Here is a 55,279-nt window from a genome sequence, read left to right on the forward strand (position 1 = left end):
GTCCAATTTTTGTCCAAGGTCCCATCTGTTGTTTTTTATTGTTTTAATCTTAATACCTTATTTCAATCTGCTTGCCTCCTCAAATCCCCCCAGATATTCTGGAATATTAAATAGGATCTTACAGGTTTTGTGTGAAGCAAATTCTATTATATTTGTCCTATTTTTTTAATGTCTTTTTCTCCTGTTGATGTTGAACACCCACATAAACAAGCAAAACAAACTCACTCTGCAGGGGAGAGATGAGAAATGCCACAAAATATCCTGGGGCATAATCTAATGTTTAGATTAGACTCTCAGAATCTTTAATCTTTCAACCTTCAATATTACTTGCAACAACTGTAGGTAAAACAATTCCAGGCAGTTTATTGCTCTTTTGCATGTGCTCTTGCCATTCATTTAATTTTCACTTGGAGCACAATCATTTTCAATAAGGTTTGCTACTATTACTATTATTTTCAACAGTACATTTTTCGTACGTATGTGAACCTCCCACTATGAGCAGTGGGAGGTTCTACTCAGAAGCTTTCAATTCTTAGTACAACAAAACTCCCTAAGTATTAGTTGTTTGGATAGCCCAACAGTGGGATTTGGCCCTATGAACTTAGTTAAACCTCTTTGACCCTTGTTTCTCTGCTTTTCATTCAGGATTACTATTTTGACCACTTCCCTGACTTACTTACATCCCTGTTTTCAGCAGGTTGCGAATTTGTTCATGCAGCTTGTGTGTTATATCAGTCTGCCTTTGAGGGTACTCTCGATATACTCCCAACCTTGCATGTAAAGGGATGTCTGCAATAACTAGATTTACTCTCCCAACAATGACTAAAGCAGTACATTTTGGAAGGCTTCCGGTTAGGTGCTGAGTGCCCCCAAGTTGGTGGGAGGTGGGAGTGCTCATCAACTCCCGGGGGTGGCACTTCAGTGTCGTTTGTGAGCAAGGCAGTACCTGCTCAGCTCGTGCAGGCCAATGATTTGATTAAAATACGAGGTAAAGAGGAGCTGAAGGTGCAGAGATGGATCCTGCATTTGTGGAATCACGCGTGACTTCAATGAGTTTGGAGTCACTAACGTGACTAAAGTCACTAAAAGGCTGGTTCGAGTGATACTGGTAGAGGGCTCACAGCCTCTGTGCTGACAGCGAATTTCATTCTTGGTTTTGGATCACTGCATTAGGTGTTATGGCCAGAGCAAGGGCGTCATGGATGTGAAGAAACCCCGGTGTTGTTCATAGTTGGCCTGAAAAATGTTTGGCAAAGTCCGAAGGTGGTAAGAAGTGTGACAGCTGAAACAAAACCCAGATCTTGGGGGGGTATGAATTACAAGGAGAGTCTGGGGAGATCTGGATCCAAGTTATTGAAGGCTGGGGTTTTGTTTTGTTTTGGTTTGTTTTTTTTGTATAATTAAAAAAAAGCATCAAACTATTTTCAGGTAATTCATAATCCTGCTTTAGTTGTTTCCATTATTTCCATAATGTGTAGGAGTAAGATCCTGTTGTAACACATCCATTACAGTTAAACAAATTAATGCATGAAGTACATGGCATTTGATTAGATCTGTGTACATGACTTTACATGTTCAACTTTCATGTATAATGCATGTACAGCAATACAATTGCTGATGAGCAGTATACATAAATGCTTTGGTGTGGAGCAGTGCCGTTTTTGCAGTGTGACGATAATGTGGGAAGTACTATAATTGTCACAGATATCTTCTGCATTCAGAGTCGTGACTTGGCTCCATACCATGCATCATGCAAATACATATGAACCAATACCTTTCATTTTTGGCTTCTTCAAAACAGTAACAGGAATCAGAATGCGTTCAAAGTATTTTATGCCTTAAAATTATCTTTATGGCACACTGCTTCCAAATAACCCCAGTATTTCTGGGGAGGATAAACTGTCCAAGGGCTGAAAGTCCTGCTGAGCAACTGTACTGGCACTGGCAGTGGGTGGTGTCACAGCAGGAAGAACTGCAAAGAGGATTGCATCTTCAGTTCTTGACTGAAAATTGCAGCAAAGCAGCAAAATAAATGCTGCACAGATGAACGTTCTTTAAGATAACAGTGCGCCATACTGGGCTGCCAACAAAGCAGCAGACAGGTTCTGTTTATTTCTCCAGACCTGCTGGGGTGCTGGTTTACTAACTCCCCGAGCATTCACCAGTGGAGCACTATGAAGCTCAGGTTCTCTTTCTCAATCTATAATGGGAATTATAAGATCTCTTCACCTCCAGTGCTGACGGTATGCCAGCCCATACTATTCTTTGCCTCTCAGCCATTTCTGGTGATGAGAGCACTGTCTCCTGGATGTTTCACTAATTAAGTGGGTTATCTGGGATAAGCATGGCTTGTAATGGCTACAAGAAAAGAACTGGGAAGTGGCCCTATGTGTATGATTTACAAGGTGAGCTAAGTAAATTGCACAATTTAAGAAAGGGATACAACAGTATTGATAGTGATCTGCCAGGCTTCCAGTGACTTCCCTTGACATAGGCACTTTCAAGGGTAGTCCAGGATAATTCTCAAGACTGGGCACAGCCTCTTGGAGCCAATTTTGGTTGACCCATCCTGCTGTCCTGCAGGCCATATCATGAGTCTTTACCGTACCTGTGAGCAAGCATAATATCCTTCAAAAGAAATTTAATTAATCCAGAATACAAGAGCTAACTTGGTAACAACCTCATCACCAGAAACGCATCTGTCCTGTTCTCTTTCGCCAGTCTGATTTCTCATAAAAAAACTCTTGACTCTGACAAGAGCTTTAATTTTCAAGGCTTTAGGTAGACCAGTGTCCAGGCATCCTTAAGTAGGGCCTGTGCACATAGTCTTGCTTTTCAGGTTTATTAAAATTGTCAGCCATAAGGGTGGAGCTCTTCAAAGAGGAAGTTGGGGCTTTTTAAGTAAAGGAGGCTTCAATCAGAAACAGCAAAGGAGAAAGGAGGAGAAAGAAAACAAACCCAAGCACAACAAAGCTGAGAAGAGAAGAGCGTGCAATTTGTTGTCACACTATTTATATCATAGCAATGGTATTCAGTTCCAACATGCAACTTGCAGAGTGATATTGGTAAGAATTTGGGTATTTTCCGGTAGTCTAGAAACGGCCCTTGCTATAAAGACAGAGAGGATTTGCTGAATCCTTCATGTCTTGACGGCACTGAAGTGTGTTTACCTTGCATCTAAATAATCCAAACACATGAACTAAGGCCTATTTCATGCAGGTACTCACTTCTCTAATGTATAAATCAGGTTAAGAGGATGCCAGCAGTTAACGAGTATTTTTAAAAGACTGCAGTGAAGATGCAACTAATCTAATGGAGAAGAGTAAGCGCAGCAATTAAAGGGAAACGGGGTCAAGTCTGCCTGGATATTACCCAGGTCTCTGGTGCCATCACCGGCAATGCTAAGCTGGTGGCAAAGCGATTGGATAAACCGCTGCTGAGCCCTCGTCCCCTCGCACGGCGCGCTCGGAGCTAACAATAACGGAGCAGCCGTACTTCTAACGCACCACCGTTTCCTTGGAGCAGGCTCCGAGACAGGAGCACGCTGCAGCCGCCATCCCTGCCGGGTTACGGGCTTCCCACGTGACCGCGGACACCTCGCCCGGGCCCGGCGCTGCAGCGGGGCGCGGCGAGGCGAGGCGAGGAGCCGTCCCGCGGGCACCCGCGCACCGACTAGGGGCAGGGCGGGCGGCGGCCCTGCCTGGCCCCGGGGAAGGCTGAGCTTCGTCCTCGGCCAGCGGTTCCCGGGGCCGGGGCTGCATCCCGGGGCGCGCTCGCCCGCCGCCCGGCCGGTGCCGCCGCCCGCGCCCCAGCCAGCACGTGCCGAGGGCCGCGCGGTGCCCCGCAGGCGGCCGCGTGTCGCTTTAAGCGCTGCCCCCTCCCGCTCCCCGCGCAGGCTCGGCCACTCAGGAGCGCGCTCCGCAGCCAATGGGCGCGCCGTAGCTGCGCTAGCCGAGCGGCGGCGCGCCCAATGGGAGGGCGCGGGAGGCGGGGCTGGGCGGCCGGGGCACTATTGTTGATGAGGCGCAGGGAGGTTGCGGAGGCAGCGCGGGTCGCCGCGGGCTGGCGGCGGCGACGACGGCGAGGAGCGGACGGGGCTGCGGCCGCCTGAGGCGTCAGACCCCCGCGAGGACCTGCCCGCGCGTCGCGCGTTGCCTTTCCTTTCTCGCCACCGACGGTCTTCCGCGAGCCCCGGCTCCCACCGGACAATGTCTCACCAGCGCGTGAGGCGCAACGGCTCCCCGACCCCGGCCACCTCCCTGGGGGGAGGAGGCGCGGCGGGCGGCGGAGCGGGAGCGAGCAGCCGCCTCCAGCCCATGCGGGCCACGGTGCCCTTCCAGCTCAAGCAGCAGCAACATGGCAGCCCCACGAGGAGCGGCGGCGGCGCCAGCGCCGCGGGCGGGGGTCTCCCACGCGCGGCGCCGGCCTCGCGCAGCATCAGCCCCACGCGCGCGGCGCCCACCGGCAGCGGCAGCGGCGGGCGCGGCGGCCCCGCCATGGCCACGCAGACGCCGGGGGGAGGGGGAAGCGGCGCCGCCGCCTCAGCGGCCGCCGCCTCCACGCGGGGCAGCCCCACGCGTGCCGGCGGGGCGCGGGGGAGCCCCCTCGGCCCCACCACCTGCCGCCGCCTCCGCCGCCGCCGGGCTGCGGGCCCTCACCGTGCTCTTCTCCGGTGCCTCCGCTGTCGGAGGGCAGCGCTACAGCGGCAGGCAGGGTCCGGCACCGGCGGCACTCTCCGGAGCAAGGCAGGAGCTCCCCGGAGAGGAAGAGCCCCAGCTCCCCCGTCTGCAAAGGTGAGCGCTCCCGTCAGCTTTCCCCCGCCGCGCACCTGCCGCCCGCCCGGCCGTGACTGACCGGGGCGGAGGCGGGGGGCGGTGCGCGCGCGCGGCCGGTACCCGAGGGGAGCGGGGAGGTGCGAGGCCCGACCGTGCCCGGGTGGCGGGGCGAGGCGGCGCGGCGCGGCCCGGTTTCAGCCAGTGCCCCGCAGGACGGGAGGGCTGGGAGCGGCGGTGCCTTCCGCCCGGCGGTGTGGCTCCGAGCGTGCCGTGCTCCTGCGGGGAGAGGTGGGGACAGGGGCTGTGCCCGGGCTTGTGCCCGTCCCGACCCGGCTCTGGCTGGCGGCAGCACTCGTGGAGCCCGTGCGTGTGTTGAAGGGCTCGTTGCTCTTGTTGCTGCTCCGTCGCTTCCTGGCGTTTAGAAGAGGGACAGAGAAAGCCAGGCGTGCCATGCGGGCAACTGCAGCGCTTCCGCGAGTACTGCCAGAGGTTGCCAGATGAGAGAGAGTCAGGGGTGTAGAAGATGTACTTCGGTGCAAACTTAGGGTGAATTTGGTGTTTGGGTGCTGTTGCGAAGCCTTCCCGTCTCCCCTTTCTGTGCGCCTCATGCCAGATGGTGTGTGGTTTTGATCCGGTGTCCGCAAGCTTGTGATCAGACAACTAACTAGCACTGTAGGCATTGCACATAGGCGTAGGAATAAAGTATTCCGTATCTCGCTTAGTATTTACTTGCAACATGAACCCTGCAGAAGGGTATGTGAACTTGAGAGTGATGACAAGCCTGCACTACAGCGAAGATAGAAAACAGTATGGGAATGGCATACATTTTGTAGCAAACTGCTTTTCAGTGTTTCTGAATAATTAAAACATACTTACTGGGAAGGCTGAAATTTAAGCAATATGTGACATCTGGTTGAGGATAATAGAGGCATAGGTATGTAAGTCCTTTTTCTTCTTGGGATGAAAGTTTACTCAAAAATGCAAGAGTGAGGCTTTGTGTTAATGTCTTCAAATCTGGAAAAGCCTATGCCTTTTGAGATACCAAAGGCTATAGATGACATTACATGTGATAATCTGCACAATAAACTTGATTAATATGCAGAAGTTTGTATGTAGAAATCTAGGACCAACACAATTCCCTTTAACACTTTTACATCTCCTAATGTTACTCCCGCTTTCTAAAATAATGATTATAACCAGACTACCCCTTTAGTTTGTTGGTGGGTTGTTTCTTTTTCCTATCCTGGCTCTTAAGGAAAGGTGCTGCCAAATAGACATGCCTGCTTGTCTGCAGTGGGAGAGCAGTGCCACGAAGGTGTTTAGGTCCTGAATTAGATTTTTCTCTTTCCAGATAAGAATAACGTGGGGTTTTTTTAAGGTTATATTCTGAGGCTTTGGATTGAGGAATGTGTATATTCTTCATTGGAAATTCTTGTTAATCAGTAATCTGAAAGACTTTATACACATCACAAAATACTATCTTCTTCCTGTTAACTTTATAGAAACTCTTGCCCAAGACACAGTCTCCTGGCCTGGAGAATGAGGAACCAGGATGGCTAGCCTTGAGATCCAGGTTCAAAAGCTGTTTGTAAAGGCCACTTAGGGTGGAAAAATTGCACCGTCTTTGGATCATTGCATAGAAGCCTGTTGAAACCATGCTAACTTCTTTGCTGGATCTAAGAATTAGCATGTAGAAAGAAACAAGTCCTTTGATCGCTCTGCTGTGTTAAGGTAACTCCACTAGCTTTTTATAAGATGTGTGAAAATAAAGGAGTAGTGTCCATCGATTTAATTGCTTCCATGTGTTTTAAGTTTCTGAACAGTACTTGTGTTGGCCCAAAATCCAAATTAAACCTGTTTAACTTGACGTTTGTATTGTGTAGTCCAGTGCTTCAGAGAGTCTGAGTTAGCTTCAATTTTTTCTTCATCTAGATGAGAAAAATTAGTGGTAGCTGGGAACAGGGAAGTGGAACTCTGTTTTTGCTAATGAGGCTACGGTTGTGAAGCCATGCAGGCCACTTCAGGATATCAGCCAGAACCTACTGCAGCATAACTTGGGTTTTCCTGTTTCTTGTTTTCAGTTGATGATGGCTTTCGTTCATTCCTACAGCTGCAGCCATGGGTTTGGGTTTTTTTAGATTAAAATGAACCTTGAGGTTAGACAAGTGGTAGCTTCTTCTGAACTTCAGTACTGGTTCTCTAAGTTGTATACTTCAGTCTCAACTTAATGTTTTTCAGTTTTTATTTTCTGGGAAACAGTTGAATATTTTTAAACATAGTTTTCATCAATCTGCTTCGCACTTGGGAACCCCAACTTGTGAATTTACAAATGTGACTTAATAGCTTCTTTTGGGTTTTTTTGGTGGTGGGTTTTTTTAGGTGTGTTGCTTTTTTGTTGTTGGATTTTGTTGTTTTCTGTATGGAATTGCAAATAAACATTGGAAATACTTACCTGAATTTTCTGTTGAGGATGGGATAATTACAAACAGAAGATTCCATGGCACAATTTCTAAGTTTCTGTGCTTTTCTTGTCACTTCCCTCCTAAATATGACCAAGAGCTTAAACCTTCCGACTACCCAGTTTTCATCTTTTACTTTTCCTCCTTGTAGACTCTAGCACTTACAGCACTTACTTCACAGACTTCAGCTTCTGCTTGTGTGTTAATGTGCTCTGTGCTTCCCATCACTGGTGTGGCCGCGTTTCTACACTGCAAGGTCTGTCCTGCAATCTCCAGTTTTGGTTCAGTTTTCATATATGTCTCTTTACCTGTCTGCAAACCACCCGTGTTAGAGGAAATCGGTTTGGCCTACAAGTAGACTGTTGCAAAGTGAGATCAAGAAATGTGTATGCTCTACCTTTGTACTTATTTTTATCTTGGTTTTTCTACTGAGTAAGGATCAAATGCAATTTTGTTATTTTCGTTCTTATATAAAACACATCTTCTCAGAGGAGTTTAACTGTTCAGCTCCAAAAATGTTATAATGCACCAGGCTGTGTAAACAATGAGGTCAAGACCAGAGCCATAGCACTTGTTTCCTGACCTTTTCAGGGGCCTCGAGGTTGTGAGAGATTTCTCTACTGGATGCTGAACTTGCTGGTGTGTTCCAGTTGACTGTATTGGACATTTAAACATACTCCGGAAATTAAGGAGAAAAATTGGTTATTTTTATCCTGAACTACATTATCCTTTAGTTGTTTAGAATACATAGAAGAGTAATGTTAAAGCCTACTGGTGTGAAAGGAAACAATGAAAATTGTTATAATAGTGTATTGGAAAGTCTTAAAGAGTTCAGATGTAAACCCCTCCTTGGGGTATGGAGAAGGAATGGAACTCTGTTACACTCTTAAATTTCACTGTAGAATTTAATTATTTTAAGAATTTTGTGAGTGACACAATAATAGCTACAGACCTGTCAACATTAATTACCAAGGTTTTGCAGAGGTGGTAAAAGATGTTACTGCAGGATAAGAGAGTACGGAAGGCTTTGTGTGCCACTACATGCCTGCTTTGCTTACCGAAGCTGTTGAACAAATGGTAGGTGTAAAGAAAGTGAATTCATTTTTGCAGCATCATACTTCACGTTTCTTGTGGCCATCACTTTAGGGGAGTTTATTTGGATTCAAAATGTTCTTAGGCTTTCTCAGGTTGGGGTTTGTAAAACAACATTAATTCAATCATTCTCCTGCCCAGGGATCACTCTGAATTGCTAGAAGCAAACATGTGAGTAGTTCTTGTATGTCTAAGTGACGATAATAGCCAAGATTGTCTTCCAAGGGGAATATACAGAGTTGTGCTGTGCATTTGTTCTTAATACTGTTTGAGCCTGTTGAATACTTTCAACAAAACCTAAAAAGTAGATGAAGACCCTGGGATCAGTTGTGTCTGTACAAGTTTTTTGGAAAAGACAGAAATCCCATCACTTTCCGTCCTGAGGGAAAGGCTGACCAAAACAGAAGGAAAAGGGCAACTGTATGCCTAGATGTCGGAGAAGCTAGTTGGGTCTCACTTTTTCTTACTTTTTGAATATCCTACCTATATAAAGAGCTTCAATTAGAAATCTGTCAAAGATTTTAGTCTGGTTTATGGTGTTCCGTGCTCTTCCAGTGGCTCTTTCTGCTGCTTACTAGTTTTGTGTTGTTTTCTCATGGTGTCTGTTAGAAGATGTTTCTTCAGAGTTTTTATTTTCCTTTCTCAAAACTTTAATTTCAAATATGTAGAAAGATATCAACAGTACTGTAAGATCAATCTTCAAGTTACACTTCAGCAGTAATCCTTACTTTGCAGTTCAAACAACAGTTCTGAACTTTTCCTGAAAATTGAAAGATGAATTTTCAGGGTGTTTTGTCTCTTAGGACTTTCTTATGTGTAAGACCTTCTTTCTTTTTTTCCTTCTTTTCTTTTATATATAGCAATTCTCTGCCGTCAGGTATCCAGTTCAAGGGTATGTGTTCTCATACTGTAGTTTCCGTTTTCAGTTGTAACTGTAGTTGTAGGACTTGTATGTTAAGACCCCCCCCAAGTCGGTGCTCTCTTTCCTGCCTTTCAGATAGTAATTGATAAGCATCTGTATTTGCTCAATTTTGTTCTTCAGTCGCATTGATAGACTGGTTTAGCTTCAATTGCCTTCCGAGGTGCTTGACTTCGCAATTGCAATAGGTGTGGGTGATACCAGTTTACTCGTAGCAACTTCAGGCAGTTGGTTGTGCTGCAGTGACTTGTGAAGACATGGTAACTTTGTTATGTTCCCACCTCATGGACTTTGTTGGTTTGTGTTGTGTATGTTGAATTTATGTTTTGTGCTGTTATTTTGCTTTGTTTGAAGCCAGATTGCAGAAGGACTTTGTTTCTAAATAGATTTAGAGTAGTGGTGAATGGGTAGGAGGGTTGATGTTTATCACAAATACTGGTTTAAAGAGATAATCAGGCCAATTGAAACAGATCTAATATTTAAGAAGCGTATATTTGATGAAATGGCTCCATTGTTTTTCATCAGCCACAGCTGTTGTAACTGTTATCTCTGTGGAGGCAGATCTCTTATGTAGGTCACATCCAGGGAAAATAGAAGCTGAACGCTTGCTTCAAATATTGTAGAGGAAAGTGCAATGAAAACATTGTATATGTTCTCATTGAAATGTTTTGAAACAAGAGAAGTTCTGTAGGAGACTTTGACAATTTGTATTAAGACATGTTATGAAGGTGGAAAAGTGAGTAAAAATGTATCCAAACATCCTTGTCCTATCTAAATAGAAGTAATTTGAAAACAGAATTTCTTGAAGGAATTTTTAAATCAGAAGAAAAGAAAGTACTTATAGGCTTTGTGCCTTGAAATGGGCAGCTTCCCTTTAACTTAAATAGTAAACAGGCTCTTTAGTTTTCATTCTTTCTATTTGCCCAGCAAAATATTCTTTCCACCTTTTTTTTTTTTTTGGGGGGGGAGGCGGGGGAAGGGAGGGGACAGAGAGAGGGTAATAGTTTTTGCTGCTTCAGTTTTGAAGCTGTCTGCTGCAGTGGCTTTACAGATGATGTGACTGACTGCATACACTTCCTGATTTTTAATTTTTTTCATGTCCTTTCTGTTTCCCCTTGATAAAAAGAGAGAAACTTCTTGAAGTGGAAGAATAATAATTCAGAAGAAAAATAGAGAGAGCATGGCAGTGGTTTCTGAGACATAACATGTTTGATATAACTTTGGAAGCCAAGGATTTTTCAAGTAATTTTTAAGGAATGGCACGTTGCATTAGCATGCCGTGTTCTCCCATGGTACAGTCAAAAGGAATCATTCTGAAATGTTCTGATACAAACAGACCCTTCAGTGTGCTGTATGGTGGTAGTAGTAGTCAGAGAATTTCTTTGACACAGGGGTCTTAAGTGCATGGTAACTCCAAAATGGAGCTTTGCTGCTACCCCCTGAGAGCAGATCTGCCGTAAGCTCGGTAGAAAGATTTCATCATTGTTGGTACTGGTAGAAATAATAAACCAGATGAGGTTTCCGGACTGCTTTATGTGAATGTGGCTGATCATAGTGCTAATAATTATTTCCGTATAGTTGATTTGAAATATTTTCCACACTTCTAATGCGTACATTTCTAATACAAAATTTGCATGAGGATATTTGGTGTAGAATGTCACATTTGAAAGGCTGGTGTTCTGTGAGACTGAGATGTTGCCCACACCACTGAAATATATACCTGGTAGGTTTTATTAATACTTATGTATCTGTAGTAGATTGAAACAACTTAGAAGCTGATTTCTGGACTTCTGATGGCAGTGTCTTTATTTTTTTGACTAGCAGTCAGACACTAATCAGACACAAATTCTTTTGCCCATAAATGAGCTTATGTAGAATACAAATTGCTATGTTATTTATACTTCTAGTGCAGAATTCATCCTAAGGCATAGTCAGGAAGGACGTATGACTGGAGTTTTTCCAGTGCCCTTGTAAAGCTTCCATCTGATCTCTGTATCTTGTTTGTTGTGCTCTAGCCATTTGTTTTAGGCCTTTGTATGTGTTATTGGCGAGATTAATATACGATTCTTTCAGTTATAATTCTCTGGGGAGTAGATGAACTGATAGTAAGCTTAGATAATTGTGATCTCTGGATTTGCATTTTACATCTGAATAGCTAGTAACAAATAATGTGTGAGCATATATGTATATTTAAACCCCGGTCTTTCCTGCTTGTCAGTCTCTTTAATTTAACAAACCTCAATTACTATTTTGAGGAACCTTTCTTCACAGTGTTTACACTTACTAGCTTGCAGCGTAGTCTTTTACTGCCACTTTAAGGTATTGCTGACAGATGGGATAGATGCAAATTTGTGTTTTTAACCATATTCTTCCTTCTCATGTTACTTCCTGTGCTTGTTATATTTAACATTTTTCAGTAAGGATTCCTCTTAGTATCTAAATAGTTCTGAGAAGTGATATCAATGTAAATGCTAAAAATGAGGTGTTGCAGAAGTGTAGTGTCAGGCAAGTATGAATGTAGTTACCAAGTAGCATGTAAAGGGAGGCGATGTCTTGATTATGTGTGAAATGTAAATCATTACCTTATCAAAGTTGACTTCTGGATCCTAGGGTTAGACAGATGAATCTATCATATATTATTTACTGGGTGGTTAATAAAACATGTCAGTTTATAGTGCCCCTTGAATTAAAGTAGGTGAAGGGTAAAAGGCTAGTGAGATGAACTCTAAACTCAGCATTAAATTGAAAAAGTTCAGCATAGATTTTCTTTGTTGGCCTTTATCTATGAGGAAACTTAACTACTTTTATTTCTTACAAGTTCATCATTTAAGAATTCAATGACTGTTGCACCTTTGAGGGAATAAATGGTGGTGTGTCAGTACCAATGCAATGTTTGTGACACAAGGATGTTCCTAAGGAAACCATAAAAACACGTTTCATTGCTTATTAAAACTGAATAGAGCCTGGAAAAGCAAACCTAATTCCTTTATTAAAAGCATCTTGTTCTATACTTAATAACATAGTTCTGGTTAGATATGATTTCTTGTAAGCAGTTAGAATAATTAAGCTCTCTGTTTTGCTTTCTTTCTAATGAAGTGTTCATATTCTAGGTGACAAATCAAGACCACCTTCATCAAGCCCTTCCAGTATTATTCGCCGGACTTCCTCATTGGATACGCTTGCTGCTCCATACCTTGCTGGACAGTGGCCTCGTGATAATCATGGACAAGCTGCTCCATGTATGAGAGACAAAGCCACTCAGGTAGGACAGATTTTTGTCTTTGGATTTTTTAAATGAAAAGACAGTATTTAAATGTAAGAAACTTTTCCCTTGAAAACATTCACTTTAGCTTTCTTTCTTGCAAGTTCCTATTCACTTTCAAATTGTAGGAATCCTACATGTGCTGTTACGTATGAGAATTATTTGCATTCTTCTCTAAGACTGTGAGCTGTAATATCTGCTGAGAGTTCCGCTTTTTCCTTGCCTCAGAAAAACACTGTGGTATTGCACGTGTTTTCTCATTGTTCTTACAGTGTACAGTACACTAGATTGCACTGGTGTTAAGTACTATTTAGTTTAAATTTATACAAGTGAACTGAGTGGCTCTTTACATGTATATCTGTCTTAAAACTGAATAAAAAAGCTTCTGTAAGTGCCTGTATAAAAATTATTGTACCCTTTTCTATGATAGGCTCATCGTTCTCTGATTTTAAAAGGCCTTTAGTGTTCACCTGGGGTCTATGCACTAAGTATAGAATTATATACGTTGAAGAGCTGCCTCATTGAACCATGAATGATGTTCAAATTTAGCTCAACTGGGAAGCCTATTAGAAAAATACGTGATTTGCTAATAAACTTCAACAACTTGACAAAATTTCACAAGCTTGTAATGGTTCAGTCCTATGCTACCGGTGAAGGCAGAACTAACAAACAATGGAATGAAGCTGGCATTACAAGAGTTATACACTTAGGACAGTTGCTTTATCGTTCCCCTTAAAGGGAGGAGTTGTTACGTGGTATCTTACTGTATGCAGAAGTGATTCAAGATGGAGTTTTCCATAAAATATCCCAGTATTTAATTTCTCCTTCTGTGGATGCAGTCTGGCAGTGGATTTCTCTACTTGTAGAGTGAAAGAAAGAGCCAAACATACCAGATTTTAAATCTCTATTTCTAGAGCATGGTTTCAACTACAGGTCTCCACCAATTCCAAAGAACATAAGCAAAATGCAGTTGGAAGAGAAACTGACAGCATGTGGGACACTTGAGTTTGAGCCTGCTTTAGGCTTGGTAACAGTAACAAAAACGTGGCCACTTAGGTTTCAACCTGCTGTCCACTCAAATGTGTAGGATGCTGAGCAGATGATGTCTGCAGTGTCGATTGTTACTGTATGGCCTTCTCAAGATCCACAACGTTTTGTAAAAAGGACCACAATTCGAAGAGCAGGTCAATAGGAAAGTAAGGTGTTTTCTAGGGGAATATGCCCATGTGGATAAGGTGGGACTAGAAACTGGTGAAGAAAGGTCAGAAAGGAACAAGTTTTCTGGGCAGGAAAATGAATCTGAAAAATGGTTAGAAAATGGGGTGAAAAAGGTAAGCAGATCATACTAAGAGGAGGATGATAAAGGTGTATGATATACAAGGAATTGCTGTTCATGCTTAGCTATTAAAAGGCATCATTAAAGGGCAGAACTAAACCAGTGTGGGTATATTAGCTGTTTATTTTCATATTTGATTTTTTAGAATACTTTTTTCAAAATAATTATGTTTCTATACTACTTGCAAAGTTATTTGCTAAATTCAATTTATCTCTTTTCAGCTTAGCTTTGGTTTAATCTAAGTCATAGTTAGGCTTTTATATCTAATCTAGCTGGAAAATACTCAGATTATCACATCCTTTTTGGCTTATATTTTTCTCTTGTCTTTTTCTTCCAAATCTGACAGATCTAGCTGCTATGGTAGTGGAGCTTTAACATATAAGGGGAAACACATTTGCAAAGGTTAATGGGAAGACCGTAAAGGATGTTGGATATTTCTGCAGAATTAGTATATTTAGTGGTGATTGATGTTAGTATATTGCTGAGGGAAATAGAACGATCTCTTTGCACTTCCTAATTTAAAATTTATCAAGCTAGTAGAAAATTTTGGGATACAGGCATATATCTGTATGCCCAGAGTTTGTGTTGATATGACACTGGTGAGACACCGTTGCATTTAATCTTTCTGGTGTGCTTGAGAGCAACCATTTGAGCTAGGGACAAGTTTAAAATGTGATTTACAATAGTTGGTTTCCCAAGGTAGTATAGGCTCTCATTTTGTGTTGTTTAGTGTTTCTGAAGACGCGACGTTTGCATGAAGTTTCACTTACAAGATATTCTGGCTCCAGTGTGTAATTTCAGATCTCACAAAGTCTGTGAAATGAATGTGTTCCAAATGCGAAAGTTTAGGGAACAGGAATTGAATCTATTAAGATATTAAAGATTTTCAAGTTGAGTAAGCAGGGTATCTTGATTCTGCAGGTTTATGGCATAGGGAGTAGAGCCATTCAGGAAGCAGGCTGGGAAGAGACAGCAGCTAGTGACACATGAAAGACTTGCAGGCCTTTATAGAGATGCCCATAGGTCATAGCTGAGAACTGTGTAAGACTTCCCAGGTCATGCAGAGACTGTCTGTGTATCAGACTCCTGCTTCAATGGATTGTTTTGATGAAACCAGACTGAATTACGTACATGCAGAATGCTTTTGTATTATTGAGCATCCTGTGGTCTGGCTTGAATTGATACATGCAGATATTGTCTTAAGTGCTGCTAAAACAGGTATTGGTAATCTTACATCTTTTTTCCTTCGAATCAAACCTGTTTGGCTTTGCCTGTCATTGTTTGAAATACAGCAATGTTGAAATACGAGTTAAAATGAGACAATTGCTTTGTGGTTTTTTTTTTTAATTCTTAAAGAATAATTAATTTCAACTGCAAATTCTTCTTTTCTTAAGCGTTCTACTATCTATGATAAATTTAGCCTTCAACTCATTTCTCTTTAATTGTAGAACAGGCAGAAAGATGTTTTGAATGGTAGCACTTAATAAGCAAGTAGTAGTACTTTCAGAACCTAGAAAAATAGAAATCCCTCTTTCTCTATTGGTTATTGAGTCTGTGTTTCTTGAAAATAAGCATTATAAACAAAATACAGGACAGAAGTAGGAGGAGACTTGCTAAAATAGCATTACACTTCTGTCTGGATGTAAAGGTTTCCTATAATTTAATGTCTTGTAACTACTCTTTCTCTAAAAAGTTTTCTAACTATTTGTTTTGAGAATGAGCATCAAAGCAACCTTTAATCCTTTAAAATGAATCAGATATTAATTTATGAAATAAGTCTTGAATCTTAAGTCAATGTCTTGAATATAAATTAAATGCAAAACCTGATTGGAGTGTTAATTAGATTCCTGTAGGCAAGTGTAATGGTTGTGCTGAGTTGGGAAGTTAGAATTAGTGGCTAAAACTTATTCTGGGAGCTAGAAGATAGGATGAGACTCCAGATTGACATTTGAGAATTGACTAGACAAAGACTGGTACTTGGGAATGGGGGTTATCAATTATTCTATTTTATGATGAAGATAAGTGAGTGCTTTTCTGGAAAAAAAAAGATTCTAATGGATTTTAATTTTGCTATGAAATACGAATTTCAAAGCAACCCTACTAACTTTATTATTCAGATTTGTCCTGGTTAGTTTTTGATTTGGAATGATGAAGATTAAAAACTCCTGATAGTGGAGGTTTCATTTATATGAAATTTTATCTGTAACTGAAACCGATAAGAATTACAACCTGTATATTTGGAGTTACACGTCCATTTTCACTGCAGATGGGGATTAATACCACATCATCGAAGGCCTTGTGAGTTTGTGTTCTGAGTGCAAGTGGGGTAAGGTCAGCTTGTGGCTTGGGAGCTGTGAGTCTCAAATGTAAGAACAACTGTTGCACACTGTAGACATGAAGGTTTTGAGGCAATCAAAGTTCCTGTCTGTAGGAGAAAGCGAGATATCAATGACTTAAGGATGATTTAGCTACATCACCGCTGTGTGCCAAGAACTGCACTGTGACAACAGTGAATTTAAAGGAATTTGCTGTCTCTTTCAGTCTGTAAGCTGCTCCAGAAACCGTTGCCTCTACTTCATTAAGTGTATTTCTTGTGACTTTAATCAATGTTAATGACTTTGTTGGTATAGTGAAACTAGCTTTGTATTATCTGTCTTGCTTTCTGCTTGGCCTGAGACAACTCTGAATCTGAAGCCCTTGGAGGCATTAATAAATTAATTCCCTGCTTTGCAATAGCTCTAGTGGTGCTTATATGCCTTGCCTTCCTTTTTCTCATTCTTCGGAGCAAGGATATGATTTTGAAGGTGTACTAGTGCAGGCTTTCAGAATGTTTACACCAAGCTACCCTTGCTAATGTGTCAGAAATAACAAGGTCAGCATCTGTGCAGGAAATAAAATATGCCATCTCCCCCAGCTTTAGCACTGTCTTACTGGTTCTTCAGAGCTTTGTAGCAGCTTGTGGTACATCTGGCTGTTAATACTGCCTTATGCTCTATAATTTAGAATGGAAACTAGCAAATTCCTGTGTTAGAGTAGGTCTGACAGGTTTTTTTTTGTGTTCTGGTTGGTGTTTTTTTTAATTACATAGTTTCATTCCACTTTTTCACACTTCACTTGTCAGAAAAGGCTTCTTGCCAGTGACTGATTTTCCCTTGCAGTTCAGAATCTAGTGAATCTTAACACTGTTCTCTCTTCTCATTTGTCTCAAAATATTCTGCCAGAAAGTAGGAATTACCTTTTTTAATTAATCGTGTAATCTTCTTGCTGCAGACAGAAAGTGCCTGGGCTGAAGAATATTTAGAAAAGAAGAGAAACTCGCACAAACGTTCAGCATCATGGGGCACCAATGATCAACTCAAGGAGGTCAGAAATGCTAGTGTTTGAGATATTGTTGGATTAGATTTTTTACTGGTATGCACTGTTACTGTGACTTTTCAGGAAGGCATGAATATTGTACTGCTTTTTTTTATTATTTTACAGATCATGGGCTTGGTAGAAAATAAGAAATAGCTATCCATTTGATTTCATGTAATAATAAAGAACTACTAGAATTTATAATCTGAAAGTGTGGGAAAGAAAGTGTCAAATGTAGGTGACATTGTTCATCAAAGGAAGAAATACAGCAGTGACCAAACTACTTTCAAACTTTATGTATTTCAAGTTCTTTTGTTAAACCTCCAGAGGTATCTTCCGGGCTTCTGCTGAACTGGTAGCTTACATGTTAGGTTTGCAAGAACTTGAGTCTAATTTAGTGCTGGCAATAATTCTGGACATTGTGGTAGTAAAGAATTTTAACGAAGTGATGGAATAAATTGATGAAATTATATGTGTACTGGAATATATCTGGTGAAATCTAATACAAATTTTGCCTTTATTAGATTGCAAAATTGCGTCAGCAATTGCAGAGGAGCAAACACAGCAGTAGACATCATCGCGATAAAGAAAGACAGTCTCCGTTTCATGGTAACCATGCAGCTATTAACCACAGTCAGGTAAGGCTGTTCACTTTTTGGACATACCGGGTACCTAATACTATTTTTAACTCCTTTCAAGGTTGTGATTTGTCTTAAAGGGAAGTTAGAAACACTACGTACTGCTAAATATGTTGTAGCTATAGGCGAATTCTAAGAAATAGGTACGTTTCCTTAACTTCCTCGAGTGTATGGAGTCCTGGATCTTTTTGTCACTTGGCTGGGTTGGCTTTGAACTCCCACTTTCAAAGAATTTTGTATAGTTAGATCCTTCCTTAAAGCAAGACTCTTGAAGTGCATTCTGCAGATTCTACAAAAGGATGACAGATAAGTTTTATATTAAACTTTTTATTTTTTATTATCTTTTTCTTTACGCATTGCTGTAACAATCATGTATTTGCATGTAGAATATGGCATGGAGCAAACTGGTGGTAAAATGATACGCTCAAATGAAATTGTAGTTTTTGCTGATCGCGTTTTGTGTCTTGACAACAGCACTTATCTAATCAGTTGATGAACTGATTTGGAGAGCTTACCTGAGAAAAGGCTATTGAATGGGATTTTTACGTATTCTATTAAAAGTGTTTATATTCTGGGTGGTTTCATTGAGCCTTTAAGATTTTTTTTTTAAATATTTTTTTCCCTTGTCATTTATCATACCTTGAAACTTTATGTAATAATCACTTCAAAAATTGTGATGATTAGGCCACCACATGTTCTGTGTGCAGTTTTAGTTTTATCTCAAGGCTGTTAATGAGGCTGGGTTCACAGAGAGGTAGTATTTTTAGCTCAGTTGATAGCAGGTGGAAAAAAAATAACAGGCTTTTAGGGACACAGATCCTTTTTCAAGTCTGTTTTGCTAGAGTAGCTTTAAGAAAACCAATGGGAAAGTTTAGTCACTTTTTCAGAAGAGAACTTTTTTCCCCCCTACTAGTATCTCCTGAATGTATATTTGCTATACACACAATTTTTTTTTGCAGTTATAAAAAGAACCAATCTCTCAATTGCCTTGTGAGTCCATGGAGTTAAAAGAAATTGTGGAACGCAGTGTTGTGAATTGAGAAAGTACTTCAGCTGTGAAGCTTCTCTGCAAATCTAATCATATTCCAAATTACTCCTGAAATGCAGTTAATGTTGTTCTAATATGTTTGATACCAGTTAAGTGTTTCCTTTGTCGTTCCATCCTTTCAGAAAAAATTTAGGCCAGGGAAAAAAGCTGTAGTGACATCAGCATGTGTCCTGCTCTACAGGTATTTACCCATTCTGGTGAAGAATGAAATAAAAAATAGGAGAGAGGACCATATGTACAGCCAGGTGTCTGAGTGAATCTCTCATGCTTCAGGACTGGAAATAAGAAAGTGGAACAGTGTTTTGAATTTCTCCTGCAGTGGTCGTCTTAACTCCTGCTTTGTATAAAAATCAGTGTAATCTTTTGTCTCAGACCTTAATTTATTAAATGTAATTCATTTAATTAGGAGTCATGAATTTTCAGGACATAAGTGCCTCTTGAATTCAGTTTGTTATTGGTTTGAATTCTGTGCTACTAGAAGCATAGTATTTAGGATTATTTTTTTTTTAGGATTACATTTTTTGACATAATAATTGAGGAATTACTACTTCAGATTCTTTAAATCTTGAAACAGAAACTGTTTCCTCCTCTTCTGCATATCAGAAGAACAGTTTGAATTTGAAACAGGCTGTCTAGTACAAATTCCTATATTTTATCTGCTTTATGAAGTATCGGTGCAGTGTAGCTTGCTGCTGCTCTTAATGACTGCTGTAGCTCAAGTCAGAACAGTCCAAAATTATTAAAGAAGGACAAATAAGTGACCCAATCCCTTTCCAGGGTTTTTTGAAAAAGTTTATGATGAGACACATTAAGAAAAAAAAAAAAAGGGCAGGTCAAAATACTTGATGCGGGTATTTTATCCAAATTTGTAGAATTTGTTTGAAGATTTGTTTTGTACTTGTGGGCAATTGAGGCATTTCAACCAAAAAAAACGTACTGAGGAACTTTTAGTGTAGGCCCTTTAGCACACAAGAGAATTACATGCGGTCCTGTAGGTTTGGCTTGGTAATCTACAAACCCGTAGGTTTCTGAATGCTAAGATATTGTCGCTTTAACATACATGATCATTGTGGTTTTTAATTTTCAAAATGAACAGTTATGCTACTACTCTGAAAAATACCCCCTAAAAAATTACTCTGAAAAATTATTAATATAATTTTTCTTCATTATAAATACTTCATTATTATGCTAATGAAATTTTGGTTCTTGCATGAGGTCTTTTGCATTCTGCCAAATTTTAGAGTGACTGAATAAAATATTGCACAACATATAGCTAGTTTTTGGGCTTTCGAAACAGACTATAAAATATAATCTGAGGAAAAGCAGCTTTTCCAGCATTGTGTTACAAAACAAACCATTGTTTTTCTTGGTAAGTTTTGTGCCAGCTGTGTCAAGCTACTTTTGAAGGGGGAAAGTTACAGAAAGCTTCAAAAAGAGTAAGTGAAGGGTTTAGATTAATGGCATTTAGAGGCTGCTTTCTAAGGCAGTCAAAAATCTGTGACTGTAGACATCAAGGGCAAAGTTCCTAGGCTTTCTCACTCCTTCCTAAGGAACTGCTAAGCTAGAATTTCTGGCAGCCGCTCAGTTCCTTCAGGATTTGTGGGAAGGACTGTGTGGAAACACTCGCAGTTAGTGATTAGGATATTTAGAAATTTTTTTACATTCCCAGCTTGAAGGAAACTTGCAGTTGTTGACTCTAGAGGGTCATACAAAGATTTCTGAGCTCAAGGAGTTGGATTCTTGACAAGGCCAAGAAAATGTGTTAGGAAATTGCCTCAGTAGTCCCTTCACAGAGACCAAGAAAACTCTGTTTAACATTTTGGAAATGGCTTACTCTTCTAGTTAAAACTAAAAGAAGCAATTCCAGTGGGTTTATTTCCTCTTTTTTTCCCTACTAATAAACACTTAATTAAGCTTCGCCAAAGTTCTTGAGTTTTACCAAAGTTTTTACAGTGGTTCTTACCACCGAAGCCTCTGACTGGTTGTTCGGTTGTGCTGCTTTCTTTTATGATTTTTGTTTGAATAAAGAAATCCACACGATCTCCATGGAATAAGCTTGTTAGCTATTCCTGTCCATCTACTCAGAATCAGGAAATAGTTGGTGAGGAACTTGATCAAATCCTTGCTGCTGACTCCTTTTTTTTTTTCCAGAGCAATGAGTGGGTTTCGTTTCTGTTTTTTCATGATGCCAGAAATATTCCATTCTGCTCCTCTTTACAGGAGGAGGGGGCTGCAGAAAAGTCATAGCCTCCTCAGGTGATCTCAGGATGCTTCTGAAAACGTTGGATTTTGAATTAGTTGCATGGTACAAAATCTGTAAACAGGAGTCAAAACAATGAGATCTTCCTTTATTCTCCGTGTTAATGTAATGGAGAAACTAGAATTGAGGCCAGAGCTGAAGCCAGACAGAAGAATAAATGGATTAGGTCTTTCAAAATAATCTTTTTTCTCAGTGCATTTGGCTGATGTTATGCTGCTACTTGACACTGTGAACTGTAAAGCCCCCTCCTTTCACTTTCTGGGGAAGTCTGTGTCCTTAATGTCTCACCAATCAATTGATCCTGAGCAGCCACTAATATTGAGCCCAACTGCATGCAGTTTGGAGGGGTTGGGTTTTTTTTGTGTCACTCTTACCACCTTACATAGGCAGAACATTTCATTTTTAGAGTGGAATTACCATGGTAATTCAACCTTGAGATGGTTTGATGTTAATATCTGAAAGGATCAAAAGACTTTGGATTCTATTTAAAGTTCTGTTGCTTGTTGATAAATTGGATGAGCTTAGAGTGTTTTTCCAAAATGCCTGAGAACAACTTAGATTTGTCATCATCTATATTTTGTATCTTATGAGTTTCTACCATACCTGTAAGTGTCAGAACTCTTTCTCACACCAAACTCCCTGACAATGTGTTATTATGTGAGTGCTATATTTATCTTCCTGTGTTTAGCACCTTGCTTCATTTCGTGTGTTCCCAAACATGCAGATGAGTAGTCAAAGGTTGGTAGCCTATTCCTGTATGTCAGGGGCCAGCTCCATGCAGACCTCTCTGAAGGCAGTATTTCTGGTACAGAGCTTCTTTCTGAGGCTGGTTGTTCCAGCCCTGTAACGGTACCTCCTTCCCTTTCCACCACTTGTTAAGCGCTCCGACTTAACAAGTCATCCTCAGTCATGTACAGAATATTGTTTCTCTTGGAAGTGAAGCATGCTCTATTGCACTGTAATGAGCTTGTTTGGAGCAACTTAGGCTTTTCTACTTTGAGCTCTTCAAATAGTACCATGATTCTAAGAATTTCTGTGGTAGGCAATCATGTTTAAAAGACAGAATTCTCACATTTTGCTGAAACCTTAGACAAGCGTACTTGCATTGTGCTTTTTAACAAGTTCAGTGTGTCCTAAGAATGTGCTTGTTTAATAACTGGGTGCATAAACAACCTTAATTAGTGCCTAGACTTGTGCTGATATACCTGTATTATGACTGAATATTGACTTGTGCTAGTTTAGTGGATTGCTGATCCAAGGCCTTGTTTGGAAAAGAATTAGCAGGGTTGCTTTCTCAGACTTTTTTGTGCTCTTCTCCAGTGGTTTCTGTTTTCTTTTTTTCATCTTCAGGCAAGACTTTTGAAAGTCTTTTCAAGTTTGGCCCTTGTGAGAATGTTTAGTTTTTGTTGAAATAAACAGCGCCACAAGCCTTTCCTGAACGGAAGCTTTTTTTATAGTCCTTGTGCAAGTCACTTTTTTTTATAGCTGTCCTAATGTTTCAGTAAAACAAAACCAAGATAATTTCTAAGTTTTGCCACCTTAGAGATTTGTGATTGCGAGAATAAATCTTCGTTATGATCTGCATTTAGAATTCTTTTCTTTACATTAATTTTTCTGATGTAGTTTTTCTGCCAGACAAATTTTGCCTGTTTTTTTTAGAATTTGCATGCAAAGTCACCATGCTTTGGTGTCTGTCTATGCACAGTCTTTTTACTTAGAGGAAAATTTAAAAAAAAATACACAAACCAACCGCTTTGAAGACCAGATGGAAATGCTACAGTCCTTCAATCAGCAGAGATGTTCTCAAGCACAGCACACTAGGCCATAGAGTTTAGGAATTTTGCACAGGAATTCTACTGTGACTTTGTGTCATGCTATTCTTTGAGTTGAACTAAATGTTTATAGGAAGCATTCTGCTATCTGTAGTACTGCTGTGCATAATCACCAAGAGTCTGTGTTGAAGTTTAGGGTAGAATCTTCTAATGGTAGCATGCTTTTTTAACAGGGAGGAGAATGCTAATGGAGAGGATGGGAAATATCAAGAAGTTGTGATGTATCAAAGAGGGGCTTTGGAAAACTTGAGTAACGTGTTTAAGAATGGAGTTTTCGTGCATACTTTGAAACACTGGATTTTTCAAATGTTAATCTTCATTCTGAAGCAACTGTGTGTTAACATTTGGGTTTGGGATTTTATTCTTTCTGTAGAAGGCTTCCTAAATTGTTTTGTCAGCCTCTTATCCTGGCTTAATATAATTATTGTGCTGGTCTTTGTTTCTAGCATAGTGCATTGTTGCATTTGTGGAATAATTTTAATTCTGCATGTGTCATGTTACTGTAGGTGACAGCAGACTTCCATTAAAATACAATTTTGATGAAATTACAAGTGGTAAATCCAACAGTGAAGGAAGTGAAATTGTGGTACAGCTTGCTTCAGAATGAATATGAATATATTGTAAAGGCTTCACAATTACTTCCATTAAAACATTTACTGTTAAATTTTCACTTAGAAAGCAACCTTAAGCTGGAGGCAGACCATATCAAGGGAAGTTTTGAGACTAGAAAGATCTGAAAGCTTTTCCTGCTAGAAAGTACATTTGAAACAACATTTAGAATGTTTGTCTCCTGTTGAAAGGTTCGCTCTTGAGTAGAAATAGTAACTGTGTTTTGTAAGTAAATCTACATTGCTTTCTCACTGTCTCTGGTTCTTCAGGCTCCCATCCCAAAAAGTGCTCTTGTTCCTGTGATACCTATTACCAAATCAACAGGATCACGATTCCGAAACAGTGTAGAAGGACTGAATCAGGAGATTGAGATAATAATTAAGGAGACGGGTGACAAAGAGGAACAGCTGGTTGTATGTATCTGCCACCATGATTGCTTTCTATAATTATTTTGGTTTTGCTTTGCGGATTTTAAACTGTAAGCTTTGTTTTGCACAGTTTTTTAATTAAATTTGTCTGGAATTACTTTTTCTTTAATAAAGGTAGTTGAAAATTCTCTTGGAAAGCAAAAAGAAGGAAAGAGTTAAAGCTTGAATCTGAACCTTTTCCTCTGTGATTACAGTAATGTATTTAGTTTTCCAATGAAGTAAGAAATCTCAGTAAAACTGAGGAGAAGACAAAAGGTCTGTTTTGAGAGTTTTTTGTAGTAACTTTTTCTACTGTTTGCCCATTTTAAACTTCCATTTTATTTTTAGAGATAAATTTAGTAATAAAGTATCAGAAATACAGGCTATGAAGATGATCAAGGGACTGGCACATCTTTCATATGAGGAGAGGCTGAGAGAGCTGGGACTCTTCAGCCTTGAGAAGAGAAAGCTCAAGGGGATCTTAGTATGTAAATATCTGATGTGCAGGAATGAAAAGGAGGGAGCTGGACTCTTCTCAGTAATGTCCCATGATGGGGCAAGAGGCAGTGGGCGTAAATTTAAAAACATTAAATTCAATCTGAACACAAGAAAAACACCTTCATTTGTTTTTTTGGGGTGTTGGTTTGTTTGTTTTTAAATGTGTGACAGTGCTTAAAACTGGAACAAATTGCCCAGAGAGGTTGTGGAGATAGTCAAAACTTGACTGGACACAGTCCTGGACAGGCTGATCTAGCTGACTCTGCTTGAGCAGGGGTTTTGGACTACATGATCTCAAGAGGTCACTTCCAACCTCAGCGTTTCTGTGAAATCTTGAAAACTGTTGTCCTTAGTTTCTGAACCTGACTTGTATTATTTCCTGCTGCAGTCTTGTGTGATGAATGAAATTTTCTACTTCAAACAGTTTTATGAAACTCAAAAAAAAAAAACCCTGAGTGTTACGGGATTTAAAGAAATTGCTAACCAGACAAGAGCGGCCATCTGATAGCTCTTATTTTTAACAGCCTCAAGATATTCCAGATGGGCACCGTGCACCACCTCCCTTGGTTCAGCGTAGTAGTAGTACTCGCAGCATTGATACCCAAACACCTGGTGGAGCAGACAGGGGTAGTAACAACAGCAGTCGCTCCCAGTCAGTGTCTCCAACTTCATTTCTTACCATCTCTAATGAAGGCAGCGAAGAAAGTCCGTGTTCTACAGAAGATCTTCTTGCTGATTCCAGAGATAAAGGTACTGTGTAACTTCAAAAGTTCAACAATGCTAGACTTTAACTTCTTGCTATGTGCATGAACACATCGTAAAAGAGAGGGTTTATTTCTCACATCCATAGAGAAACAGTAGAGCATTTTTTTCTTTGTAAGCAATCTGTTTTTTCCAAATTGCTCCAAATATTGTGCATGCCTGTGTATCTAGGGCTCTGTAATTGAAGCTGGATAGGTGTGACTGGAGAGTGTGCTTCCCAAACAAGTTTTGTTTTTAAATAGTAGATTCTTCAATTACTTTAAGCAAGGTGAAGAAGCAAGAGTGTGCAGCGACACATGGAGCAGCAAAGTAGGCTAGTCCTGTTGCTTGTGTCAGGTATCTCTTATGATCTCGGACAAAACAGGCAACCTTCCAGCATTTCATACATGCACCCGTAAAAGTTTTACCTGTTTGAGGTTTTTTAATTATTCTTTTTTAGCAGAAATCTTCTGAGATCTACTAGCAGATTTTGTAATTCGACGTAGACCTGTTCTGGTTTTTAAGAGATATGATTTCTGCCCATTTCTTCTGGCTAGATGGCGGTGGCACAGGACCACAGATTCAGATTTGCAGTTACAAACTGAAAGTGTCCAGGAATGAACGGAGATTGCAGAAGAACCTGAAAATGATATAAGGAGAAATAGAAAGGAGTAAAGGGTTTGAGATGAGAAAGCTTATTTGCAAATGAAGACTTGAAGTCTAATGAAAATGTTTCTTAATTTTATAACATTGCTAATGAAGTGGGTTTCAATTTGGGGGACATTTGAAGATAGTTATTGTTTGGGGTTTTTTTATAGTGTGACATATTTAAGTAATGAGATACTCTGTTCCTGCAGAGAATGGAAATAATTCTCCCTTGCCAAAATATGCTACCTCACCAAAACCTAACAACAGCTACATGTTCAAGCGTGAACCTCCAGAAGGCTGTGAAAAGGTGAAAGTCTTTGAGGAAAGCTTGTAAGTTGATCTTTACTACATAAGAAATAACATTCAACATTCAGAGTTACGTATTGGTTTATCGAGTTTGTGTCAGATCAAAATTACAGCCTGATCCTTGTTGGTTTGTGTGAATATATACTGATATATATGTAAGTATTTTATTGCTGGAATTTTGTGTTAAAATCAAAATCTTGAGAAACTTTTTTTTAAAACCAGCATAATTTGAGAGGACTGTCTCTTAACTTGGCAGATAGTGGAGAAGGACCTCAAATAATTTGGTACAGAGATGTAATAAGAAGCTGTAATGTAAGTGCATCAGCTAATACATGTCACAGCTTGACAGGCACATCAAGTAATCTAGACTCTGAAGACCATATTTTCTTCAACTACATCTATGTCGTTGCGAAACTTTTAGTGACACAGGAGTGAATTTGACCACAAGTATTTGATGCTTTGGTTATTCTGAAAAAGCCAGCTTTTGTCATTTGGGAATGTTCGGGGGGGGGGGGGGGGGGGGTGGGGGGTGTGTTATGTTTTATTATTTTTTTCAGTGGAGTTTTTATACCCTTATGTCACTTGAATGCAAAAATCTTAAACCTATAGTTAAAAACTTTGTTTCATCACACAAGGAGTATAATTTGGTTATAATTATGCCTATATTATCTCAACATTGCCATCTAGTATAAGCTGCTCTTGTGTATTTTCCATCTCTGATTTCTGCAAATGGATTTTGAGTGATCTCTGTGACCTCTTCATAGCAATGTGGAAAGGGTTACAGTAGCTTGTTACCTGTCTCTATTTTAGAGTGTGTAAAATATGTTGCCAACAGAGTAGATAGTCTTCACTTGCTCCAAGAAGATAATCTATTGTGATTTGACTTACATTTGCGTTTCTTTTGGGATGTCTTTGCTGCATAGCTGTAGGACTGTTCTGCAGTAGAGTGAAACAGGCTTCTACAGAAGTTTTTACCTGGATGTGGCAGTTCTTAGACTCTGTGGTCTCATGCAAAAATCTTTCTTGCATCTGGTACCTGCATTCCACACATAGGTGGAATATATGAGTGTAACTATTTAAAGCTCAGCCTTTGTTTAACGTCGTTTCTATTTGAAGTTTACAGGATTCTCATTTGGGAAAAAATTTATAAAGGGGCTGAATTTTTCTGGACACTTGGAACATCAGCTAACATGGAAATGTACCCCATGTCATGAACCGAATTACTTTTCAGAGTAGAGTATCTCCTGCAAGAGATTGCTTCTGAAAGATTGGCTTACTTGGCCTAGTAGAAATAAGGCAGAAGTGCATATGGCTGTCTTACAAACACATGGAAAAGAGGGGGAGGTTATAGGCTAAAGGACAATGCTGGCAACAAAAAATGAATATAAATTTCTGGTGGTCGTTTTCCAGCAGGGAAGAGAGGCTTTCAAACAGATTCCTGTAGTTTTATCTTCAAGTGGAGTTAGACTAGCTTAGTAGACTTATATTGCAGGGTTAGAGATAGGCATTCCTCTGCTATCCACAATTTCCCTTCCAGCTCTGTCTTTCATAAAGCACGTCTCTGAGTTGGTTGAATTATATGCTGGGATGGCAAAACTGCGAATCAGGATGTAAATGTGCGTTCCATGCTTCCTTCACAGGTTATAGGTATTTGATCATGAATGCCACTTTGGGAATACTACATTTTACTCTCCACACTGAGTTTTTAAGTAAGTTAGGCTCATCTTTTACAGATATTTAGGCCACACTCGGGTGAGCATGCAACCAAAGCCTAGAAAAGGGCATCCCTCTCTGATCATGCTCTAAGATACGCAATATTAGGAACATTGCTATGCCAGCTTTCTTTCACAAGGCGTGCTGTATAAAGAGTGTCTGTGTGTGGGGCAGAACTTGTTGCGTTGTGAAAGTTTCTGGAGAACATGGTTGAGAATACTTTCTCATATATTGGATATGCCAATTCATGGACAGGGTTTGTGATCTGCAATGTGAAGTCAGTGTCTTGGGTTTAGAGACAGCCCACGCTACGAACATGGTGGTGTATCTCGTAGTGTATGTAAACAAGCAGTTTAAACCATCTCGCCATTTGCTGTGTGATGCGAGAGTCATTAAGGCATTACTGAGTAGCTGAAATACTTCAGGTTTGAACCTCAACTTGTCTCTGGTGATGCGTTCAGTAATACATACCTGCCATTGTCAGAATTTGATTGTTCAATGTCATTTAAAAACTATTGTGTGTATTTTATTTCTAGGCCAAAGCCATTGCATGAAATTCCAGCCTTCTACTGCCCTGACAAGAACAAAGTGAATTTCATTCCTAAAAGTGGCTCTGCTTTCTGTCTTGTCAGCATCCTCAAGCCACTTCTTCCCACACAGGATCTCACACTTAAGGGCACTACACACAGCCTGACTGTCTCCTCTGGCATGACATCCAGTTTGTTACAGCCCATTTCTATGGCCTCCTTGTCTGCAAACACAGATCAAGACAGGATCTCTCGTGGAACAAGTACAGTAATACCACAGACCTCTATACTCCAGCAACCAGGACATATTGAGGAAGCTGAAGGATAGATTTAGATTGTCGTGACGTTTTTCTGGGCAACTACTGGGAAAAAATTGGAACCAGTTGACTGGACCTTTCTGATCATGCTATTTGCATTGTTTTAACAATTTATGGCACTGTCATAACTGAACTGTTTGTTTAATTGACAGTTTGGTAGCACATTGAGAAGTTTGGGAGGATGCAGCAGCTGATACTCTGTTGCTCTTCTGCTTTTAAAGACTTCGGTTCTGTTTCCTGCTTTTTTAAACACTGGTGGAAAGAGACTGTCATAATCCTTTGCTGTTTAAAGGACCAGTTGTTGTGATTCTGTGCGTACTTTGACTTTTTTCCCATTACAACAAAAATCTCAAGACCAAGCAGCTGATCCCATTTACCATTGTAATCTGCAGAGGAAGGGGCAATCAGATGGTTTTGCAAGATGTCTTTTGTATGAAAATGTGTATTTTCTAACAAAAATTTGCCTTTTCTGGTGTGTAGCAGATGGTGTTTAGAAGACACTTTCCTGGTGATGATCCCCTGCCTCCCCTAACCCCCCTCTCCCTTTTTTTTTTTTAATAGGGAAGGTTCTTTTTTACTTGGCTGTTTTACAGCTACTGGGACCAAAGGATTGCTGAAGTGTTTCAGCAGTCTCAAATTATGTGACCTTGCTGAAGAGCCTTAGCCCTAAACAAAACAAGACAAGTTAATACATTTGAAACTTTTAAAACAGAAGAGTATCCAAAAAAGCAGTGTTAGTATATAGTGAATGATTGGAAGTTTGTGCTTCAGCTAAGTCAGATTCTTAAAACTCCTTCCTTCACAGAATTCCCACCACTGTTGGTTTATTGGCTGGAAAATTGCATTTTGAAGCACTTGCCCCAGTATTGTTCTATTTGTCCATGGCATTTTTGTGCAGCAGTGGGGGGGGGGGGGGGAAGTTACTCTCTTACTCGGTATTTTTTCTTCCAGAAAATATGCCGCTTGCCTCTTACAGGCTTACTTGGCTACTTAGGGAGTTAGTCAGCCTGAACCGTTAATCACTCTTGGCACAAATTTACTCTGATATGACTCATCACTGTATTATAGACCCTGGCCACATAATACTGAAATATCTGTGCATGATTTCCTCCCTTTTGTCATAGCAGTGTTTTGCGTGTCCATTGAAGGTGATGGTTTGTCAGGCATGGTATCTGTTACATAGAAGTTTACAGCAACAGATACGTTCTCCCTTTTTGACTAGCATCTTAGGCTGGTATGTAAACCAGGATTTTTTTGATACCTAGTCTGTCCTGATACGCAGCTGTTTATATAGTTCCTTTGAAATTGTAATAAAAGATGAAAATAGGGGGGAAAGGCAATTGCAAACGGAAACTGTTCAGGAGCTTCAATGAGTTTTCTCATGTGTTCCTGGAGTGCATTACTTGGGTTTGAGTAAATACAACACAGATGTGCAAAAAACTGCAGTGATCTGAATACCAGTGTCGTATCAACTTATAAAATGAGTTGACCTTGTACTGTACCTCTTTTGCAGAGGTAGATTCAGTAATTTCAAAGTAGGTGTCATTATGGACAGTCTCTGGATCTGAATATTGTTCTCTTACACATGAGCAGTTCTCACTGGCTTGCATGTATATAGCTTCCATGGATCAGTTGCATACTCAGGTCCCCTCATAACTGCATCTATTTAAAGATGATACCACAAATGCAACAATCTTGTTCAGTGCTTAATTTGCTAAATTTGGTTGCAAACATTTCATTTAGGAGAAGAAAAACCCCTGCATACCTGTGCAGATAATAGTCATAGCTTTGACGTACATTTACTGTTCCTTTAAATCCTACTTAAATAACTATGATAGCAGTGCATTTACTCAGCAAGTAAGTGTAAATCACGCTCACAAGTCCTGTATTCATGAACAGGAATGAACCTTTTTTTAAAACATTACACAAAAATTCAGCCAATGAAAAGTGTTCCAGGAAGTATTAAAATATTGGACCGGTTAAATTAGCAAGCAAGCAGAATTTGGTTTACTGTCTTTCTTCCCATCAAAATAGGATGTGCAGATGGGACTAAAGAACTCTGTTTTGAAGTAACAGCTCTGATATACACTGAAGAAGTTGTTGAGGGACAGAGTTTTAAAATAAGTGGCTTTGCACATCAAACTGGTGGAGCTTGGCCAGTTGATAATTCTTTTCTTGATTTTGTGGATATTAATTAGTTTCCTCTGAAACAGTTACAGTGCAATCTGAAGTCTAAAATGTACTGCTTTAGATGGGTTTCTTTAAACCTGGTATGACTGGATTCACGGAAGATCAGATCATTCAGGTCAAGGAAGTGCTTGTAAGTCTGTTTTCTCTTTCTGTAACAGTAGTGTGTAAAGAGCTTATCAATGCCAAACTGCCTAGTGCTTTATTAGGAGATCTTAACTGAATGGTTAAGAACTAAAGGGCTAAAGTTAACAAATAGCCTTTATTACAGCCTTGAGACTTAAGTGACTTCACCAAAACTGCATTCTGATGTTTATTTTCATCACAGAGTGACTCTCCCAAATAGCAGTGGGCTTTCTTACCCTAGGACTTTCTTTTGCACCTGTTGTTGTAGTACTTGAGCATCTCTCTGGTCGTTTACGTTTTGTGTTGTTGGACAATGTACTGTACAAATTAGTGAGCTGCTCTGATAAAAACCAAATGTAAATGTGTGAGGCTTTTGCTTTTTATAAAAACAAACTGCATTCAGGACAACGTTCAGTCTTTTTTATGTACAGGACAACTCTACTGTTGCTGTGACAGCTCTACTTTATTATGAATCCACACTAAAGACTCAGAATTAAGAAAATACGACAGCTCTTGTTCTAAGACCAGCTTTTACACATATGCATACAAAAATTAGCCTTAAACTTTTTATGTGCTGTCTTGTACCATAGCAGAGCTGTTAGTAAATAAACTTCAAAATAGCTTTGAGAGTGCATGGAGCTTTTAAAAAACTCTTTTATATATAGAGTGGCATATTCAGGTTTTGGGGGTTGACCCATGCATTACTCAAGCACAGTTTTACTGAAAGAGTTCAAGTTCTTTTGGCATACTTTAAATCCTAACTATGCATAGACCTAGTCGGTTCCTTGATTGTCTACTGTGTAGCATAAGAAAAATTAAAGGTCTGTTTTTATGCACAACTTGACACACTTGATACTCTTGTTTTCTTGGTATTTTACACTTCTAGCCATGCTTAAAGGCTGGTGGCCATGTTCAGTAACACTGACAGTTGATTTTAAGATATGCTAAATGGTGTTCCTCTGGTTGTAAATTCTACATAAGTCACAAGGAAGGAGGTCATTGTTGTAATGAGTGTCTGTGGTGGCAGCTATGACTATTAGAATCCTTTTTTTTAAAAAACTCAAGGCACAAGGAAAGAAGACTTTGTTAAAGTTTGACCTGCTTCAGCTATTCTTTCCTTACTTGGTGCCATAATCCTGTAGCAATGAATTTAAGTACTTGGAGAAGTAACAGATAATGCTTGAGTACATATTTATGAGTACATCTTGTTGTACATACAACAAGAAAGAAATTCTTGGTTGCACATACATATCCCAAGTGAGGAAAAAAAGGGACTGAAAATTAAATATTACATACTGTGGAAGTAAATGATTGCTGTGTTTGATTTGCATAAAGCAATAGCAGCTCTTAAATAGTATGTTTAGTCTCAGGGCTATTTTCTGGTTTGTTTAAAAATACAGTTTACTGGAATTCAGAATCTGAGATTGTTGGAAAACACTGAAGCTGAGCCTTTTGGGAAGAAAAAAACAAAGTCATATCCATTAACCTTTCTTCTGCCTCAGGCCTAACTTCTTGTTGTTTATTGAGTTTAATAGAAGTCAGTGGTATAGCAATAATTTCTTGCTGAAGTATTTTCTGTTCTTTCCTTGCCACTCTGAAATGCTAACTGATGTCTTCACAGTAGCTCACTGCCAGTGATGTCCATATTTCCTTCCTGAATGTTTTCTTGCTGTGTACCTGCCAGCTTCTGTGGGAAACTGATAGGGCAAAAGAGAATGCGTAGAAGGTCACCGGAGACTTGCAGTTACCAAGATCAGTGCTGCAGGGTGACTTCTTAGGTATCTTGGTTTCCATTTGACTCGCTGTACGCGTGCACATGTACAGTCTATGTAGATCTGCTGGTTTTGTCTTTATGGTTTGAGGGAGGACTAGTATTTATAAGAATCTTTTTGGGTTTTTTTACGGACAGACTTGCAGACCTGTTCTCATCCAGAACTGATGCGCACTTACACGTATCTCCAAAGCAAAGCTTGTGTGTCATTCTTACTTGTTCTCATGAAACTAATACAACCTGCAAAAAAGACCCTTGACATAAAAGCATCCAAACGCTTGAGAGTGTCAGGACTGTGCTTTCTCCATATAATTCCGTAGTTCAAGTATGTGCCCTTCATCAAATGTCATAGCGTAAAGATGTCGTTATGGCTTAGACCCAAACCAGGTTGACATGTATTAAAACAAAAACCTTCGCTCTTAGGGAAGATAATATAAGGTGTGCCCTTCCTATCCTAGGAAGGTGAAAAGCACTGTGGAAGCATTGGTTTCATTGTGATCAAAGAGTTCTTATGGAAGTGTTTCTCTGAACCTGGATATGCCGGAAAGCAGAATGACCACTTATTGCAAGATGTACCTGTATGTTTTCTTGACGTGAGTTCATGAATTTTCAGCAACTCTGAAAACCAGTTCTGCTCTTAGCGTTTTGTTTATACGAAGAATGACCTAGATGCATTGTTTTTAAACTGTTACTTTGCGTGTCAAGCAGGGAGAGAATGTTAGCTGTTCACAAGTGGTTTGTGAAATTCCAGTCCTGTACCCCAACTGAACTGCAACAGTCACTTTCTGAATGCTCCAAATATAAATGGAGTCCTGTTACTGCTTGCTTGATTTCATTGCATGACATCAGTAAATACTTAAGGTATGGTCTTTGTTTAATAGTTCTTCACTGGGATTTGTATTTGACTACAGAGACTTCTGTAGTGTTGACAGATCTATCTGAATTGCAGAAGAGGACTTAATGTTTCTTACATAAATTAATTTTGAAACAGCTCTCTTTGGAAAAATCTAGTAATCTAAAAAAATTAAAAACCTTTCTGGACACCTCATCCAGCCTAATTGTCAATGTACTGACAGTTAAAGAAGAATATTGCTTGGCTTTATTCTAAATTATTTCATTTATTGAAATGTGCAATTTTTGAGGGTAGCAGTCAAGGATGTCCAAAACTGCCATTAGATTTGCCTTTGTATGAAATTGGCTGATACGTTTTCCTCTGTTACACTGTGATAACTTGTGGAGTTGTTCTTGTGTGTGTTGTACTGATAGGTTACTTGTTGCATGTAAGACAATTTTTGTAAGCAAAAGGATTTCCAGGTATGTTCTGCAAAAAGGGCCTATTCTGAGGTGATGTACACTGGTGTAAAACTGGAGCAGCTCAACTAATTTCAATGGAATTCTTGATTTACACTAGTCTCTTTGCTATGTGTAGTTATGCCAGTACTATTTTGCACAATGTTATTTTGAATCTTGGTTTCTGACTTGTGAACTGTTTCTACTGAAAACAGTGAAAATTTTACAAACTGCAATAGCGGAATGTTTCTGGGAATTTTTTTTTTCCTAAAATAAAGATTCATCACTTTGAGCTATGGGCTAATCCTGGATTTATTTTTAGTAGCGTTTTGTATGCTGGCAGTCTGAAGATTTGCCTGAGGATTTACCCTGAAGGTGGTAGGCATTTACTTCAAATAAAATAGACACTTTTAACCCTTTTAGAGGGAATTCTTCAGGGTGGAAATCTCTGGTTAATCCATACCCTTATTCCTCTAGTGCATCTTCAGAATCGTCCTGAGATTTTGCCATTCCTCATCTTCATCTGCACTAGGTTTGGTCAGTTCCTGAGCACTTTATGATTCTGCTGTTAGGGGAGGATGTCACAAGCCCTGGAATTTGGAAACAGAAGTATTCAGCAAGTGTTCTGGGAGTGAAGGTATGGGAACAGGACTGAGAAAAAAGACCTGGATTCCTGCTGGTAGGTTCATACTGCTGTTCAGTAGAATGCAGCTGCTGAAGCCTACCTGGGAAGGTACATAGGCTGTTTGTTGACATAGTCTCATATTGGACATGTTTCTATTTACTCAAGGCAAGCTTCTTCCTTCATGAGCAGAATTTGGAGCCAGAGCTCCTTTATACTAGAAATAGCGAGCTAGAAAAATGATGTATTTTGGGGTTTCATGCTAGCTCTTAAGTCTAATTTGTCAAAAATTAGACAAATTATGGTGGTGAATGTGATGCTTAAGGACAGCCTTGGCTGTAGTAACCGTGAAATGGTGGAGTTCAACATCTTCGGTGGTGAGGAGACCATACAGCAAGCTCACTGCCCTGACCTTCAGGAGAGCAGACTTTGGTCTCTTCAGGGATCTGCTTGGTAGAGTACTATGGAATAAAGCCCTGGGAGGAAAAGGTGTACCCAAGAGAGCTGGCTAATATTCAAGGATCACTTCCTCCAACCTCAGGAGCAGTGCATGCCAATAAAGAGGAAGTCAGGCAAAAACACCGCGAGGCCTGCATGGATGAACAAGGAAAAGGACTTGGGGATGTTGATTGATGAGAAGCTCAACATGAGCTTGCAGCCCAGAAAGCCAACTGTATCTTGGGCTGCATCCAAAGAAGTGTGGCCAGCAGGTCAAGGGAGGTGATTCTGCCCCTCTACTCTGCTCTCGTGAGACCCCACCTGGAATACCGCGTTCAGCTCTGGGGCCCCCAAAACAAGAAGGACATGGAGCTGTTGGATCAAGTTCAGAGGCCACAAAAATGATGCGAGGGCTGGAGCACATCTCCTGTGAAGATGGGCTGAGAGAGTTGGGGTTGTTCAGCCTGGAGAAGAGAAGGCTCCAGGGAGACCTTCTAACAGCCTTCCGGTACTTAAAGGGGGCCTACAGGAAAGCTGGAGAGAGGGTTTTTTTACAAGGACGTGTAGTGATAGGACAAGGGGCAATGGCTTTCAACTGAAAGAGGGGAGATTTCGATTACATATAAGGAAGAAATTCTTCCCTCTGAGGGTGGTGAGGCACTGGAACAGGTTGCCCAGAGAAGCTGTGGATGCCCCATCCCTGGAAGTGTTCAAGGCCGGGTTGGATGAGGCTTTGAGCAACCTGATACAGGGAAAGCTGTGCCTGTCTGTGGCCAATGGATTGGAACTAGATGATCTTTGAGGTCCCTTCTAACCCAAACCATTCTATGATTCCATGATAAAAGGCTTGGAGCAATTCCCTATCTGGAAAATAATTTTCAGCTGTATTTCATTCTGGAATGGAGAAGCAGAAGATTTCCTTGAATCTTGAGGAATTGAAGGTTTTCCAGTGTGTGCCCCTCAAAGCAGTGCTGACTTGTGCTTTTGTATCAGTGGAAAGGCCCATGCATGTGACAGCAGCATCATGTTCCCAAGAGTTCACGTTTCACAGCCAGGGTCCATGGATAAGTTTGTGTCTAATTCAGAAATTGGTTAAAATGTAAAAGAGGAATTCACAGCTGTTCATATTTGCAGCAGAATACAGGAGTTGTTTCTGGTTTTGGTGCTTTCTCCTCACATTATGCTCTTTTTCACCTGTTCAGCTGTCTGTGGATGTTTGCCTGTCACCATGTGAACAGGACCTAATTCTTTATTAAATAGGCTATGATCACATTTTCCATTGATCTGTTTCTTCACTGCTAATTACAAATTATATTTATGGTTTCATGCATGTCAGGATGATTTTACTGTGAACGTGTCTGGTATTTAAATTCTTTTCACATCTTGTATTACATATAGGTAAACTGCAAGACGTTAAGAAGCTGATGAAGATTATCTGTGAAGAGAACGGAAAGAGTGACTGTGCGGTGAGCAATGCCAGTCCTCTAATTCTGGATTCACTGGTTTTATTGTAAGCGGTTATGTTCCTCAGTTAAATAGCTGCTCATTTTGCTTCTTAAGATGGTGAGAGAGAGAATCAGGCATGACACCAGCTAGGAAAATTTCTCAGATTTCTCTTGGAGTTAGGTCTGACTACACAGCAAATTGGTATAGAAGTTTTAAGCCAAAGCTGCATGTGTTTTATCCTATCCCCTTGTTTCCTCTTGCCTCTTCTTGTCTCTCTGCTCAGTGTTTGAAACCTGTAGAAGATGGTCATCACACTCAGGCTTGCAAACTTTTCAAATGCTACTGTCTTAAAATATTCCTTCCATATAACAGCATTTACAGAAGCACTGCTCAGCTGCCAGACATGTACTGGGTTAAGTGCTGTGCAGGGTAGATGTAAAGTTAGAATAGGGTGGAGGAAATAAATCGGATGAGGTTCTCCCCAACTTGAAATACGCTGGGTTCATCACCACTGTGTGTACCCAAGTGTTACTCTTGCCAATAAAAAAGCCTTACTTGCCTCCTTCTGTGTTGTCTGTTTACAGAATCCTGTTTCGCATAACCTGAAGCCAGTTATCCCAAGTACAGCATCATTCCAGTCTTCGCTTGTCCTGCAGTATTGCTTGGCTGCTTTTTTTCATGGGGGAGTAACAATTTTAGGTTAAGCTTATCTCTTGGAGCGCCCCCAGGACTCACTTTAGACTTATGTGTAAAAAAGCCAGGGCTACCCATACTACTAGCAGTACCCCACCGTGTTCATCAACACAGAGCAGGGTAGGAAAGAAGTGCAAAGTGGGATAGGAGAGAGAATCTTTAGCAGACTTCCACTGAAATTCTGTGTATTTTCTCTGAGTAAAATGTGTAGAGAGGTGTATATGCAATTTTTGAGCATGCGTTTGCATCTTGGAGGAAGTCCTTGGGACACATCCCTGTGACTGATGCTTGTATTGACATAGGAACATACCTGTAAGGAATAACACTTTCCCACTGTGGTGACATTGCTTGTAGGAAAGAAAGAATTCAGTGGCGGATTAAAAATTAATTTCTGCAAGCAAAGAACAACACTGTTAAATCCTACACTTCTGAGCATAGGTATGTAACCGGTCTGATTAAGCTGTTGGTTAAGAAACTGTTTGTTACTCAGTGGATGCCTTTTCTAAGTATAGATGTGTAGCTGACCAGTGTAAAAATGCTGTTTCACTGTAAATACTACTTTCACTGTTGATGGAAATGGCTATTAGAGAGATTTCCCTGTTGCCTAGCAGCAGGTGCTTGACTACAAGTTTGTGAACAGTGAGCATTGCCAAAATTCATCTGGCTGTGTGTCAGACAGGCAGGAGGTGAGAAACTGTTCTCTTTGCATTTCTTCATCTTTCCAAACCTCCAAAGTTATTTACAAGTCAGGGCAGAACTTGGCCTACAACTTGTACTGGACAAAGTAACAAAAAGACTATATCCCGGCCTAGCCCAGATCTTTTGTGTGGCTTTTGCAAATTCAAGATTCAAGTGTCTTAAAATATTTTTCTGTATATGGAGTTTATAGAAGCACGGCTCAGTTGCAAGACATATTCAAGTGCTGTGTAGAGTGAATGGAGAGCAACTGCAAAATTTGATTTCCCATTTGCAGATAAAATTACCTGTAATTGCTGCAGTGAATACAGTTAACATCAGCTGGGAAACTACAAACTAGGCTGAGCAGTCAGATAATTATGAGTTACTTCTCTCTTTAGATGAAATTTTTGTTTCTATTTTCAGTTTAAATAGTTTGTTTAAAAACAGAACAAAAAAAACCCCACCACCACCAAAAAAAACCCTCGGAACTTTTGTGTAGCTGTGAATATTTAATCTGTTAAGAGATTGCTATCAGTATGTTCCTGCAGTATGCATGGAACAATTCCCTTTCCCCACACAGAAGATGAACTTTTGTAATGTCTTTTGATGCAAGTTGTAAGCCATGTCTTTAGTCTATAAGGTGACCTTCAGGTTTCTGGGAGCTGTTTGCAGACTTCCAACAAATTTCTTTGAAAGAACTGTAAGGGGATGTACTTGCCTGAGAGTAGGATGGATGGCAGCATTCTTCTGCAGCTATGTAACAACTGCCATCTCAAATCACCATTAGCACTGTAAGCCAAATACATGGAGAGTGGCAGGACACTTAGTTTAGGACTAAGAATACAGGGTGATTCTGATCTTAAACTGCAGCCTGAGAACAGCAGTCAAATGCAACTATTCCAAGACCGTAGTTCCACAAACGTTGCTTCTTTAAAGCACTATCACCTCCCTGCCTCTTCTTTTCTTTCACGGCACCTTCTGTTGTGCCATACTTCTCTTTTTAGAGCCACAACTCCAGTTAAAATAGCCTTTAAAACCCACTGCTGTGCATTCAGAACTGACAGGATCTGAAACGAAAGAGCAGCTAGAGCCTGCATAAACTAAAAGAAATGCTCAAACAGCATCCTGCAGTGTAATTCTCCATGGCCTGTGGCTTACTGGAACCCACAGAGGGTTGATGCTGGGTTTTGTGCTGCAAGAAGTTAATTAGAAGTTAAGGCAGAGCTTGACCAATGTCATCTTGTACTAGACAAATTCATAAAAGACAAATTCATTCACTTCCTGGCCCAATCTGGATATTTTGTGTGTGTCTGTGTTTCTTTGGCAATATCAAGATTTTAACCATGGGATTCCCAAGTGCCCTCAAGTGTCATAGAAACAGTGCAAGACTTGTGCTCGATCTTGCTTTCGTTGCCAAAAGAAGTCCTGTGAAATTGCAGATAGCCAGCAGAAAAACTCTAAAGCATTCAAAGTGCTGTTAAACCCAAAAAGTCATGGCTTCCTCTGGGTGGGGAAATGATATCATCATCCTATCTACTTTTATGTCCCAGATACAGTTTTGCTGTCTCAGAGGTGAGAGTCCTAAGCATGTGATTTCCTTGAAGATAAAACAATTAAAAAGAGTCCACTGTATTCCCTAGAGTATTTTCCTGGAACTGGTATTTGCCTGGTAACCCCAGGGATTTTATTTTTAGAAGACCAAGGGATAAAAAGTAATTAGCTAGATCTAGTTCCCCCTCCCCCTTTTTTTTTTTCTTCTCTGATGCATCAGAAAACAAATCTTTTCTACATTGAACCTTACCAACTTAGTAGGCTTTCAGACAGCTCCAAAATGTCCCAAATTCAAGGTGTTAGAGACTGATTTTTCTCTTAAAGCTCATAGTAGGATGCTTTAATGCTGTTCTCCTCGGAACTTAAACACCTGCCGTCATGCCAGATGATGATTTATGTTTGGAGCAGGATTTTAAGCATTCTTTATAATGGTAAAATGAAATAAGTCTGTTTTGAAGACCACTGTAACAAAATACGTAAATATTTCCCCTTTGGATAACTCTAAACATTAAGCAGTTCATTTACTGAATATCCAGTGGCATCTGGATTTGAAAGGAAATCCAGATCTGCGAAAAGACTGAACCATGTTGATGCAGTTTCAGTCGTATTATGAACACCTAGAAAAAAGATAAGATGAAGTAATGTTTTCGTTAAATCTAATAAGACCTTTTAAAATAATAAAATATTTAAATTGACCTCGGGATGTTTCTGTAGGCAAACAAATTGTATCTGAAGTATTTTCTTCAACCAAAATGCTGGCCTAGCTTGAGTTGATTGGTACATGCAGTGAAGTGGGAGATTGAGTTGCTTCACAAGTTGAATGCAATTTAAAGCATGTTACAAATCATCTAGAGTTTAGGATTTACTGAAGTAGAAACTGTTGGTGTTTCTTACCGAAAAATACTTCATAATCCAATATAGAACATAATCTGCTTTAACCTTCTCTCCCTCCCTCAGCATGAGTTCCGTAAGGGGAGACTGAGTACAGCCAGTGTCAAATACCGTGTGATAAGAGTGTTTATGTTACTTTTTTCTCTTCTCTTACTGGCACGTTTTCTGGCACTAGTGGAACTTAGAGCATACAAAGTATAGAACAAGTTCTGTCCCTGTGCCAGGGCTGTTGTACTGCTGTCTAACGTTGTAGGGTCTAGTGCTTTCACTTGGAAGTGCAAGATGTGGTTGACCTCTGAAAGACAGAAAAATGGATTTATGGTAGCTTCTCAGCTATAGTGGGAGCCTAAAAGGACAGTAGGATTAGAGATCACATGTTAGTTGATTTTTCTAATGGAACTTCAGATTATGTTATCACTTTTGCTGATTAACTTTTTTAGAAGTGGTGAGCTTTTGAGAAGTAATGAATTGGAGATCAACTACAAGCTTAAAACACTGTAAAATATGAGCTATTAGATCCAGTCACAGGACACAGGCTACACTGTGGTGACTCACTTGTTATAAATTAGCACTTACTCCAGTTGTTTGGATTTTGTCTTTCCTTTGAGCAGCTTAAGGAAATAATGTCCAAGGACATAGCATTAACTTCATCAGGTATTATCCTTTTCTGATTTTTGTATAGTGCTGGACACTATGTATTTCACATTTGAAAACATGCTCTACAAGACCTACAATTGTCAGAATTGTAGATGGTTCTGCTTTTAGCTGAAGTACTGATACAGATCTAACACTCCTTAAACCTGTATCTGTTGCATGCAAGACAATCTCACCCAAATTTTAAAATTAGTTTTTTTAGTGGATTTACTAGAAAGTCTATAAGAATTCAGTTTAATCTCTTCAATCCAAACCCATTTCTGACTTTTGTTTTCTTTTATGGTAAGAGTCTAGAAAAAGCAGCCTGGATGAGTGTTTTAAAATGTATATTTGAAGAGCATGTGTTCAAATTACAAAATTCTGAACCTAACAAATTTTTGAAAAGTGTTTGAAAAGATGCAGTCCAGTTCCTGGAAGAGAGGATGGTCCACACATAGTTACTTCCTGTTTGCAATACTCAGTAGTGGAATCAAAGATGCTGAGAGTGCAGAGAGGTCCATGCCTGTGTCCCATGTAATGCCTGTCTGAGGTTATATGGTGACTGAGTAGCTTCCCCATCTGTAGCAACTGAATTTACCTCTAATTGCTTGTATTGTAAATTTGTCCCTGATAACACTACATTAATTTTAGACCAAATCATTTTTCTATGAGAGTCTTGCTGTTTTTTTCAGTGGAAGCTAAGATGCAGTATTTCCTACAGAAAATAGTTGTGGACCTGTGATATTTTGCAGGTACCCAATCCTGACATTTTCAGCACTGTGAAGATAAGAAGCCAGAGAAACTGGCTATGCTTTCTGATTGTGTGCTTGACTCCTGACATGTCTGCCTACCTTGAAGACTTAAAAAATGTATTTTCACTTGGCTGGATGATCTCTCCAATACGGAAAGATTCAGGACTTAGTAAGGGATTCAGATTTGTGGAGTATTATTAGTATCTGTTGAGAATTGACTACTTGTCGTATTCTTTCAATTTTCTAGTTGCTAATATGTAACAGAGTTTTACTTCTCTTCCTTTAGTTGTCTAGTTGTCTGCTCTCCCACAAAACTGAGCAATGACTAAAGTAGGGCAGTGGGATGTAATGTCTTTATGTGTAAACTTATTCAGATAACTGTAGTATAACCTACTTTCAGGAAGAAAAATTAATTTCTATAAGTAATGAAGTTTTCATTTGATTGTTACTGGATTTCAAATGGCATTTCGTAAATGAGTACATGTTCTCATTTGAAAGGCCAGGGTCTTTAGGAATTTTTTCATGCTTTGGAGTAACTAATTCGACAAGTGGCATAGAACTAGCTTGTTGGCCACTAGACAGAGGACAGAGTAAGTTTTTTGCTCTGTGTGGCTGCATTGGGACATTTTAAGCCATAGTTGGTTTGATTCATCCTAACATTGGGTGTGGCTGTAAGGCATTAGCCAGCTGTTCCTCTCTTTTGCAGAAGATTGTTACACATGTGCCTCTGACTGGGAAGCATTTGAAAATATATTGTAGAATCTTAGGTTGTGCAACTCATGGTCTGGCGGGTTGAAGCACTTCCTCCTCCTCCTCTTGCAACACTTTGTGTGGAAAATGTTAATGATGTTAACATGTTGCAGTACACACTAGTTGGGTTTTTCAAACCATCTGGGCTACAGGTGAGGAATAGTAATTTATATGATACTTCTTGCTGTGTATATTAGCTCTAGGGTATTTATTAAGGCTGGGCTCATCCAAAAGCAGCTCCATCTACTTTCTCTTCTGAAGAATAGCAATAAGAAAAGTCAATAAGTAATTCTGAGCACAGGTGCTTAAGGCATTTTTTTGTTTGTTTCTTGGATTTTCTTGCATTCTTCTGGGCTTAAAAGCTGAAAATCATCAGGCTTGCTTTATCTACACGTTGTTCCTTCCTTGAACTTCTGTCTTCTGAACTTCTGGAATAACTTCAGAAATAAAAATAGGCCTGAACTGAAAAAAAACACTGCCAGAAGAGCTGAAAATTAAAGCCAGCAGGCTGGAAGAAATTGCCAAACACATGTGTATGCATGGGGTGGGTCAGTCTCATCATTATTTGTCAAAGAAATAATTATATAAAAGTTAGATGACAAAATATTTGCAGTAGTATTGTTTAAAGGTTACATCATTCTTCCAAAAATTGGACATTCTATTTCAGAAAGTTCCTTTAAAAAGGAGAAGGAGAAATTTGACTTTGAGTCTCCATTGTTTGTAATATCCTCTTTCGGCATGAAAATATTTTCCGTTCCCGTCAGTTTTGTCGTTTTCTTGTTTGGCAAACGTGAATATTTTTCCTGAACTTTAAGTAGAATGAAAAATAATTATTTTTGTTGGCTTGAGACATTGTAGCTTCCCCTCCAGTAAGACTGGCAGATTTATTTTTAGAAATATACTGATTTGTATCTTAACACAATTTTTTAGTGAAAGCAGATTAGATGAGCCTACAGAAAAGGTTTAGTTTAGGGCTTACTTGCAAGATTTGAGTGTGAACTATATGTGACAGAGAATTTAGTTCTTTGTATCTGTGAATATACAGTAAGTTCTACTCCATGGTTACACAGCTATCTGCTTAGTGCTCTTGGCTGTCTCCATCTCCCTCTAATCCAGCTCCAAAGGGACTACTTCTGACATTCCAAACTGCTGAGCAGCTTTCCGACAGCTGCCATTGAAACCAGAATAAAAACAAAACTGTTTTCTTTGCCTTCCTCCCAAGTGTGAATCGGGTAAAACCAGAGCCAATTTCTCATGTCTACCTTACTCTACCCTGCTGCTTCATAACTGGTGTTGGGGTGGTCAGCTCTCCCCTTAAGAAGACAACCAAAGACTGAGAGTTGGAGTTGCGCCTTGAGAGAGGAAGAACAATAAATCACGGGCTTTGCAGTTCTAAGGCCTGGAGACATGAGCCTCTGTGTGTAGAAGGAAGTGCTTGGCATTTCTGGTGAGGAGGTCCAAGATAGACAGCAGTCATCTTAATTGCATCACGATGGTGCTGGACCTTAACCTGTAGTATGCAGACCTGTAGAACAACTCTCTTAGATGCCTTTCAAGTGTTTAATAACTTAAGTTTGAGCTTTCCTGTTCCTGGTAATTAAGTTAACCAGGTGAAAGATGAAGTGCTATAAAAATGTGTGTTTTCTAAAAAAATTTTAAAGAAATATATGATAATAAAGCTGCTGCTCATTTGCCTTTATGGGTATTTGCATCCATTTGGACTGCGTTATAACAGATAAAACAATCTGAGCACAACTTCTGCAAAGATCTCACTTAACCCAAACCATTCTACGACTGTAGTTTCTCTGTCCTCTGCCTGCTTCAGCAGCTTGGCCTGCAGTAGCCTGAAGGACTTTTGTAGCATAGAGGGCCTGGTACTGCTCTGTCCTCTGTGCCTCACTAGTGTGAAAACAGCTTCCTCCATGGAGGAGCTCTTTGCTGTGCATCAGAAAGGTACAACTCTGACCTGTGTGATAGTGTCCCTTTCTTTGTTGAGGGTGAATTTCATTCTGAAAGCACGGTCCTTCCCATGCGGTTGAATAGGTCCAGGCACGAGGGAACTAATAGGATTCAGGTAGCTGGTGACATACATGACAGGGATGAATCGAAATTGCTCAGCGTACTTCTGGCATGCCTTCATCTGCTAAGGTGACTACATTGATTGCTAAGTATTATGTTAAGTTTCATGAAAGATAAAATTTCTATATATTCCTGTCCTACCTATTTCAATTTCTGTTGTGACAGAAGTTCTTTAATGAGGTTAGCCTGAACAGAATAAGAATGAATTGATCATAAAATGCTCTGTGATGCAGGTTGTGTTGAAATATTAGTGATCTACCAGCTATATGACAAGAAAAGCCTACATCTCCCTCATGCTGATTTTTTTATTTGGCCAACCCCAGCTACTTCAGTGGAAATAGCTCTGAATTTGTACTAACATCAGGGAAAGGAGATTACTATTTTGAAAATAAGTAACTTTTTTTTTTCCAAATTCAGTAGATATAAATTAATGGACACATCATTGTTTACGCACGTGACATAATACTACCAGAGATGTTGAAACTTAAAACCGTAGTAATGTGAAAGATACTTAACACTATTATAACTAAGGTGGAAAAGAAGAAAGAGGAAAGACTGCTAGTTGAAGGAAAAGGTTAGAAATTAGCAGTCTTTTTTTAACTTTTTTTTTAAGAGTTCTGAGAAGCAGATTTTTCCTTCCTAATAAAACATGTACAGAATGTTTATGACTCTTCTGGACTCCAGCTTCTGTTTTGTGCATACTTATTGAAATTTCTGGAAATGTCATCTTTTTTCTCTCCACATTCTTCAGTAAGATTGTTTAAGGGAGGCCTCTGTAATGGCTGTGGTGAAAAAAAAAAAAAGGTTTCTTAAGAAAGAAAGACCACATTGACCTATTGTTCCGTCTCTCTGATTTGTTGATTTGTACAGTGCAAGATGTGTAATGATAGTGTTCTCTCAAGTATCTGCTTGTAAAAATAGTTTCGATAATGCGTTTAGAAATTTTTACAGAAATTCTGGTTATACTTCATAATGCTGGGACTGTTTATATTTCCTCAGGAAGATGATGATATGCCAATATATTGGACACACTTAAGATTCCATTTCTAAGTTACAATGCTGTGTAGCCATGTAGTAATTTTATCAGATTTTTTTTTAATTCTGTAAAAATACTCTTTTATAGATGGAATTTTAACATCGAATATGGCCAAAGAGATTTAGAAGAGGAAAAAGTGAGGGAGGAGGAGAATAAATGTTTCATACTTCAGTATAGATTGGTAAATGAGCATAGGGAATGACCTTGAACGTGCTGAATGCATTAATGCTTGTTAATTCTAGTTTAAATGATCATTCTCCTGTTCTGAAACTTTGCATCTGTAAGAAAGCCGTTGTCTTAGTATGAAAGAAACTTACCTCCTGTGCAGCAAAATGATATGGATGGCAGCCTACAGGCTGTTCAAGGACTTTGGCCATGAGCTTAGCTAATTTGCAGAAACGCAGAAAGGTTACTAAGGGAGGCAAAGAAGTCATTGAACAAATTTAAAGCTGGCTGCTATTTGCGTTGTTGTTTAACTGTCTGATTCTACAATACGTGGATCTCAAACAATTGGCTTCCTATTCGATTCACTTTTTTAAAAAAAAAAGCATATGAGATATCTCAAGCTTGAAAAACACAATCCAGTCTTACAACCATTTTTTCATAAAGCTTTATATATTCTAAAATTAGAAAGCTCACTACAGAGCATGCAGTTCTTGTGTCCAGATACTATTGTAATTAGGTTTTTTATGTGTCTACATAATAAGGTGATTGTGTTTATCCCAGAGAAACTGATCGTCTATTGGAGAAAAGTGTAGAAATACTGAATAGTAATGACAACCTCATCACTTCCTAAAAGTGAAAATGTATTGAAGATAAGCAGGTAATTTTGTATAGTAACCTAGCAGTAGACGTGCAATTTTGACTTTCATTCATTTTCTTTTACAGAATTTTTTCTCAGGTTGCCCAGAGAAGTTGTGGATGCCCCATCCCTGGAGGTGTTCAAGGCCAGGTTGGATGAGGCTTTGGGCAACCTGGTGTAGTGGAGGGTTTCCCTGCCCATGGTAGGGGGGTTGGAACTAGATGATCTTTAAAGTCCCCTTCCAACCCAAACCATTCTATGATTCTATGATTTTAACCCTGTGCACTTTGCGTATAACTGCAGTGTCATCCTGGAGGAGAGTGTTTCAAGCAGAAAAGAGAGTTACGTTTTCCTTCACTCTTGTTTGCTCAGAAAAAACACTTAAAAGAACAACTGCTGGAGAGATAAAAGATGGAGACACTTTTAGAAAGCAAGTATCTGTGTGAGTAGGAAAGTTGTTGCACAGTTCTTATGGTGACAAGCCTGTTCTTCTGTTTTAATAACAAATATAGGGAACACTTGAATCATGGTGAACTTTTTGGCAACCAGTAGGTCATCTAGTGTAGACAGTACTTGTATGGATGAGTGAATATGTACTTTTTGGAATTCCCCATTTTGCTTTCAGTGTCAAGATACAGATCCTGGGATTCATCTTTCATCCACAGTGATACTTTTCTGTATTCCGTGCAGGCTTGCTCCAGAGGGTATCAGATATTGTAGTTTTATGGCTGAATGTTGATAGTTCCTGCCCAAGGTGAGACAAGCGCCTATCTGAAGGTAAAAGTGGAAAAATTAGTAGAATACATGAGAACCCAAGTATGCAGAATGTTTTGGGGAAACATGGGAGAAGTGGACTGACTATAAGTACAGCATAGTTAAAATTAAAACTTTAGCCTTCACGTTTATCAGCATTGACATGCAGACTGCCTCTCATTGCCTTCTTGCCACATAGCCAGAACAATAATAAATGCTGAGATAAAAGTTGATACGTAAAGTTGACTTTCTTCCATTCTGTGCCTCAAAGTGTAAATGTACCAGAGTTGCATGTTCCGTGTGTTTACAACCCTATGTTTACAACAATAACAGGAACCTGTTTGCATGCTCGTGGCCAACAGTGCACCCAAACAATGCAAAAGCCCAGCTTAGGCAATGCCCATTTTCTTTCTAACTTCTATGTCAAGAAGCAGAGCAAACCTCTGGGATCAGGAGGGGTAAGTGCATGCATTATTTATTGGAATTCCCAGCATTCTGAATATAAATAGAATTAAAATGTCATACAGTAATAATGACTCTTGCACTCTTGCCAACTTGCAGTAGACAAGTGGGTGAAGGATCTTGGTTTGATAGCAAGGTGTGTGTATATCTATCCAGCAGTAGCATTGAACTCACCCTCAGTCTGTTTTCTGAAAATGTCCAATAACACCTTCAGTGTGTAACAACAGCTATTGCTTGTTGTTGCCCGGGCTCTTTAGCAGTGAGATCCCTTCTACAGAATTACATAGAGCTCTTCCAAGTGTTAGCATATCAGGATGAAATTTTGGATTTAGTACCTCTCTATGGATAGGCTTATATGAACATTCTGTCTGAGGTGGTTGTATAGCCCAATCTGAACGGAAGGATGTGTGGGAAAGAAATAGAGCACGCACACAGCTTGAATTGTCTTGAATGATGGGTAAGAGAGAGGTGTGTAGAGCTCCCTTTTATCACCATATCAACACCTGCTAGCTTGTACTTTACATACATCAGAGTTTAGGAAAATGGTTCTCTCTTCAGATATAAAATGGCTTTTGCTTTGACACATGTCCCTCCAAATACCTCTGCACCATATACACGCACGTTCTCTGAATCATACCTTCAATTTAATTGGCAGCAGTGCATTGAACTGAGTGAATGGGGACTGTGGGGGGAAAAAAAAAAAGTTGAATATCTTTGCTGGAGAGAAGAAAGGAGAATCCTTCCCTTGACATCTGTCTTTTTTCCATCTTCACTTGCATTCTGCTCTGCCTGAAACATTAATAAGAGCCCTAGCGTATTTTCTTCCTCCGTATGGCTATAAAAAGAAGTAACTGAAAAATAAAATGTGTGGCAATTCCAATTTATTGAGTATTTTTGTCATGAGTACTTCTGGGGTAGTAGAACAAGCACATTGTTCAAACCGATAAGATGCGTAAAAAGACCTTTGGGTTTTGACATTTGCAGTTAGATGTGGTGTACGTGGTGTTGGGGGAGGAATTATTTAAAAAACAAGTCAGTAATGTCCATGTCAGACTTCATGTGGAACAATAGTGAAACAATGGGTGTTGGGAAGAAAAAAATTGCTGAGAGATATATAGGCATGCTACAAAGGAAGATGAATGTGAATATTTTACCGAATTATGAAATATGATATTTCTTGCTGGCTTGCTGCTTAAATGTCTTTAACTGAACTCTGGAGTTTAAGAAGGCGTTCCTAGAAATATAATGTTTCCTGGAATTTTTAAAAGGCATTTTTTTTGAGGGTTTTTTTTTTGAGACCTATGAAAGCTCAGAAAAAAATGTATCCATTGAAAGTAAATATGTATATATGTATTTATGTATACATTCATGAACATTTTGAAAGAATTTTGGACGTTCAATACTTTTCAAATGCTCATTACAAACAGTATACAACATTTTGAAAGGCTGTGCCTTTGTAATATAATTCTAATTTCCAAACAATTTCCTATTAATTTCTTAACATATCTATAAAATGCTGATTTTTACTATCCCAAGGTGGGCGAGTTTGTTTTTAAGGATCAAGGAGTAACTGTGTGGGGAGTGGACAGGGACTTTTCCATAAACTTTCCACCTTAGTAGTCCTGTTATGTTGTGTGATTTATACCAAATACCACACTTGCAATTAGATACTATTATGCTAGCATTAAATTTGTAATTGGAAAGACATAAAATACTTTTTAATCCATAAAATCATTATTTTTAGTAAAAGGCACCATTAAAATTTTCAAAGATTATAAAATTGTTCCTTCATTGCAATGATGGCTTCAGTAGTAAGGCCTGCAAAGTCTAGTTAGGTTGAATATTTAACAAAGGGCTTTGTTTTCTTCCATTTGTGAAAATGCAGCAATCTGTTAACTGTTAAATGTAAAAAATTGTTACATTGTTAAATGAAAATGTTAAAAAGAAGGACAAAAGGCAGAAGAGCCTCAAACTGGAATAAACTTCTCACTGCATATGGTACCGTAAAGTCCCTACCAGTATTCCTCAGTATTCCTCAGGAGTAGAGATCTGGGCAGGCCATCTGAATGGAACAAAAAAAAACCAAACCAACCTTTAGAAAGAAGTGTTGATTCATTATTTTGCAGGCAGAATAAGTTCAACTTATAACATTAAATTATGTAAGCATATAAATAAACTATATGAATTTAAAATTATAAATTTAAATATATAACAGCATTATTTTCTCTCAGAGCAATTGAGCTTCCCAGCCACAAAAAGAAAAGAAACTGTAAGCCAAATCGAACTAAATTCTTTTTTAGACGTTATTGGGGTGTTTTTTTGCATTTTTTGTCTCAATAAGGTGTTTCGCTGGGCAGCAGAGCAATGTGGGCAGAATCGCATTCAACGAAGCAGATGATGTTTCTGTTTGAGACGAGTCAGACGTGACTACTGACAAGTGCTGAGTGTATACTTGTAGACAATTTATGAACTATAATCAAGACAAAAGTTGCACACGCACGAGAGAGTGGTGGTTGAAGCTGTTTGTGATTTTCATTGAAAGTAATTAGGGCCACAGACGCTGAGGGAGGATTAGCTTCTGGAGAATGGATGCTGGCTTAAGCTGTAGAGGTGCAGACATCTGACTGTGCATCTGACCATGGGTGATGGTTCTTTGCACAGCCCTGCTGTCAGCGTAGGAGAGATGTGAGCAGCCAGGGCTGCTGCTCATCGCTTGGGCGTGGGCTGCCCTTTCTTTCCGCTTACCCCCCGTTCTTCAAATGCTCTGTAATTCCTCTAAAGGTGGGGAAGCAACTAACAGCAGAGACTTTTGCAGAATAAATGTAAGTGGCTAAAAGGTGTGTCAAAGACAAATACTGCTTGCCATAATGGCCCTAGTGTCATAACGTATTCAGTAATGTATGTGGGAAGAGACATGCAGTGGCAATGCATTAGGCACGTGGAGTGTCTGCTATATCAGGACATGTTAGCCTAAAGGTCAAAACATGATATACTTAAAAGGAGAGACTTTTACCTCCTTGATCTTGATGCTCCAGTGAGGTGTAAGAAGCTGGATGCTTTCCTTCTAAAACACAGAGTGGAGGGCAAAATGAGGAGAGTAAATGGCAAGAAGATACTACTGCAAAGGGAGATAGAAAAAGCTTGTATTTCTTTCTAGCTTTTTTTCAGTAGCAGCACTACAAAATGTTTTGTCATAAATCATAAAAGGTAATTGGAGAAGGGCGGTGGTGGAAGCAATACTCAAGCCAGCTAATCAAAATTATTAGCTTCAAATGTGTCTGCCAAGAAATGAGAGATGCCATTCAAACATCCCAAAACTGAAAATATTTTTCAGTTGCTGCACTATACTGCAGAGAATAGTAGATGAGAAATAGATATTTCTTTCATTAAAACAGACTTTTCTGGTACATAGTCTAATATTATTTTTCTTGAGAATAATCTGGTCAGTTAAAATTTTGTATCTCATAATCCTGTGTTTACATCCACCAAGCAACACTAAAGATACTGCAGAGATTCAGAATGGTGTGTGGTGGGACAGTGCACAGGTTGTAAACTGCTCTCCTTGCAAAAGTGATGGCTTCTTTTTAACATGACACTCCAGACCTGTATATTTAAATCGCAGCAGACTAGAGGCAGGTAAAAATAGGGAAACTAGTGTCTTCACCTTCTCATCTTTGTTGAGTTCATGCTCTATTCTGTAGTGCCAGTATCTCAGGCAGTATTTTTCATACTAAACATCTGTTGTTTTGATTCCTCTGTTTAAATAGATTGGATTAGAAGGGGAGAAAACCCATCAACTCCTCCCCCTCACCATTCTTCTCCAAAGCTTTGTTACTATGAAAACAAATTTTATTTATTTCCTTCCAGAAAAGGCTTTGCTGGCATGCAATATTTGAATTTTTGGAAACTGTTTCTGACTCAGTTTTCAGCTACATCAAGATACAAGGTCTAGTTATTGTAAATTGCATTCAGATCGGCTGCATCTAAGCTTCCCTGTAAATCTATATTAAATCCGTTGATTTTGATAGGCTTTGCTGTCTTAACTGACACGCTCTGGAATTACAGCAGTGTAATCAAAACCAGAATCTGCTTAAATCTGTGCTGTTTAGATGTAGGAAACATTTTCTTTAGTATTTTAACTGCAGGAGATAACTACTGGTCATAGTGCAGTCTTCTGAGAAGCAACAGAGACTATCCATTGAAGGTCTGTGTATGCTCTTAAACCTAAAGGCAAAACTTTATTATTATTTAATGTATTATTCTTTTAAATCCTATGGATATATCAAGAGGACCACTTGCATGTTGATGCAAGATGGAAGAAAGATCTTTTGTGTAACACTAAGAGCTATGCTTGATCGCTGTTCCAAGTATTAAAAACCTGCTGCCAGCAAATTCCAAAACCTCATCCTATGCACAAATGAAGTCCACCAAAATAGTGAACCTACAATTCAAGATCTGCTGAAAGATAAGATCTCTCATCTGAAATTGGGAGTGGAAGAGTCAAAAATCACTGTGATTTTTACAAGCAGCAACAGATTCTGGTCCCTGAGGAAACTCAGTAATATGTCAGATTTTGACTTTTTGATTTTTATTTTTTTGTTAATTTAAAGATAAAAAGGACTTCCCAAACTTGTATGAACTTTCCAAGATTCAAGCTAAAGTTGATGCAAAACCTGAGAGGGAAAGGATGAGAAATAGATAGAAATTTGTTATTTTTAAATTAGAAAACAAATTACCATATTTACTTTAACAGGGGAGATTAGAAAGCAGATGCTTGTTGTGAATCCAAAGCACATCATAGCATGAACAACTCTTCCCGCTAATGCACGCCCCTGTGGCACCTTCCAGACTTCTGTTCAGAACAAAAGTACATGTTTTCAGCAGATGCCTCTGGGTGTCTGCATCCACTGTTTGATCAGCAGCGTGCCTTCAGGCTTAGAATCACACAAATGAGGAACTGTCACCCAGTAGCCTTCAATGTTGCAAGTATTTTTAAAAAGGCGAGTAGCTTATTCGTTGTCGTGATCCTCCCAATTCCCAAATAAGCCCGATGTGACAGAAAGAATTCTCCATCTGGCTGGCAGACTCTATGTTAACGCTTTGGTTAATGTGCTAAACTCAAAACTGCTAAGGCTATTCCACCAGACGTTAAGTGTATGCAGGGATGTGTGCACAGACACAGTAATGACACCATTTGGAGTGGAGAATAGTGTGAGTGGAGAAGGTCCTCCTCTTTGATGTTGAATAGATTCAGAAAACAGTAATGCAATTCCAACACTAGATAACATTTGTTGGGGTCTCAAATGATACAAATGACTGAGAAAGCCCTATAGAAAGTAATTAGTTCTTGTTAGTGGCAGGAAAAATGCCGTTTTCATGTACTCACATTCTGTATATAAATTCATATTGACGTTGCTTATGATCTCTAATTTTTTATGATCTCTAATAATTAATCTCTAATTTGGCATCCAGCTCTGCATCAGATGTTACTGCATGTTCATCTGCGTTCTTTGTTGAGCTTGTTTGAATTTCTAGTGTTTCTTCTGCATTTTGTCGACCACTGGCCAGCCTTTTGACCTGTCTTGTGTGCAGAAATGCCTGAGATAGCTCTGTGTGTCCATGTGTGTGTAACAAACTCAAATGTTTCTCAACAACTGGGATAGAGATTAAGGAGAGCAATTAAGTTGGTGAGCATTTCCTGAATGCTCTTCCAAGTCATCTCAGCTGTCTTTGACGTGCAGTTACAGCAGCTGAGGTCTGACTGAAGATCAGAACTTCCCTAATCTACATTTATAGACCATAGACAATAGAAAGTGTGGCGAGGGGGACCCTTTCAGATAAACAATCTAGATTATTGGGATGTTTTACTGTAATAAAAATTGGTATATCATATTTCTCCATACAGCTTTTTGTGAATTCTGCTTTGCATTCAGAGATGGTTTCAACCATTTAAAGAAATTTCTTGGCTTAAATTATAAACTGAAAGTCTCAGCAGCAATCACAGAGTACTTATTTCGATGTTTGTTTAGTTTTATAGACATTTAAACTCATGCTTATCCCCCGTTGGTCACAAGCTACCAGCTGCCCAATGGAAAAAATTGCCAAGATAAGCAAAGTTGACATTTCGAAGTTTTGAATATGAATATAACTGATACAGAAATTTACATTTTTGTGGTTTGAGTTACATTTTCAGCATTCCATACAGTAAGTGTCTTGATTTGAATGGTTTGGTAGACTTATCCAGCCTGAGCAGCTGTCTTTCCTATATGAAACTCAGCCAGCTTCTCACTGGCAGCTGAAAAGCCACTCATTTCATGCAGTTTACAGGACAATTTAAATTGGGTTTTATGACAATTAATTTTAACTCAAGTTTTGCTCCTAATATGAGATCTGTGCCAGTGTGCTTACATCAGACATAATTGGTGAATCTAACTTAATTGGGCTTTTTTTGGCATATGAATTTTAACACAAGCTACTATAACTTGTGGCTATCTAAGAAATTAGTCTGTGCAGCTCGTTAGGTGAGAGAAGCACACAGATCTGAGTTGGCCAAGCAGGAGTCAGTGCAGCTTAATCTGGTGTTTGTGCTAAACCAGTGAAATTGTTTGGTATTTCCTCAGCTGTTTAACTATCATACAGAGGTGCAATGGGGATAGTGTGATGGGACAACCTGCCACAATTACACATTCTCAAAGTATATTTGGTAAAAACTTACAGGATTAATTATTTTTCACCTGTTAAGTGTGAATACCTTTTTTTTTTAACAAACAAAAAGATACAATAAAACAGATAATAGGGTCAAATGAAGCAGAGCGATAGTAATAAGGTGTAGTCACCTCTGGACTGGGGCATGTGAGGGCCAGCTCGGCAGCCTCATTCTGACAGAGAGTAGAAATTAAATCCCAAGTCCAGAGTGTTGATGACCTCCTAGTTTGCATTAAATATTTAACCTGACAAAACCTTTCTCCTTTCCCACAGCAGGGGAAGGGAGCACATGCTGAAATTTCAGTGAGGTCATAGAACAGTTCTGTCCAAATCTGATACATTACTTTTTTTTTACCCCTCCCCTGAAGAAACATGTTTAGATCCATACAATCTTGGAAATAACTTTATAGCCTCCATTAATTCATTGATGAGGAATACATTAAAAATTCTGAAATTCTTAAACCTATATCCATATTTAAGTAACAAGCTGATAATTAATACGACTTAGATCAACCTAAGAGTGTAAGAAAAGTGTGTGGTTTTACTTTGGGGAATCCCTGTATATGCTTATCTAGCACTTTCTGTTGCAGAAATATCACAGAAAAGGTAGGAGAAAACCTTGTATCTCAGGAGTTTTCATTAAAAGAGCATGCCTTTTTCCATGCAAGTTTTTTCCTTCCAAGCTCTGTGATATATTTTTGTTTAAATTGTAGAAGTCACTTTAAGCATATGTAGTTAGATCTATTTCCTAACATATTCAAGACCAAGTCCATGGGACCTGATGAGATGCATCCACAGGTCCTGAGGGAACTGGCAGATGAAGTTGCTTGAGAAGTCATGGCAGGGGGGTTAGAACTAGATGATCTTTAAGGT

At 39.5% G+C, this 55,279-nt stretch overlaps 1 protein-coding gene across 2 annotated transcripts; it reads left to right on the forward strand.

Annotated features, from left to right (window-relative positions):
- Positions 1-4,707: 4,707 nt before the first annotated feature.
- FAM117B (family with sequence similarity 117 member B) lies at positions 4,708-29,648 on the forward strand. 2 transcript variants are annotated; one of them, XM_086615728.1, is made up of 8 exons: positions 4,708-4,793; positions 12,356-12,507; positions 17,114-17,206; positions 17,722-17,835; positions 23,854-23,997; positions 25,014-25,239; positions 26,088-26,208; positions 28,434-29,648. In XM_086615728.1, the coding sequence occupies exons 2-8, from the start codon at positions 12,487-12,489 to the stop codon at positions 28,750-28,752; spliced, it is 1,038 nt and encodes a 345-aa protein (XP_086471854.1). In that variant the 5' UTR covers positions 4,708-4,793; positions 12,356-12,486; the 3' UTR covers positions 28,753-29,648. The 2 variants fall into 2 exon arrangements, with proteins under 2 accessions (XP_086471854.1, XP_086471855.1); XM_086615729.1 differs by lacking the exon at positions 4,708-4,793 and having other exon boundaries at positions 12,450-12,507; positions 17,118-17,206.
- The last annotated feature ends 25,631 nt before the right edge of the window (positions 29,649-55,279 follow it).

Source organism: Tauraco erythrolophus, chromosome 8 (assembly GCF_009769465.1).
Source record: "Tauraco erythrolophus isolate bTauEry1 chromosome 8, bTauEry1.pri, whole genome shotgun sequence".
In the NCBI taxonomy this organism is placed as follows: Eukaryota; Metazoa; Chordata; class Aves; order Musophagiformes; family Musophagidae; genus Tauraco; species Tauraco erythrolophus.

What these genes read in the sequence shown, in the direction of transcription:
- FAM117B (XM_086615728.1), top strand. Translation starts at nt 12,487, where the DNA reads ATGAGAGACAAAGCCACTCAG. An exon ending in CAGCTATTAACCACAGTCAG is followed by an intron (nt 17,836 to 23,853) that starts GTAAGGCTGTTC and finishes CTGGTTCTTCAG; the next exon opens with GCTCCCATCCCAAAAAGTGC. An exon ending in TGCTGATTCCAGAGATAAAG is followed by an intron (nt 25,240 to 26,087) that starts GTACTGTGTAAC and finishes CTGTTCCTGCAG; the next exon opens with AGAATGGAAATAATTCTCCC.